The 72,089-nt window shown below is 34.2% G+C and overlaps 3 protein-coding genes across 4 annotated transcripts in view; 1 reads left to right on the plus strand and 2 right to left on the minus strand.

Moving 5' to 3' along the window:
• Positions 1–9,190: 9,190 nt before the first annotated feature.
• AstC (Allatostatin C) lies at positions 9,191–40,718 on the minus strand. The gene is made up of 4 exons (XM_017617859.1): positions 40,496–40,718; positions 12,693–12,842; positions 9,568–9,695; positions 9,191–9,479 (listed from the first exon to the last, which is right to left on the minus strand). Exons 2-4 carry the CDS (start codon positions 12,792–12,794, stop codon positions 9,356–9,358), a joined length of 354 nt encoding a protein of 117 aa, XP_017473348.1. The 5' UTR covers positions 12,795–12,842; positions 40,496–40,718; the 3' UTR covers positions 9,191–9,355.
• Positions 40,719–51,346: 10,628 nt separating this feature from the next.
• On the minus strand, positions 51,347–58,362 carry AstCC (Allatostatin double C). 2 transcript variants are annotated; one of them, XM_017617861.1, is made up of 3 exons: positions 57,583–58,362; positions 52,048–52,317; positions 51,347–51,961 (listed from the first exon to the last, which is right to left on the minus strand). In XM_017617861.1, the coding sequence occupies exons 1-3, from the start codon at positions 58,042–58,044 to the stop codon at positions 51,764–51,766; spliced, it is 930 nt and encodes a 309-aa protein (XP_017473350.1). In that variant the 5' UTR covers positions 58,045–58,362; the 3' UTR covers positions 51,347–51,763. The 2 variants fall into 2 exon arrangements, with proteins under 2 accessions (XP_017473350.1, XP_017473349.1); XM_017617860.1 differs by having other exon boundaries at positions 51,347–51,982.
• A 7,533-nt stretch (positions 58,363–65,895) lies between these two features.
• The window catches only part of LOC108364259 (uncharacterized), a 12,663-nt gene continuing 6,469 nt past the window's right edge, over positions 65,896–72,089 (plus strand). Inside the window, exon 1 of the mRNA XM_017617857.1 lies at positions 65,896–66,106. Coding sequence (XP_017473346.1) covers positions 66,051–66,106 — 56 coding nt within the window. The 5' untranslated portion in view covers positions 65,896–66,050. The remainder of the gene's footprint in view (positions 66,107–72,089) is intronic.

Here is a 72,089-nt window from a genome sequence, read left to right on the forward strand (position 1 = left end):
TCTCTTCCGAGTGAATTTCAACCAAAGTCTCTAACGTTAGAGAAATATTTTATAGTGTAGCTCTTGAATCGAAAATCAGGTTAGAAATCGATTAGAGAATGACTAGAAAAACACTAGACATTAGAAAGCAATTAGAATTAAACGTTAGAATACGATGAGATATCTAACCTCTTTCTCGATATTCAGAACTAAGTCTCCTTTTTTTAGATAGTGCGACAGTTGCCGACAGTTTATCTAATCGTCTTCTAACCTTCTACCTTAGAGAAACATATTATTATTCGAATTGTTTTCTAATTGTTCTCCAACCTATGTAAATGTTTGTTGGGTCGGAAGTGAATTGCGGAAGCTGTCTTAAAGTTGCTTTACCTTTTATTACGCAAACATTTTCAAACTAATTTTTTAGTTGAGATTACATACAATTAACTACGCATATGTGTTACCTTTGGCCACGAATTCAACTTGCTACACAGTGCGCTGCATGCACACACATACAGCAGCACTGCGCAGGGGGGGCAAAAATAAACTCTTAACTACTGAAGTAATATTAAGAGCAAAAATGGAGCTGGCTTGCGCCTGCACTGCACTGACACTGCTTGAAAACACTAAAAGCNGCAAAAATAAACTCTTAACTACTGAAGTAATATTAAGAGCAAAAATGAAGCTGGCTTGCGCCTGCACTGCACTGACACTGCTTGAAAACACTAAAAGCAAGTACATTTAGGCTTTCGGGTTTCTTAAGGAATCACTGCCAACAACACAACACATTATAGCCGAGTTGATTGTTTATTGGCAAAAGCGAGGTACATGGCCATAGCCATGGCGGCAGTTCAGCGGTCGAGACACTGACCGATGCCCACAAACAAACCCGACCGCACTTGCAGTGTTGTTACAATTTCAAATGCCAGTAGCAACTGCAACAAGCAACAAGGTAGTGGTGCATGGGCAAGAATTCCACATCTCCACACCAAGAATTCGATGAAGAATGCTTAGCAAAAATAAACACAAATTAAAAGAGAGTTGCACAGAAGTTGGCAAGACGAAGTAGCTAGCTACAACAACATGCAAGAGTACGCAGCGGAAAACAACATGCAACATACAAAATTAAAATCTTCCGGATGCTTTGAACTTGTTTCGGCGCAAGCAAATGAAAAAAAAACAGCGATTGGGTGGCTGAAATAAAAGCTACATACATACATCCATACATAAATACATAAATATTATATGTATGTATTAGAACAGTTGCAATAGCAGCGACGTCAGACAAAACTCGCTAGTGGCAACAGCAGCAAGGAAGGAAGGAAGAGACAGACGTCGCCTCCATTCGAACGCGTTTTTGTACGCCTTGTAAATTACATTCTCTAAATTTTTGTGCCTTGTTCTGGCCATGTTTCGTGGTTGTACCCAACTGCGCGCGCAGCTACGCGTGCGTTCACTCATCTACGTTCGTCGTCCATTTGTCCCATGGTGTCAGATTTGTACAAAGTAGTACATATGTATGTATGTATGTATGTATGTATAAGTATGTCAGAATCGCGACTAAAAAGAATTAGTGCACAAACTCATATCCATCCATACACGCATGTATGAAGGAAGACACATGTAGACATTTGATGGAATGTTTCTTCACTCGATCCAACATCCAACAACAGCCACTGACTGCTCCACTCAACTTCTCCACTTCCGCTTAAAGCGAAAAAATATTTTAAGGTTGATTTTTTTGCTGCGATTTTGCTTGTGACTATTCACAACACTGCAATGCACACAATGCATACATACATACATACATACATACATATGTATGCATATAAATACATAGCCTGCAGAAAAAATTATCAGTTGATAAAAAATAACCCACTTGAAAGTAGTTTTCTGCGGGATTTCTTTAAAATATATAACTTGTAGTTTGCTACAAAAACCTAACTTGAAACTAGTTGAAAAGTAATGCAGCCACAATCGAGAGATAGTTTTCTTTAAAGAAGTTTTTACTTAAATATCTTCAGGCAAATTTTAATTTGAATACACTTTCTTTCTGCCCCTCACAAATTCAAATAAAAGGAAGATCAATCATTTGAAGTTATGTCTGACGGAGTTCGAATATGAGACCACCTACAGCAGAATAACTATGTAAAAAATTAGGAAATGTAATAAAATAAAGTAAATAAACAAGTAACAAAATATTTTGTTTTTCTTATTAATATTTTATTTTCTAAAAGTAGCTAGTTACAAGTTAGTTGACATCTAATGCAGAGCTAATCACTCTTGTCTTGACTATTTCGCAGCCATTACGTTTCGTTACCCAGTAGAAATCGGTTGTATGCATTCATGAAGTATGCAAGCTGTATATGTAAGTGACAAAGTGTGAACAATTCATGAGCGGCCATGAATTTCCAGAAATAAAGTCAAATTCTGGCGAACTGTAAGCGAACGTATCTTGTTGTTGTTTTATAAGCATGATTGCCGTTTTGGTCCAAATGGACCAAATTTGTTTTTTAATTTTTTTTTCGTTTGGTCCATTGGTCCAATGCTTTTTCAAATGGTCCTTTTCACAATGCTTTGGTTAGGTTAGTATCACCCTTTCACTTCATGCAATAGTTTTTAATTTTTTTCTATTTAATTGACGAATTTTGGCAACACCTGCTAAAAGTTTGAATAAGCCACTGATCTTCAAATAGGGCATCGCTAATCATCTGTCAAAGCACGCTGCAAAAAATTCCGCGGTTTCTTGCTAATTTCAATTTAATTTCCCAACTCCACTCAATTTCCCAATGTTATAGAAATTGGTCCATTTTTTACCATTTGGTCGATTTTTTGGACCGGAAAAGAAACTGGAAACGGCAACCGTGGTTATAAGTACATTTCTCTATAAATTTGATTACTATTCAGCATCACAAAATGTTTGTAATATTTTCAGTGTTGTACAAAAAGTTTAGCGAACAGACGTGTTGTGCGATAATATTTTCGGTTCTAGCAGGGCTTTACCTGATATGGATTTGGATATTTTTGCAAGCACTATTATGTGTATTTTTGTATGCCTGTATACTAGTGCTTTTGCTTGTTTGAAACTTTAATGCAGCCATATGCATACAGCATTACATGAATGATAAATAATATCGAACCCTTACCGCCAAAATAGCGTAAGCGACATTTGTTTCAAAAATTTCTTTTTGATGCAGAAATATTCCTAGAACATCTGGATGCATTTCTGCATTAAAAATAAAATTTTGAAACAAATTTCGCTGTTTGGCCGAGCTTCTCCTATTTTGGCGGCTAGGGCTCGATATAATGCTTTTCTTATGAGTCTTAGATTGTATTACTGATTAATATATTGAGCCCTTACCGCCAAAAATCTTGAGCATCTAGATGCTCTAGGAGTATTTCTGCATTAGGCCTCGATTTAATTAGCATTCTAATGTATTCAAAAAGTCCCATAAAATTCACATTAACTCGCATACATTCTGCAAAATTCAATGCCGTGGAAAAAATATGCATTTTCGAATGTGAAAACGGCCTTTTTACTCAATATTTTTTTCGATTCCATGCATTACATTTTCCCACTGGGTTGAGTTCAATGCATTGCATACGCATACATAAATACATATTTATGTACATGAATATGTGTGTGTATATGTGCGTTATACTCACGGTGACCATTCGTACTGATTTTGGTGGGACAGTACCGATTTTGAAAAAAATGTCCCGTTGAATATTTTTTAAATGTAGGAACGAATATTTATATATTTATCTAATATAATATTTACCGATTAAATCCCGATTTTCAGTGTTTTTTTTTTATTAATTTAATAAGAGTCTCCAAAAACATATTGGCGCCTTTCATTCTTTTATAAATTTTTTAAGGTTTTTATAATTAATTGTTAAGTTTTTGAATTTAGTGAAGTTATTAAAAATAATACTAAGTAATTCCCTCAAAAAATCATGGATATGAAAGATATAAGCTGTAGATACAGTGGCGGTAATATAAATAGGGAAGAGGCATTTCAGCTTCTTCGGCTATTCCATTTACGCTTATTCAATGTATATAATTTGTTTATGAAAGTGTAGCTCGTTATCTAACAAGGACCATGTAGGTAAAATTCAAACTTTGTACAAAAGTTATCAAAATTCGACAAAGTTTCATCAAAATTTTGAGCTTTTTAATTCGATTTCTTAGAAACATTCTATGTACTTATGCAGTTTTGTAGCCCATGTATGAAGCCTTTGTATGGAAGAAAAAGTGTGCGAACACAAAATTGCCAAAAATCGACGGTAAGTCCAAGCTACTTCAAACTTACACTTTTTATACTAAAATTTAATGAACTACAAAACTGCATGCAAAAAATTCTAGAAAATCTGATAAAAATTTTGATCAACATTTGGTGAAATTCGTCGAATTTTTATAAATCTCCAAGGTTTGAAATTTTGATTTATATGTTTTTGTTTTTAGATAGTAAGTTATATTTTCATAATAAATAAAAAATAAAATTTCCCTCTTTACATTCTCGCCACCGTATATATGGTGTGTATCAATTTTTGCGATTAAAGTTATTTTCTCTTTGTTTTGTTTTAAATAAAACTGTATTAAAAGATGTTATGTGTTTTTATTCTAAAAAAAAAATTGTATGTTCGGATTCGATGCTTTAGAGATGTCCCAATTATTGGCCACAGACATCTGGTCACCGTAGTTATACGATATAGAGTAAGCATTTGTGTGCACTTGTTATTACACTTGTTGCACCGATCGTAAAACAAGTTATCTATCTATCTATTTAATATTTATGAGGTGCTCCTTTAGTCAATAATCGTACAAGCGGTCACTTCAGCTTCAATGCCCACACTTCATTCTTCAGCATCACTACGTCTTCCACCTTATTGGTTACATATTTATCTTGGTGATATCTGGGTACCCACCTCATCAGATGTTCAATATTAAATGCTTGTAACTATTAGCTCTGATCCAGTACTCCATGAACTTATAGGATTTTACACGAACTTGCAGGAAAAATGTTCCCGTACTCCGAAATCCTCCAAAATCCTGTAAATGAGAGCGACTTTTGGAGAGTTGTGTAGAGAATGAAGCTGCAAGATTTTACCCGGACTTTTTCTTCTGGTAAAATCATGAAAAGTGTCAAGCAATAACTGGTTGACGTTTTTACAGGAAAAATGGTTTTTTTGTTCCCGTACTTTTTGCTGTTACTCACTTTTTACTCTCACTTCAGAGAGTAATTTAGCTGTTTGACAGTTTTACAGGATTTTTCACGAAAAGTATTGGATCAGAGCTATTATGTACTTACATATATATACATATGTATGTTTATATGTAGATTACCAAAAAATACAATTTTTCAAGGCAACAAATGCCCACAACCTCTCGCGAAACCATAATGGAAGAACAAAAGACGCACAATTGTTGGTCGTAAATAAAAACATTGGGGATAAGACATACATAGGTAAGTACATAGATAACTATGTACGGGTAGCAGTATTTTCATTTCGCGGCTTTTCCTACCGAATATCGGTTGGTTTTGATCACATCTTGAAATCAGAAGACCTCATATTTACACGCATAGAAATGTGGACATTTCGATGGTTCTCTGCAATAACGATACATTCCAATATTAAAAAGACAAAATACCATGTTACTGTTAACTGACTCATGTCTCAAATCTTTGTCTAATCCTTTCTAAAGGAAGTATAGATCACTACAGTAAGTAGTAACGATTAGTCAAGGATTAGAGAGATGAGCCACTTAACACTAGCAAGTTTTTGAATTTTGAGTTGTGTCGTTATTTTAGAGGACCATCGATATTTACTTAGTTTTCGATTGTCGTAGCCCAGTACGAAAATGTGTAGAATATATTGTTTTTAATGAGACTTGTATAGAAAAGAATAATTTCGCCATAACGTGGTGTGTTCCTCGATTTATAAGATAAGATAAGATTTTCTTGAACGCAAAAACTTGGAACAAATCACTATTGACAGCGGCATTTAACAATTAATCGCTCAGAAATGCCGCTCGCGCACCCTCGTACCTTGTTTGCGTGTGCCTTGATGTGTCCAGCCAAAAAATGGGTCATATTGAGCTGGTATTTAAGTATGCCAAGAAAATTTCCATTAATCGATAAGCTAAATATTTGTCGGGGTTTCGTAAAGTCAAACCACGTTCCGCTAGAAATTATATGACAACATATAGGTCGATCTCCCACTCAGCCATCGATATAACATACCAGCATGCTGGGACAATATTTATTTCTTTACAAAAGAGGTCCGGAAAAGATCGAAATCAATAGAGCCGAAATTTCATAGTTTTTCTACCATTTTGTTGAACTTTTTTTTTTTTTTTTTAATTCACAACTGCAATATTGTGAACTTTAATTTTGAACAAACACGACTTTTTCTCATAAAATGCAAGAAATTTCCGCCAAAATACTTTGTACTTGAAAAATGGATCTAATTTCACCTAGGACGTGAACCGGATGAAAAATTTGGTCGGTTCGGTTCAGCGGTTCGAACCGTTTTTGCACTTATGGTTTGGTTCGTTTGAACCGGGGTTTCGGTTCGGTTCAACGGTTCGGAAATAATAAAAAAAAATAACGCGCAAGTGTATGCGTCAAGTGTCAAGTGCAACAACCCGCAAGGGTGAGTGTCAAGTGTCTGTCAAATGAGATCGGTTGCCCTAACATTTGATATTGCCACATGGTAAACAAACATGGTATGTATTACCATATTTAACAAAAATAAAAAGGGGGTAAATTTGTCTATTGAAAATTTGATGACGGACGAACTTTTAAACCTTTATAAAAAGTGGTTCGGTTTTCGGTTCGGATCAAACACTTGTGGACAATTTCGGTTCGGTTAATGATTCACTTAGTTTATAGAAAAAGCGGCTTTCCGGCTCAAAACCGGTTCGCGTCCCTGAATTTCACCATTCACGACACCAGCATGCTGGTACAATCAAAAAAATATCAAAATACCACAAGAACATGCACGGTCAATCGGCTGGCACCAACACTTGATGGCGCCAACATGCTGGTATCATTTATTTGCCCTTTTAGTTAAGTTATATTTTTAGAAATTTAATTTGAAGGCGTGCGTGCTCATCCTGAAGTATTTTTGTTTGGTATTTACTGGCCTTTTAGCCAGAGTCGGTGGTTCGAATCCCAGTGAACTCGATGAAGAAAACTAATTAGACGATGTGGTGATCTCCGAAATGGAAATTATAAGTTCTAACAAAATGTAAATTATTGTTGCTTGTCCACAGAAATAAATTTTCCTATGTAAATTCACAACATTGAATAAGAAAAACCACAGTAATTCGTATGTAGTACAATCGATGTCGTCGATTTGTTTCAAACTTTGGGGCCATAATCTACTTTGAATTTCATGAGACTCTTATTTTCTTTTTTCTGAAAAACGGTTCTGAATCCCGTGGCACGATATCAAAGATTAGGTCGCAAAAACGATATTTAAAATAATTAAAATTTACTTTTATTTAAATGGTCGCCATTTTGAACTAATTACTAGATTTTACCCAAACTAAGCAAAAGAATCTGAGGCTGAATAAATACTTAAATGGCATTTAATCAACGTATTCTTATAGTTTCGAGCGTTTTGATTGCTCCTAGAATATTATATTGACCTCAGAAGAGAACAACTTTTTTCCTATGCGTTATTCTTATGGAAAAAATTAACGCTTCATGCGGCACCTCTTAAAATTATCGTAGAAAGGGAAGATTCATGGAGGGTCATTGCCAGGGAATGGATTTTTTGGACCTAAAAACCTATAAAAAGGGCAAAATAAAATAACGAAATACGCCAGAAAAGGTAAAATAAAATAGCGAAATTGGCAGGAAAAAGCAATAGAAAAAGCACTAAAAAATGTCTACTTTGAATCTTTGGCTATATTTTCCTTTCGAGTTTTTAACTCACAAAACTTTAATCTGTATAGTTGTAGTAACATTGAACCACAAGATGGATTTTGAAGCTTTCTGGCAGCATTTTCATTCGATTTTCCCGAAGAAAAGCCTTGAATGTACTAAAGGTGCGCCGACGTGAGTTGATACAAGTGGCACCCATTTTAAATATGGAACATTTGAAACTTTTAAAACGATTAAAAGTAGAAAAGGCAAAAAAGGCAAATATCTTAAAAAAGGCAAAAAAAAACCGGCAACATCAAAGGTGTATATATAGAATCAGGGAAATCTAAATCGTGGACATTCTTAATCTGATATACTCTATCTCTTTAGCAGAAAAAAGGCAATTTCTATAAAATCCATTCCCTGGTCATTACTATACCAAATACTTAAATTTGTGTCGGGTTGCGGTTCCATTGCAAGATTTTTTTGCGTGTTCTAATATATAATAGTAAATTGGATGTGTAAACTGCTTTCATACAAAAGCACCTCACCACTTAATTTTACAAAAAAAAAACAAAAGAGACATACATACAGTCCTTATTTGTGCCCTAATAAGTCTGTGCATTTTTGTGGTTTATTTGCCATTTCAGAAAAGCTCAACGTTTCCAGTTAGATTTTGTTCCAAATTTAAATTTATTAACAATAAATATCACTATACATATACAAATGTCATACTTTGAATACGTTATTTAAAATTACATTATTCTAAGAGGTTTCATATACTCTTTTGGATAGTGATTAATACAAACATGCGAAATTTTTAGTTAAAATATTGTTTAAAAATTTGCATTTAAAATATATGCAGATTTACCAGATCAGATGCATTCCCTCTTAACGAAATTGAGAACTATACAATAAGCATACGTAGGTACCTATATAAGTTTAGGATTTAACACCACAACACTATCATTTTTTCATTATGTNTAGAACTATGCAATAAGCATACGTAGGTACCTAGTATATAAGTTTAGGATTTAACAACACAACACTATCATTTTTTCATTATGTCTCTTATAGGCTTTAAATGTGTGAGTGGATCGGTTGAATAAAAATTCTGTATTAGAAATTTTCTGATATTATGTAATCAGCCATAACTATGTACATATGTGCATAAGAATGTAGTATGATTGCTAAATTTTATTTCAGAGTTTTCTGATTAATTATTAAAAAAAAACACACATTTCGAGAAAAGTGTGTACACTGTACATACATGTAAGCAATATGGTAAACATAGAAGAATAAAATTTTATTACAAATTACATAGTTAATTGGGGCTAAGCGGTTGCTGTTTGAAATGTTATTTTTTTTATAAATCGAATAGCTGTGGGCTCAATGTGTTTTTTATGCCTTATTTAATAGATATTGTATGTATTTACAAATTTAAGTCAAACGTTTCCCCATACTTTACTTTACTTTGTCTTGGCATCTTAAGTTTCTTAAGCAGCTTACTTCTTAAAGCACGAGATCGGGTTGAAGTAGCACTGTCGATATCTTACTTGACGTTTTGACTCAGGCGTACGAAAGAGCTCATTCATGCCGCTGTTCCACCCGGGAGTGCGCATGTAAGATCTGTAAATTGATAACCAATCAAAAATATTGTAATACATATATATATTTTATGAATTCGCCCTACAAAGGTATGAAGGTATGAACTTACGTAGGCCTATATTGGGCGATCAACATTTGCAAACGATCGAGCGGGACGCCAGAGTAGGTTGCCGATGCTGGCATCTCATAATAGCTATTCCGCATCTCGTCCAGGTCTTGGTCTAAATTTTCAATATCCTATAATTGTGAAAATAAATAATTGATTAATTAAGTTCTCGTAAATTTTGAGTTTTTTATAGCCTTGAAAACATTATATATTAAATCTAAATGTACTTCTGTAAAAGTGTTCTTACACGATATGTATGTATGTATTTGCATCTGTAAATATGATTTTTACGATACATACACTAGCCAGAATATGTTTCCGTACAGTGTTTTTTTTTTTAATATTTGCAATGTTTTTCGTAGCAAATCTTTTTCGTTCATTTTTATAAAAGTATAGTTCATTCTGCATCAGATGGCATATAAACTAATGATTCAAAGTTTTTACCAAATTTAATAAAATTCAACAAATCTTCACCAAAATTTTCAATAAGTAAAAAAAATATTTTTTATTTTTAATATTTTTATTGAGCTTTGTACCACGATTGTTTATTAGGAAAAATTGAAAAAGCAACAAAGTCTAAGCGGTAGAAGTTATAGCACTATTTCGGAGATCACCACATCTCCTCATCAGACTTCTTTTTTCTAGACTTCAGCAGGGATCGAACCTGCGAATTCGATGTTCAAAGTCAGAAGCGTTAACCACTGAGCTATGTACATCCCGTAAACTCTTGTTGCTAATTCATTTTCCTTATTCAACCAACTACTATCAAGTGCAGCTGATTTGCCGCTATTTAAACTCGACAGCGTGGTTGTTGTTGTCAATTCTATACATCCATTTGCTTATTTGCTTTTTTGTATAGTTTCAGGCAGGCTCTTCCTAAACTATGTATTTGTCAATGTTATTGTGGCTTGTTAACATTTTATTTTTAATATTTTTATTGAGCTTTGTACCACGATTGTTTATTAGGAAAAATTGAAAAAGCAACAAAGTCTAAGCGGTAGAAGTTATAGCACTATTTCGGAGATCACCACATCTCCTCATCAGACTTTTTTTTTCTAGACTTCAGCAGGGATCGAACCTGCGAATTCGATGTTCAAAGTCAGAAGCGTTAACCACTGAGCTATGTACATCCCGTAAACTCTTGTTGCTAATTCATTTTCCTTATTCAACCAACTACTATCAAGTGCAGCTGATTTGCCGCTATTTAAACTCGACAGCGTGGTTGTTGTTGTCAATTCTATACATCCATTTGCTTATTTGCTTTTTTGTATAGTTTCAGGCAGGCTCTTCCTAAACTATGTATTTGTCAATGTTATTGGAAAATGAATTAGCAACAAGAGTTTACGGGATGTACATAGCTCAGTGGTTAACGCTTCCGACTTGGCACATCGATGACGCGGGTTCGATCCCAGCTGAAGTCTATTGAAAAAGAAGTCCGATGAGGAGATGTGGTGATCTCCGAAATAGCTGCTATAACTTTTACCGCTTAGACTTTGTTGCTTTTTCAATTTTTCTTAATAAACAATCGTGGTACAAAGCTCAATAAAAAATATTAAAAATAAAAAATGTTAACAAGCCACAATAACATTGACAAAAAAAATATTTTTTAAAAACAAGCTTTTACAATCAAAGGAATAAAATAAAGTAGTGTAACAAACGATTTTTTAGCAAGAAAATTTCGTCAGAACTGCACTAAAATGAATAAAATAAAATAAGTTAAGGTCTCGTTAAAGTTACTAAAAGCCATTTAGTGAAAGGAGTTATTCAAACTCTAATGAAAATTACTAACAATTTGTACTAATTTACTTCGTTTTTAAAAAAGCTTGTCNATGCATAATTGGTTAGGTATGTATGTATATGTATGTATGCAGATATTTAAATGCCGGTTTGCTATTCGCAAGACAAGCTTTTTTAAAAACGAAGTAAATTAGTGACAAAATTTTCTTGCTAAAAAATATTTTGTTACACTACTTTATTCTATTCCTTTGATTGTACATGTTAAACAAAAGCTTGTTTTTAAAAAATATTTTTTTTACATTATATTATTAACTATGTATATGGTAGGACAGCTTCTCAAACTATGTTGATGCAATTTTTTCAGGTTAAGTTGTTGGAAAAAAATGAATATCTAAATTCCGGGACTAGTCCCGGGATTGTATGAACGATGTCCCGAAAATCCCGGGATCGCAAAAATCNTATTAACTATGTATATGGTAGGACAGCTTCTCAAACTATGTTGATGCAATTTTTTCAGGTTAAGTTGTTGGAAAAAAATGAATATCTAAATTCCGGGACTAGTCCCGGGATTGTATGAACGATGTCCCGAAAATCCCGGGATCGCAAAAATCGAAAAAATTAACATCCCTAGTTTGTGTTTCCCTCGGGATTATATATCGTCCCCCAGAAGCATGAGTGTGCAAATTTACCAATTTTGAGATATTTGGTTGACTTTATTAATCTTTGAATGTTCTATACTATGCGTACACGGAAACCACATAATTTAAAATGTCCATTACATGAATGTACAGTTAAGTCTCATAAAAAACTTTCAAACTCGATTTCCCAACATTTTCATTTTTACACATTCATATTTCTGGCATAAGGAAGACGATATTAGAATATTTTGTTATTTTGATAAATTTGATTATTATTGAATTTTCACGTGGCTATTATAAATTCTAATAACTGCGAAAGCGCATTTTTAGGTACACATGCAAATGTAGTAAGGTCAATTCCGCGCTAGTCAAAGCAATATACATAGATAGGTTTTCCCCACATTGCGAAGTCAACAGATGTTTGCTAATCTTCAGAAAAGTTCCGACCCATCTGAGCTTAAAGGAACGCATTTTGACTAAAATAATAAAAACTATTTTACGTACTCACTTGATCTGTACAACAATTTAGCAAAAACAGTTCTCCAAAAAAAAAAAACATACCTACATACCGTTGGAAATTCGAACAAACATAAAAAAAAAACAATTATGGGGCCCGGCCCATATTTAACACCGGGCCCGGATTTTCTATTTACGGCCCTGGTTATCTTTAAAGTTACTTAAAGTTATTCAATACGCATATTTAATGAATAGAGTTATCCACCCACTCGGGAAAAAGTTGTGTTTTTTTCTTACCTGTCTGTTGTCGATAGCATTTTGAGGGCGTGACTCGATCGCTCCAATAGACACCGTCATTAAAAATGCGTAAAACACGAAGACGGGAATTGATTTCATCATACTAACAGTTCTAGTATATGTAGGAGGTATGTATGTATGTCGGATTTTCTATTGGTAAATGAAAACAAAAATATATAGTTTTTGCATTTTATTACAAATATTAGCATTAAATTATAATGAATGAAATTAAACTTCTACATGTACTCTTATAGCTCAGCTTATAGCTCAGTTATGCATACTTTGCACTGCACTGCATAGAATGATATGCAATACGTATGTTATATGGTAGACAGACGGAGAAAATTAATTTGAATTAATAAGCATAAATGCAAATTAAAATTTTACCCTTACAGACGGCAGTAATGCGAATAAACCAGCCGCAAGGTTGTGGGTTCGAGTCCCACGGCCAGTATACTTTTTTTATTTCCTTTTCATAATTTTTTTTTAAGTTCTATATTTTTTTTACGTTACTTTCAGTTAGTTATTGTTGAATTTTTAACAAAATTCATCTTTAATAATTAAAATTAACTAAAAGTAAAATAAGAAATGTGATATAAAATAAAGCAAATGAAAATAAAATAAAGTAAAATTAAATATATAAATAAAATAAAATAAAAAAATATAAAATAAATAATAAAAACAAAAAACTTTTCGCAATCGCTCCAACCGAATATCGAACCTGGCAGCTACAGGCTTGTAGCTCGCAACTCTCACCACTCGGCTACCGCGTACGCAAAACACGACTGCTTCGTTTGCTTACTTGTACAAAAGACAACAACTGGCCGTTTTTACCAGTGTTGTCATCGAAAATTCCCCGGATCCGAGTTAATTCCCAAAAATTTCGTGCATTTGTTCGGCTGCTTATGCTCATTTTAAAGAGGAAAATGCATGAGTTAAAGCAAATTAATGCTGGTAATGCAAATAATCGAGCCCGTTTGTCTACCGTATAAGTATGTAAATGCGCTGAGAGAAATTAGGAGATTCTCAATAATATATCGTCGTTTAAAGTGCAAAACCGCGTATCAGAAAAATGCAAAACCACGTATGTGAAGTCGTAGAAATTATTTTCTAGAGTGTAAAAACACTCATATTTCAAAATGGTTCTCTTTTTTATAAAGCACTCGCATATCTGGCTAGTATATTTCAGGGCGAATGGATAAGGATTGAGCCAAGAGCTTGTGTGAGCAAATCCAATTTTTGCAGCCAATTTCAGTTAGGCGGTTTTGCAGAATCACGATACGCGGTTTTGTACTTTAAACGACGATATGGCGCATTAAAGTAGTATATCCAAACTGTTCATACAGGCACAAATTTATTGTCCCGCATAATACAAATTAACTTTCAGAGGATTAACCTGTTATCAAACCTTAATTTGTCAGGCAGTGATTGTGGCTTTGTTACAGTAGGTAAGCAAAATGGAAATGATGTACATGCATTTTTTATATTATTCAGCCGCTCCTGTATATTTAAATACTTAACTAAAAGAAATGTCGCCTAAATGAGCGAACTTCTGATTACTACTGGCATTCATATTCCTTTGAAATATTAATTAGATACATATGTATGAAGATTAACTGATGCCAATGTTAATGCACATACATATATTTGCATTACTATATTATTTACTCGAATATACTAATATGTATGCATGTATGTGCATATGTACATTTATAAAGATGGGCACTTCTGACCAAACCCAAAATTAACATAATACCTACATACTAGGAATGTTAGTCCCGGGATTTTCGGGATTTGTAATTTGCTTGCACTGATGGCAATAATAGAAACTCCTTTTATTGACCAGCATTGGCTATATTTCTTCTTTTATTTAATAATTAATATTTTTTTTATAAATGTGTAGCTCATTATACACATAACACCGCGCGATAGTAAATTTTAAAAACAAATATCAATATAGTCGCGAAATCATGGGCCAAATATAGTAAAATTGCGTTTTTAGTTTTTCACTCTGCCGTCAGTAATTCAAAAATGCTTTAAAAAATTCAGAGAAATGTGCTTAGAGAAGAAGTATGGGTATAAAATTAATGAGGAAATCCTGTAGAATTTAAACAGATTCAAGTTTCTGGTGAAGAAGTGCTGGTATATATGGAAAATGTCATTTTAAAATTTTATCCTTGAAATTTCGCAATATTTGTTTTTGAAAAAAAAAGTATGTTAAGGGCTTATATAAACTCGATAACATCCTCGAATTTCGTTCTTTTAACTTTGTCAGCTTAAAAATTACCTATACGTCCTTGTCAATCCAAAAGATTTAATTTTTTTTTTAATTCTAAAGAAATTTCCTATTGCATTTGTTACCCATATTTTTATTCTACATTGCATTGATTTTTTTTAATAATTTTTGGAAGTAATCATATCTTTGAAATTACAAAGTCCTTCAAAATAGATCCTGCGGTCAGAGAGAAAAAATAAAAATGCCACTTTAAATAAAGCCCCGTTTCTTTATTATTTATTTCATGGTAGGAGAGCTTCTCAAACAATATAGAAGCAATTTTTTCGATTCAAGTTGTTGAAAAGTAAGGAATATCTAAATCACGGGACTAATCCCGGCATCCCGGGATTGTGACAACGCCATCCGGAAAATCCCGGGATCGGAAAAAGCCGAAAAATTAACATCCCTACTACATACAAACATAGTTAATTAGAAAATAACATTTGTGCATTAAAACATTCATTGCTTTTATACTACATAGAAACTACATACAGAAACATAAAACGATAAAATAGTTCCGTAGCAAAATGGCTCTGCGGTGAAATCGCTATAACGATGATCAAAGAAACTAAATTTGAATTACTGGAGTCAATGTCAAAAGAAAGGAATACCTGTTTGAATTCGTGAAATTCTTTTTCAAATACATATTACTATCTAAATTTTGGACTACTATCCTACTATTTGTTTAAAAAGTTTGAAAACTATGAAGAAATTAACGGTAATCTTAAGTTTTTATATGAGAATTAAAGTCGGTTTTGTTTTTTGCTTAAAAATTGCTTGTTTATATCCTACGTTCTTTGGCTTCATTTGAAAGTTGAATAACCTGTTGGATGGCGTGTTGAAGATTTAAAGAAGGACTTTCAACCACACAATTCATCATCTTTCTAAAACACGAAGTATGTATTAACACAGTTTTGTGTCACCCTGCCTTTATAACGGAAAACAATTTCCTTTATTACACATTGTTGTTAGCTAACTAATTGCCCAACCGCAAATCATGTGTGCCAAATTTACAACTTACATATATCTACATACATACATACATATGTAAATATGTACTAAAAGCTAAGCAATAATTAGGTAGGCCGTAGGTATCAGTAATCACACCACTCTCCTCATCAGTCTGGGGCATTGATCAAACTAAAAAATAAAATCGTGCGGCATAGTGTAATCTGAGTAAATATGTAAATAGCATACGCTTATAGGTGACAGGCAATAAGATCAACGGAAATAAGGTCAATTGACCTTATTTCCATTGACCTTATTACCTGTCACCATGCTTATAATGGTATGAGCGGTGGATTACACAGGCGAACAAAAATGGGAAACAATAGACTTTTTTGTGCTGATTACGAATCTGTAAGTATTTATAAAGTTTCCATCAGCTATAGATTTTGAGAAAATCGTGGTCAAAGTATCAAAAAATTGCGTTTTTGCAATATTTGAGAAGCTCTAGCAACAAAACGAAGGGTGATAGAACCTTCCACTTGGGCTTAAATTAAAGCTAGAACTCTCGACAACTATCCCTTGACTTGATGGTCACTTATAGTCATTTATTGAATAACGAAAACTCATTTTGGCGAAGTTTGAGTACCTACCGCAATTAAACAAAAGGTGGTAGAATCTTCCACTTAGGCTTAAATTAATCCCTGGACCCTAACCTTAAGATCATTTAGTCATTTATTGAATAACGAAAACTCATTTTGGCGAAGTTTGAGTACCTACCGCAATTAAACAAAAGGTGGTAGAATCTTCCACTTAGGCTTAAATTAATCCCTGGACCCTAACCTTAAGATCATTTAGTCATTTATTGAATAACGAAAACTCATTTTGGCGAAGTTTGAGTACCTACCGCAATTAAACAAAAGGTGGTAGAATCTTCCACTTAGGCTTAAATTAATCCCTGGACCCTAACCTTAAGATCATTTAGTCATTTATTGAACAGCAAAAACGGATTTTGGCACAATTTTCTTTCTTCCAATAGCACAATACTCCAGTATTTTGTTATGGTTCAATAAATGACTATAAGTGCCCATAAAGTCAAGGTGAATGTATGGTATTTTCAGGGATACTAGCCGAGAGTTCTAGCTTTAATTTAACCAAAGTGGAAGGTTCTATCACCTTTCGTTTTTTTGCTGGAGCCTCTCAAATATTGCAAAAACGCGGTTTTTTGATACTTTGACCACGTTTTTATTAATATTTAAAGCTGAAAAAGTCTATCAAAACAGCTTTTACATTTTAGGAAACAAAATCAGTGTCCCGGTGGATTATTGATAGAAATTTCATGAGGCACGATTTTATTTTTAATCCTTAGACCAGAGGTGGGCAGCCTCGGCAGAGCATTTTTGTAGTGTGCGTGGGATTGATGTCACTGTGTGCGTGCGAACAACCCAGTCGGACCATGCAGAATGTGGTTCCCTAAGAATGCCTTTAGGGTACTGGTTTTTTCACGCGAAATTCGCAGCACATTTAAATTGTGTAGGAAAAATTAGAAAAAATCTACATGTAGCAATAACTACATTCTTTTTTCACTACTATGCTAGGCTAAAAATCTGTAGGTCGGGAAAAATTCACTGCTAAGGTCAGCATTTTGTAATGCTTTGACCTCGGAAAATAAATACGAACGAGAATATAAACTCTACAAAGCTCTTCAAACCAACAACACAACCACCTCATGCGAAATTGCCTTCTTCAAGAACCGTTTCTGCTGTGTTTCGCGCCTGTATAAAAGCGAATTGCCGTTGAAACACAATACCGACGAACGGCGAATTTTCGCACAGTAGTGCGACGACGGCGGCAACTTTCGCCCAAAAATTTCGCTCAGTAAAACACAACTACGGCGACAACGGATTCAGCTGCTTATGACAAGGTACAATTAAAATGTTTACAAATAATAAGATTATTAATTTTTAACAAAACCTAATACAGTATTTTTCAATTTCGATTTGAAAACTTGAGAATATTTAGCATATGGCCACAATGGATTGTATTTTGCCGCTGCCGCCACGCCACGGACGATAGAAATAAGTCTATCATTGCGAACAGTCGTCGGACGAACGTCGTCGTTTGCTTTGGTTGTGTGCGTTCTCATATACAACAGTGTGTTTTAATTTTTACAGCGAACATTCGCAGCGAAAATTTTGATTATAGTTTTCTTTATATATAAAGATTAGTTATTAAAAAATATAAGAAGCCAAGTAGGGGTTAAATTCACTTTTACCTACTTAAATTTAATGGACTACAAAACTGCATACCCAAAAATTCTGCACAAAAGGTTTAAAATTTGTGGGTGTAATTGTTAGAGTTTGTTGAATTTTTATAATTTGAAATTTTAAATGGAGAGTTATGTAATTCTGGGTAGGACTTTTGGACTTTTGTAAAAAAAAAAAACTATAGACATTAGGTTAACAAAATAAAAAACCAAAACTGGTCAATATGTAACTTAACTTAATCCAGCTGACCACAAGGGTTTAGAGATAATGGACGAGTCCGCGCATCCCCCCTCCTCCCCTGCGTCCTCCTCAACAAACAAATAAAGCTTATCAGCCCTGTAAACCTACCTCTGACAACTGTCCCACATATAGCTGTCACGGCTGGGGAAATGCTTCTCTGTTGAATTATTCTTATCTAACTACGTGGAAACGACAATGCAATTGTGGTAAAAATTTGCAAGTAATTTCTAACATTATGTAACAAACACGAAACACAACCGCAACTTCCGTAATTAAATGTAACAACTTTTAGCTTTTTTGTCACGGGTGGGACATGACAAATACTGCTTAATAATAACTCATAGTATAGATAAAGCAGTCACACAATTTAATATATAACACAATTTTTTTAAAATCAGATAAGTTCTACTATGTATTTTTCTTACCAAACACTTGAATTATGAATCGCAAATTATTTGACAGTCTATTCAACACAACCTACTTTAAACTCAATCAAAAAGTTTACTTAGAACTTGATTTCAAAACGTAAAAAAGGTAACAAAAATGCATTAAAAGCTTTAATTTGTTATTTTTTGGTTCATTCAAGATTTCTACAAATGCCTTATCCACACGTTTGTTAGTTTTATAAAGAAAATAATTTTGCACCGAGGTTCACTTTCCTATGGAACCTCCCATATGTATATTGATTATGAGACAAACTAGATATGTAACGTAGGTTTCACTTCGCCAGAGTGGCCCAGGCGCATTTACTTCTTTTTTAAATGGGTTTTATAATTATTATGATTATTTTATCATGTTCTTTCCTAACATAAGTATGTTAAGTATTCAGTGAAACAACACAAATCGCTGGAACTCGCCTGTCACTGAAACCAGAATTGAAAATTTGTTGTTGATTGTACTGCGATAAGTACATTCCAGTGTCGAATTACACAGTTGGTGTATTAAATTATAAATTAGGTGCATAGAATACATTTTTGCAGCCATCTTCATAAGCTAACTCGAAGGATTGTGTTACTTTCAATGGACTACAAAAAATACTTTATTTCCGCATACTCAACTGGCTTTGAGAAACATTTCCGCAAGTCGTGCGACGCGGACAAAGGTAGTGCAAACGCCAAGTGAATACAAAATTGCAGTTATGGAAAGGATAAAAAGTTTAATTGCACTGCATCGACAGGGTTTCGATTTCGTATTCAGCAGCAACAATAAATTAAAACACACCATTGATCCTATGTTGGAAGAATGAATGCCACGTGGCAAAGAACTAAGTAAGAAGTAGAGGTTATATTAGGAAGGAACGTATGGGAGAGCCTCATCTACTTTCACTTGGGGCATATGCACATAATGTATGTAGTTGTCCGACGTAAGCGAGTTGGTACAGAAGTACGTTAGATATGTAGGCTCATAAAAGTAAAGCAATGCATGTACATTAGGGTGGTCCAAAAATGCATGTGAAAAAGTAAAGTCGGAATTTTTATGCTCTCACTCCCTAGGATTGTTCTATACCACAAAAACTATACTCTTAATTTTTTATTTTGAAATCAAAAAATATTTAGAGGTTGTTCAAAGCGCACAAAGTTTTCCATGTATTTTATATGGGGAAAAAACAACTTTTCGTAGAAATGGTATAGAATAGTTAAAAATCAATATTTTTAGATCGGAAAACTCTGGTTCTCTTCAGGATACTTTCAATAATAATATTCAATTGTTTATTTAACCATTTTTTCATCGCAACTATAATTTATAGGTCCGCCAAAAACCCACAAAAACCGCGAAAAATGCAATGGGGCGAGCAATAAAAAATCGTCAGTATTAAAATATGGTTAAATAAACAATTGAATATTATTATTGAAAGTATCCTGAAGAGAACCAGAGTTTTCCGATCTAAAAATATTGATTTTCAAGAATTCTATGCCTTTTCTACGAAAAATTTTATTTTTCCCATATAAAATAACATGGAAAACTTTGAGTGCTTTGAGCGCTTTTTGATTTCCTAACCTAGCTTAAAAGCTTACTTGGAAAGGATTTTGCGGTCTTTAAATTTGTCGGTCTTGCCTAGCCAAAAAAGATAATTTCACATACTATATGTGCACACTCCTTTAATATCGGGCTGACTTAAGTTATCTCCATAAAATCTAGTACATAGGTATCTACATACATAAGCATTTCACTTTCTACCTGGCTGAAGGTACTTCTTTACCCTGCTCACTTGTCGGGGCGACGGAGTTGATGAACCACGACTATCACCAGGAAGAAATAGTAATTTCGGGGCTGAAAACCAACAAAGCTGCCTACCTATCTTTGTATTTATAATAATAAAATTTTAGTTTAAAAAACTAAAACCTCGCTATTAAAACTTCCATTCGTACTGTCACATCAATTTATATGACCTTTGACCTTGGATAATTCGTTTACAGATCTGGGATCGATAAGAACGTTTCACATTTCATTTATAATGACGTTCGTAACATTCTTACCAATTTTCAGCTTTATGCGAGTTACCGCAGCCTTGAAAATCTAATTTGAGCGGGCAAATAGAAAACAATTTTGAAAATATGGTTTAAATAGAGTAGCAATTAAAAAATATTAGTTACGCGGGTTATAGTGCACTTCAATTGGGTTGACAAGTGATCATTTATGAATTTGAAAAATTGTGCTACTCCTAAAAAAATATAAAATGTGTATTTCCTGGGACTCACCACTTCTTTTGACCAAATTAAACTATTTTTTGACCGACTTCCAAAAAAGGAGGAGGTTATCAGTTCGTCGGAATATTTTTATTTTATTTTTTTATGTATTTTACCGCATAACTTTGGACCACGTCAACCGATTTCGATAATTAATTAATTTTTTGCATCGGAAAGGTAGCGTCTCAGAGGCGGTCCCATACTAGTCTGGTTTAGATCCGATCATTGGATCATGAATATATATATTTCATACGTAAAACCCTCCTATGCTATATGCGCAATACAAAAAAAACTAGCCAGCCCTAATGTACATATGTATGTGTTTATCAGAGCTATGTAACTGTGAAATCATTTAATTTTTTAAATCATGAAATATTTACAAATAAGATTTCATTATTGTTAGCCGACTTCCAAAAAAGAAGAAGGTTATCAATTCGTCGGATAACCACCACGTTATTGATTTCGACAATTCTTTTTCTATCGGAAAGATAGTGTCTCACAAGTGGTCCCATACTAATTTGGTTTAGATCCGATCATTTGATCATGAAAAAATTAAAGGTACTCCTTAATTTTTATATGAGAATTGAAGTCGGTTGTATTTTTTGCTTAAGAACTGCTTGTTATCTCTTAAAATAATTACACAGTAACTTACAGTAATTTTTAATTCTGAGAATTTCTCTCATATGAGGGAATAAAAAAGGACAAAAACGCCAACTATGGAAAAAGCTTGAAGTTGTATGTAACTTTAGTAAAGTAGCTTTTATTTTGGTGGAAAATATTTACAAGTATAAATTTATCCCACAGAAACTTCCAAACTTTATTTATGTATAAATTAAATTTTATTTTACTATCTCGATTTATCTTATTTTATCAACTTTTTTGCCAGCCAAGGCATAATTCGTAACAATTGTTACAAAATATTACAAACTATTTATTGTCATTGTCAGGCATTTTTCTAATTGCGAGGAGCACAATATCATTTACTAATTTTGCTATAAATTTTCTATTTTCAAATCGATTCGCAAAAGATTGGATCTATATACTTGGAAATTAAATAAGCTTCAATATAGCATAAAAATAAGAACAAAAAGTTTGCAGCTTTTAGGTGTAATTCACAGTAGAATAACGATGCGACTTAAATTTGTGTCCGATTTCACCCATAAATTGCAGATAACTTTTAAACTGATAATTTGATTGCAAAACATTGTATATCAAGTTCATAGGAATTTTGAAGGCTTTTAAAATCTGGTGGAGTCTTTGGGCCTCACCATTCGATAGTATCGATACTATCGGTAAGAGAAAAAATATGAGATCCTTACAACGGCACTATTTATGTTGAATATGGTAATATTAATAGAAAAAAACAGAAATGTTAGTTTCAATCAACATTTTAGTGTGCTTTATTAAAAATAACAAAATTAGTTATTTTAAGCAACAAAAAAAAAACGAAGAAAATCCGAATTATTCGAGTCATAAAAATTTCGAGGTTTTAGATTTTTTAGAAAAATTTTGAGTATGGTAATATTAATAGAAAAAACAGAAATGTTAGTTTCAATCAACATTTTAGTGTGCTTTATTAAAAATAACAAAATTAGTTATTTTAAGCAACAAAAAAAAAAAAACGAAGAAAATCCGAATTATTCGAGTCATAAAAATTTCGAGGTTTTAGATTTTTTAGAAAAATTTTGAGTATGCGCTTTTGTAGTCTATTAAGTTTTAGTCAAAATGGCAAGTTTGAAGTAGCTAGGGCTTACTGTGCATTTTTGGCAATTTTTCGTTTCCGATAGTAGCGCGTAGTCGCTACCATTCATTTGTTCGGTGAAGATTAGAGTACGCTGCCTTTATTTGGAGACCTTATTACCAAGTCCACATAAACAGGATTGAGTCAGTCCAGCGCGTGTTTGTTTATCCGACACGCCTTATGATCGCTTAACTTCTCCGACCCTATCCCATACTATTTTTCACATTGTCAGTTAATTAACTTAATGCCGTTGCATAACCGAAGAATTTTCCTGTCCATTTCCTTCATTTTCGATGTAAAGTCCCTTATTGCTCAGCAGTATTTACTATTTCAATGTTCCTAGCAGAATTTTGCGCCAAACTGATTTGTTTCGAGTCGCTATTAGCAAAACTCCTAACAGCCGAAATGCTTCCTTAAATAGAACTTTGCAAGAAATCAATACGATTTCTAGATCTCTCTGGATCTTGATCTCTCTAAGTCAAAGGGTATTTTCCGAAATCGACTTGAATCTTACTTAAGTAATCTCAATAAACTTTTATAGTATGTAATTTTTTCTAATATGTGTAGTTTGTTTGATGAAAAGCACAGTTCGCCGGCGGGTCACGAAAACGACTCCCCTGCAGCCCGCAAAAACGATACACCAGCGAACTGCGAAACGATGCTCAAAATGTATACCAAATTTAAAGTAAAAGTACAGTTTTATACCAAATTTAAAAAAAAGTTCATACCCAGAAATTTTATTTTATTTAATAAGGCCAATAGAGTGAACTGTACCTTTATACAAAAAAAATAATAAATAAATAAAAAACTTTTATATGAAAAGTATTTTGAATACTTTGAAAAATATGTAGGCGGTTTAAGTTTCTGAGCACAAGTGTACATTATGGATTCCATATTCTGTCATAATAAAAAAATTGTCATAGTAAAAGCGGTTTACTATCCAAATGAATGACTTTTATTTATGCTTAGATATATAAAAATGTGCGCGTGGAACTTGTCCAGCCCAGGCCGAAGGTTTCTCAAAAAACTTGTGGGCTTGAAGTAGGGATGTCCAATATTCATCGATATTCGATTTTATCGATGATAAGGCGTAAAATATCGATGTCTTATAATCGATTGCGGACTATGTAGAACATCGGCACATCGATACCTTGCACACATAATCGAAGTGCCGATGATTCCAGATATTCACTGTTCATACATACATACATACATATGTAGTTACGACTTTTGCATTTCAGGTGACGATGTACCTGAACGTGGTTGTACGTATGTAAAACTATAATTAATCAAAAAGGCGAAGGTAGTAAAATATTTGATTTGATTTTAAGTTTTTTGATAAATTTTTTTAAACAAATCTGAAACTCTTATACATACGGCTTACTTCTGATGAGCACGGGAACAATTCCGTATTTTAGAATGTTATCGATATTGTGTAAAATCGATTATTATCGGTCGATGAAAATCGAGAATCGATGTTGACCCTCCGATGTCATCACCACCGATGAAAAAATCGATGATTTCTCATCATCGCCCATCCCTAGTTTGAAGAAACGAATTCGTTTCAAGTTAACCCAAACGACTTTACTTTCCTGTTTCCTTTTATTTAGTATTTCGCAAAACGTTCAATACAACATTTTGCGTGTTTAAAGCAAAGCAAAATTTTATAAGAATAGGAAGGATTCGATCTTTATTAAAAGATTTCGTGTTATTTTGGCTGATCGCATTTTCGGCGTTTCTTTTCGACTTCCTGGATTTGGATTTTCCTTTTATTGAATATAAGTGGGAAAAAATAAAATAAGTACCTTTGTTTGTACGAGTCGTGATTAATTTAATTTTAACCGACTTCCAAAAAAGGAGGAGGTTATCAGTTCGTCGGAATATTTTTTTTTTTTTTTTTTTTTTTTTTATGTATGTTACCGCATAACATTGGACCACGTCAACCGATTTCGATAATTCTCATCGAATTCTCATTTCATCGGAAAGGTAGTGTCTCAGAGGTGGTCCCATACTAATCTGGTTGAGATCCGATCAGTGGATCATGAGATATATATATATATATACTTTTTTTTATATGGGAGTTGAAGTCGGTTTTTTTTTTGCTAAGAATTACTTGTTTTAAATCAATTCAAGGTCACTATACTGCGTATCGTATAATGTGAAAATCTATTCCCAACAGCATTTTTCTCCTTGCAATTATTGTACTGTTACTCATAGAATGTAAGCTCATACATACGTACACACATATGTACATATTTATATACATACATGCATGATTACTAATAATAGCAGAATTGACTAACGCGGCAGTCAGTCAACACAAATGCAAACAGTATTAAATTTTTAATTTTGCCACAAGCAACATTTTTGTTTTTTGTAGGGTAGAGTGCGTTTGCTAAATTTAATTTAAGTAGTGTGGAAGAAGCCGAGTTTAGGAACAAACAATGTGTGGCAAAAATTAAAAACTTTTGTCATTTTAATGATTTAATTTCTGCGTGCAACAACAACACGTCTAAGTTTAGTGAAGTGATAAAATGGAAATGGAAGGGAGTCGACGGAATGATTTATAGCTGGCATTTAAAAACGCCCAAAGCTTTTGCCACAAAAATAAATACGTTGCGCTTATGGCTATTATCTAGTCTTTAAGGAGATGTTGTTGTCACCTACGACAACTTTTGAAATGCGGTTTTAGATTATTCTTTTTTGGGCGCAGCGAAAGAGTCGAATTACACCATCATCATTACAATGTAATTTGCAGAAGTGTGAAGCAATTTTGCGGACAATAAAGCGAAAATCTTTGGTTTCAAAAATCTTTATGATAAAAGGAAATTTCTGCGTCGGATATTTTACATTAAAATACTATATATAAACATTAGGGTGGTCCCTAAATGTAGGAAGCAAATTTTTACATCAGATTTCCTAAGCCTCAACCCCTACGTCGTGGCTACCGTAGTCGTGGATAATAATAATAATAATAATCCCAACGGTTTTTACCCAGTACCAGGAACCAGTATTTTCAATTTTTGCGCCGAGTCACGATAGGCAGCAGTTTGTTAAGTGTCGAGATCTAAAACTGTTCAGCTACAGAACTAAATTCATCAGCCGATTTTATGTCTTTATTTTAATGATTCATTTATTGAGAGAGGACAGTATCGATTTCTTAATGCTGAAAAGCGGATCTGATATATCAAACGTGCTGGAATGAGAGTTAAAATTCTGGCATAAGCAACGGAGTGGGTCGTGCAATTCAAAATTAGTTTTACAAGCTATCCCAATGTACATTTAGGCCCCGATTGAAGTTGGGTAAGGCGTGTCGCATGGGGGTCAAAATTCAGATTACCCTATGACGAAGTCTTAACCGACTCCAATCGGGACTAAAATTTATATGTGATATCCTCGACTTCAGTAGTATCGATTTTGGGTATTAAATGAAAAAAATAATAAAATTTAAATTTTTTGAGTCCATAGGGGCATCTGGTCTTTGACTCCTTTGCGCCACGCCTTAACCGACTCCAATTGGGACCAAAATTTATATGTGATATCTGTTACCGTAGTATTACAGATTAAGGGGGTGAGACTGAAAAAATCGTCCATTTGATTTTTAAGGACCACCCTAATAAACATACATAACTAAAACGCATACATATCCCCAAATTATTTGAAGCAATTATTGTTAACCAGCTGACATATTCTATATCTTCTTCAATTACACAATCTCAACACGGGTTTTCTAAAGGAAAATCTACTATTACTAATTTATTGGAGTTTACAACTCATGTCTCAAACGGTTTTAGAGAAAATGCTCATACCGACGTAATTTACACCGATTTCAGTAAAGCTTTTGACAAAGTATGTCACTCGTTACTCATCCGTAAACTCGACCTAATCGGCTTTCAGCCCAGTCTCCTTCAATGGATCTCATCTTACCTCTCTGATAGAACACAAAGAGTTATTGTTAATAATTGTTCTTCCAACATCATTAAAGTTTCTTCAGGAGTTCCTCAGGGAAGCCACCTTGGTCCGATTCTGTTCCTGATATTCATTAATGATATTTCTTCTATAATAAAANGAGTTTAGGAACAAACAATGTGTGGCAAAAATTAAAAACTTTTGTCATTTTAATGATTTAATTTCTGCGTGCAACAACAACACGTCTAAGTTTAGTGAAGTGATAAAATGGAAATGGAAGGGAGTCGACGGAATGATTTATAGCTGGCATTTAAAAACGCCCAAAGCTTTTGCCACAAAAATAAATACGTTGCGCGTTTGGCTATTATCTAGTCTTTAAGGAGATGTTGTTGTCACCTACGACAACTTTTGAAATGCGGTTTTAGATTATTCTTTTTTGGGCGCAGCGAAAGAGTCGAATTACACCATCATCATTACAATGTAATTTGCAGAAGTGTGAAGAAATTTTGCGGACAATAAAGCGAAAATCTTTGGTTTCAAAAATCTTTATGATAAAAGGAAAATTCTGCGTCGGATATTTTACATTAAAATACTATATATAAATATTAGGGTTGTCCCTAAATGTAGGAAGCAAATTTTTACATCAGACTTCCTAAGCCTCAACCCTTCGTCGATGCTACCGTAGTCGAAGATATCACATGTACATTTTGGCCCCGATTGAAGTTGGTTAAGGCGTGTCGCATGGGGGTCAAAATTCAGATTACCCTATGAAGACGTCTTAACCGACTCCAATCGGGACTAAAATTTATATGTGATATCCTCGACTTCAATAGTATCGATTTTGGGTATTAAATGAAAAAAATAATAAAATTTAAATTTTTTGAGTCCATAGGGGCATCTGGCCTTTGGCTCCGACTCCAATCGGACCAAAATTTATATGTGATATCTGTTACTGTGGTATTACAGATTTAGGGGGTGAAACTGAAAAAAATCGTCCATTTGATTTTTTTTAAGGACCACCCTAATAAACATACATAACTAAAACGCATACATAAATCTGTACATGCGTATACAATAATGCAACTGCTAAACATACATACCCAATAAACATTGGGCTTGGTTAACAATTCGAATATGATTCGATAACTAATCTTTTATCGAGTATCACCTTGGATAACGAATCTGGAATAGGTTAGTATTCGTTTCGAGAACCAGTAAAACGGAACCTTCGTTATCCAATGTCTTATATCTCCCTTCGATAATGAGCTGGATTTCAATTTCTCTCTTGTTACTATGGTTACCATTTTTTTCCGAACCTATCTCGAGTGTGTGTGTTGGCAAACTAAGGTTGGTTATGAGTTCGTTCTCAGTTCGATATGCACATTGGATATGCACAAAAAACTTAATTATCCGGCAGGTTCTCTAATTCACTACCGAGTGAATTTGAGCCAAGTTCACTTTGACTTCAAATTTGCAGGGGTTGAAATTCACTCGAAAGTAAATTGCAGAACCTGCCCGTATATGATCATTAAAATTACTCCAAAATATTAAAAATATACTTGATGTATGCCCAAAAATGTATACAATGTATATTTTCCAACGAAATTTTTTTCGGTTATCGCATAAAAAGTTGTTGTATATACTTATTGTATTGAAAATGAAGGCTCACAAGACGTTGTTGGATAATATTTAAAAGATGACAGTTCTCAAGTTGAAAATATTGCTTCACACAAAATATTTTTGTCGCTGATATTGAGAAGCTACAATAGATGCAGAGTAAACAGCTTTCGCTAAAAACGAACGCAAAGATTCTTTCTCTTTCGGTAAATTTTTATTGAATTTTTCAACCACCAAAACCGATTTAGCGCTAAACTTGACCATTGTGAAACAACAATCGAAATATTTTTACGAGTACATTACAATTTTTTACTAGAAAATAGCGGAACTATTCGCAGTTCGCCAGCTTCCTCTTTTTGACAATTAAACAAAGCTCGCCAGCAACTCTGGTTCTCTGCGCAAAGGTATTTTTTGCCATATGAAAATATGCGAAAATTAACTAACTTATTACCAAAATAATAATTTTTATGCATTTTTATGATTTTTAGGCAAATTATGTATTTTGTGTCATAATATGCATTTGCATACTCGATATGCTTTTGCACATTTTCGTATTCCCCATTAATAATATATCGATGTTATTCAAAATTTACATTTTTGGAGATTTCGTCATACAACTAATAAGCTTGATAAGGAGATAACTTGTTCGTAGCTGATGACTAAACGTCCCAAAAATGGCGAATATATGTGTATTTCTATCTATCTTTTGGTATACGAACTGTATGAATTGATCAAACTTTGACGGCGTTTTCCCACAAAATTTTAATTTTGAAATAATTCTGTATATTACACTGCGCGACAGAGCTCAAATCGGTATTGAGTAAAACCAAATGAAAGTGATAAGTGGAAAATATCCTTAATTGAATCTTTGCACACAATGTATTGTTTAATTAGGTTAAGGTCCTGAAAAATATTTTCTTATTCATATAAGGGTTTTTTGATACGAGGAATACATTTTTGAAGTTTGTTTTTTAATATCTCTGCGGTAGATGGCGCTGTAGGCCAATTTTATTGAATTTGAGTTTTTCAAATAAATACTCAAATTAGAGGTCTTTATTGATAAAATGCAGTCGCGGTTCCTATTACAAATACCAATTTTAAGCACTGCAATCAATATTTTGAACAGAAATTAATTATTTTATTGCATTTTTTTGTCTACTTTTTTCAAACTTTCCTTTTTTTCTTTTTATTTCGATTTTCAAAATCAATAATTGTTTTATTTTTCTCCCTTTAGAGTGTAGCTTTGCTATTTGACAGTAGTGTTATTGAGCTTTGTACCACGCGACTTGTTTGTTAGGAATTCTGGAAAAAAACAACAAAGTTTAAACTTTAGAAATTATAGAAGCTATTTCGAAGATCACCACATCTCATCAGACTTCTTTTTTCTAGGCTTTCAGCAGGGATCATACCCGCGTCACTTATCACTTTTTTCGGTGTTTTACTTAAAAAATAGTGGATTGTGAAAGAAAGTATCAACATTTTGGTGTTGTTGCGGCAAGTTTCAAGTTCCACATAGTTTAGTTGGAATAAGCGAACATATTTACTAAAAAAATGTATGGGCTTTATTTCAACAAACGAGTTGAACGTAATGTATCATTGGCACCAAATAAAATGTATAGAATTTGTTACAATTCGCTATTTAATTGGTTTAAAGGAGCACATAGTTCAATGCAGTTCGCAGTGCTAACTATCTGGACTGATCCTGGTAAATATAGTGTTATATGTGACGATGATTTTGAAAATCAAAATAAAAAGCAAAAAAGCAGGAAAGTTTGAAGAAAAAGTAGACAAAAGAATAAAAGATACAATAAATAAATTATTTTCTGTTTAAAATATTAATTGCAGTATTTAAAATCACATCAGGACTGAATTTTTTTAATGAAAAAATGAATTTGTTTGAAAAAAACTTCAAATTCAATAAAATTGGCCTACAGCGCCACCTAGCGCAGAGATAATCAAAAACGTAAATGAATTCCTCGTATCAAAAAACCCTTACACGAGTATTTTCTAAAAATATTTTTCATGAACTTAACCTAGTTCTACAATAAATTGGGTGCAAGGATTCAATTAAGGATATTTTCCTTATTTGAGCTAGACTCGAAAAAAGCCATTGACTTAGTATTAAATATTGACATCCAAAACTATCACTTGCATTTGGTTTTACTCAATATAGAGCCAATAAGTTTGATTTTGTCGCATAGTGTTTTTAATCGTGCCATATATATATATATAGCTTATATTTTTCTTATTCATGAATTTTGGAAGGAACGAAGTATTATTTTTTATAATTTCAGTAAATTCAAGTTTGTATCGTTTCATTAAAAAACACAACAAACTTAACAAATAATTTTAAAAACCTAAAAGAAAATTAAAGCAAGAATGATAGAAACATAGCCAATGATTATAGAAAATAACGATGTTTATGGATGGCTCTCTTATATTCTATGTTCTTTGAGATACTGAAACTTATAGTTGCCAACTTGGTGCTTTAAGCACTAGATTTAGTGCTTTTTGAAAATTAAAACGCCAAAAAAAATTGTTTAGTGCCTAGTGCCTTTTTTAGTGCTTTTTTTCTGAACTAAAATTACTTCGAGATAGTTAAAACCTGAAATAATTTGAAATATTTAAGGCTGCGGCAGCACTGAATTTACAAGAACCTACAAATTTAAATGGACTAAAATACAACCATGATTGATAAAAAGCTGAAGTTGCAAACCCACCTTGTTAAATTCTATTCGCGTTAAAAATGCTAGTACGCAAGTAAGTTAAGTATTTCTTTTTTCTTTTCCAATTATTTGTACAATTTTTTTTTTTTTTTACCACCTGAGTAAGACACGTCGTTTCTTGGTGCTGAATCCAAATCTGGCCTCACAATTGCTCTAGCACTAGAATTTTGGGATATCCTAACCTCAAAGTGCCAAAAACACGGTTTTTAGCGATATTTGAGGTTATATAATGAAAACATCAAATTATTTGCTCATTTATAATTAGGGCATCATTTTCGTTTGATGCGATTCGATTTTTCTTTCTCGAGATATACCAGTTTTAATATGCGGTACTTCGGTATTATGTTATGAAAAAAGCATCCCTTGATTTTAGTGTGGTAAAACGCTCTTTTTCCAAGTTGTTTGAAAATCAAAAGATGGCAACACTGCTAAAACTGCTGCCACGACCGAAAAATGGTTTTTGGGCTAGAGTACACGGAGACTTCTTTTTAATTAAAAAAAAAAAAACACTGAAAATCGGGATTTAAGCGATACAAATATGAAAAATCCAGACTTTTATAAAAAATATACAGCTGGACGACTTTCTCAAAATCGGTACTGTCCCGCCAAAATCGGTCACCGTATATAATATATATAATAATAATAATAATAGATTGGCGCTTACAAATATGTTAGTGTTTGGCCGAGCTTCTCCTCCAATTTGTGCCGTGAGTTGATGTTGTCACACAAAGGGGAGGGACCTACAGTTTAACGCCGACTCCGAACGGTGATTGTATTTTTATGAGAAGCTGTTTTTCACGGCAGAAAAACACTCGGAGGTTTGCCATTGCCTGCCGAGAGGCGACCGCTGTTTAGAAAAAACCATTTTTCTATATTTTTTTTGCGATGTTGCTTTAAACAGGTCCTGCGGAGTGCTAGCTTATATATACCCCCTACATAATTTCTTTTTTTATATACGTAGTAGTAAGCCCGGGCAGACGTTGTCCTGCTACACACCGATACATAGGCAGGTTACATGCACTGTAGATATTATGGGCCTTCACACCGAAGCTTGGTACTCGGTGTTCGGTAATTTTTTTCCCATGTATTTTGTTTGTGTAAAATAGTGTTACATTAGAAAAAATTACCGGACACCGAATTACCGAATACCGAGCTCGGTTTGAAGACACATATTGTTTCTTACGTTTCATTTGATATCGAAATAAGTAAGGATTTTTATATATTATGATAAGCACGTTGCGAGGAGCATAGAAAAAATTTCCATGAAAAAAAAAAAAATTTTTTCTCGGAGATTAGCGTAAACGAACACAGTGACACTGGGTTTTTATATATTAAGATATACATACATACATATGTTTTATTCAAAATAATTTGTTGTAAATATTTGTTCAATATTTTTCTGTTTATTTCGCAGTATTTCATCATTCATTTTTACCTATTTGAAAATTTTAAAATTTTACAAATGAAGCATAAATTCTTTTCCTTAACAGAGCATCCTTTTATTTGTAACAGGGATTTACTTACTTTATAGTTTTACCAGGCCTTGCGCACAAAACATCTTCATATACAGCCCGCGAAAAAAGATAGCACACAAACATTTTTACCAGTTCTGACTACTTTTCTTTTGCTTTTTTTAAGGTTTATTAATTTGTCGTTAAAATTCAGCTCGTTATCTAAGAAAAATAAGTTTAAATTTCAAACTTTGTACAAAAATTTAAAAAATTGCACAAACTTTTCAACTCAATTCCAAGTATTTTTTTTAGAATATCTGAATTAATGTAAAATAAATTAAAATTTATTAAGTAAAGTGACAGTTTGAAGTTGCTAAAAAATCGTATTGATACCATCAGCAAAAAAATTATCAAAAATCAACGCGATTTTTTAGCAACTTCTAGCTTGCACTTTATTCTACTAGAATTTAAGATGTTTGGAATTGGGACGTAAAGTTTGTGAAATTTTTATAATTTTTGTACAAAGGGCGTGTGTGAATCGGTAACAAAGTTCTATGGGGAAAGCTGGTGAATAATATTTTTACTATTGTAAGACAGTTTTGCCAATCTGCTGTGTGAAATTAAATCTTTTTTGACAGCAGTAAATTTTTGATAACCGCAGATTTTTTCGGGATAAAATATTACAAATTGCAGTGAAATTAACATTTTAAGAAAACATCTACCAACATTGATTGCAATTCATCAATTTAAGCTTTTATTTAACGAAAAATTACACACATCAACAATCTTTGTGTTTGTAAAAATGTTCTATGCATTTGTGAAAAATTTCACTAGCCCCATGAGCTAGTGAAATTTTATTCATCTCCTACTTGTCAAAAATTTCCTCCACCTATTCAAAATGTTGAGGTGGTATCGTTTTGTCGCGGGCGTATACATACATACATGTGTACGTGTACCTGATGAAAAGCTGTCCGATATCTCGCTAGAAATACTGTACAATGCTCAAGTCACTGACTTTTTAAGGTCAGATAGCAATCTTACGTCCGGACACCTGTCCGTCCTGGTCGCACTTAACCACTCTTAAACCGGTCCTGGTTGGGTTCAATCCACATTTAAAAAATTCATAACTATAAAGGAATCGCTTTTTACCTCCCTCTTATTAGCTCGGGATGTAACTATGTAATACTGATGCGCCTAAAAGATGCAGCGATTTATATTTTCAAGTTACATACCTGATGGCAGTACGAATGGCAATTATAATAGGGAGGTTTTGGTTTTTTAAACTATAATTTTATTTAATCATTAGCCCCCGCATAGTTTTCTCATGAAAGGAGCAATAAATTTCTCAGATTTGACCGATCAAGTGCTATTTATAAAAATCTTTGTTTTGTAATGTAATTTTCCTAATGTGGTTCTCACGGCTCTGTGTAAACATATATTGTACATGCTATGTATGTATGTATGTAGGTATGTATGTGTACGTATTTACATGGCTATGTGTGAAGGGACGAATGACGGCAGTTTAAATTTGTGCCTAACAGTAGTAGGTGGCTAAATTGCTGTTGCTGTTGCAAAAACTACCCCAGAGGGTCGAGTTGCCTGCCGATGTGTACTAGGCGACGATAAATTCCAGTGCAATCATATGATTGTATGTATGTATGTATGTACATGTATACAAACATGGCACACATTTCCCCTTATCAAATTTCTAATTAACTTGCAGAGGTTATTTATCAGAGCAATAAAAATGTCCTGATTATGAGGATTTTATTTGATGTAATAGTACATTTTATTTTCGCTAGAATATTAACATACGTTATCGAAGAGCGGAAAAGTATTTTGTTAAGTTGTTTATGTTGTGTTAAAGGGTTTTAGATTAAAGACACTTCTAGTGAGGGAAAACGATGTGTTTTTAACGCCAAATATCAATCAAGTCGAGGGTGCCAACATTCCTATCACTTATGTTAATGAATACCAACATACATACATACAAAGACATCCCCACCTACAGTGACATTCCATTTTCATGTACATCCTCATATATATATATCGAGCCCTAACCGCCAAAATAACGTAAGCTAAATTTTTTTTCAGAATTTTCTTTTTGATGCAGAAATGCATCTAGATGCTCTAGGAATATTTCTGCATCAAAAAGAAAATTTTGAAAAAAAATGTCGCTTACGTTATTTTGGCGGTTAGGGCTCGATATATATATGCAAATACATATGTATGTTGTCGTTGTGTTCTTGTATTGGTAACAGCAGAAACGATTTTACAACCGCCAACTAGTTAAGTTTTATTGCACAACGTGCCATTCATATTTCTGTGCTGATATTTATCGTCAAAAGTGGCAATAAAACAATGGAATATGGTGGATGATATCAGATATCTAGTCGGCCAATTGTTAGGAGCAGGTGATTTAATAACAGTCATTGAATCGTTTTTAAATTCCAATCTCGATTGCAAAGCACAAAAAAGGACAGACATCCAGGTTCTTAGTTGTTCAAATAATAACACCAGTACTAATAAATTAATCAGGGATTATTTATTTAAGTAATTACTTCAAAAGTTGGAAACAACCACAACAATTGGAATCCGGTGTTCTCATTCCCCTTTTGATACAATGAACTTCAATTCGGATCAATTTTATTTACACGATTGATTCATTCTTCCCCGATCAACGCTAACGAACTCAATCATTAAATGAAAAGTTGTAAGTTATGTCAAATTAGTGGATAAACATTCAGAAAAAGTTTCGTCTTCTTAAGCTAAGTTAAATGGACTATATACATATGTACATATGTATGTAGATACATATGGCTTCATGGCTTAATCATATGTAAACAAATATACATAAGTATGCACACACACACATATGTACATATGTATATACAGTCAGTCAATCAAAAAATGCAGGCACAGTGATTTTTTAACAACATTCGCAACCTTCTTTTCGTTTATTTTACATCAGAAAATTTCGTAGATTAGCTGTACATTTGGTATTTCCGGTTCCACTATTTCACCATGTACATACATATATGTATGTACATGCGTATGTATGTAGCTTGAAGCATTCAGCATGACTGCAGCCAGAATTTGAAGAACCCAGAATTATTAGTGGAGAGATATTGAGAATGGGCACTAGACTGGATCGGTTTCCATATAAAGGAAAGGCTTCGAAAGCTTACTTGGAAGGGATTTTAGCATAATAAAATTTTCGTCCATGACTACGGTTGCCAGACGTACTGATTTTATCAGTAAAGTACTAATTTTTCAACTGTCGTACTGATTTTATTAATTTCTTCAATCAGTACGCTAATGTCCTGATTTTCCAAAATTTGTAATGATTTGTACTGAATTTTCAATTCTGAGAATACAAATCTGTAATAAGGGCTTTCCACCCAGCTTGATGCTCCGTAACTCGGTGTCCGGTACTTTTCCCCCATGTATTTTTTTAACTGAATAATAAAAAAGGAGGAGGTTATCAATTCGACGGATTATTTTTATTTCATTTTATTTATGTTACCGCATAACGTTAATCGATTCCTATAATAATTTGGTTTCGATGCGATCATTATCATGAAGAAATTAACGGTACTCTTAAATTTGTGTATGAGAATTGAAGTCAGTTTTGTTTTTTGCCTAGAAATTACTTACCAACAAAATAGTTTAGAATTTTTTAAAGGTTTTTACATAACGCTGGAGCTTGCAAAATGTAAAGTAACAGAAACAAAGAACATAGAATATAAGGGAGCCATAAACATTGGTTATGTTTTATTTTGTCAAACTGGTAAATACCCTCCCTATATTGCAGTCCATCACTCTTGGCTGAGTTTTTTATTTAAGGTTTTTACAATAATTTCTTAAGTTTTTTTCCTGAATTTAGTGAAATTAAAAAAAAAAACTAATACTGATTCCCTCAAAAATTCATGGATATGAAAAAGAAAAGCTGTGGATACAGTGGCAAAAATATTAATAGGGAAGCGACATTTTAGAAGTTTATACAGAGGGAAAAAATGTTTTTAATTATATTTTTTATTTGTGTATATAAAACGAAAGTTTTGGGTTTAAGTATAGTATAAGTTTTCTGGTAGCCTTTACAACGATACCAATTTTTTTCAAAATCGGTTAGTAGTTTTTTTGTGTAAAATATTTTTATTCTTTATTAATAAAAGGTATTTTTTGCTTTCAAGTGTTTATTCTCAAATTTTTATACATTTTTTATATATACAAATATGCACACTAGAAGAAAGATAACGGAGAAATTACTTTTTTACCTATGACTTAATCTCTTACAAAAAATTGGTGTGGTCCAATACCCAGCGGAGTGCTGTACAATGTAATGATTCTAGTATCTTCGTTTATGTATATTGTAACTATCAATATTTTATAAAGAGAAGTGTAAAATTTTTTTATCTAAAACTAATAAAGTTAGAAGGATGTGGTAGTTTACATATTAGTCCTTGACATATATTTTTTTCGAAAATAAATATTGGAAATTTCCAAGGCTATTCAAGGATAAAGTTTAAAAACGACGTTTTCAACATTTATTCGTCCTGGTGCAACAAAAAATTTAATTTTTTTTAAATTCCACAGAATTTTTCCTTTTAACTGATACCCATATTATTACTCTACAAAGCACCAAATCTTTTAAATAATTTTTTTATTCAACCATATTCTGGAAATTTTAAAGTCCTTTACAAAAAAAAAACCCTGACGTCAGAGAGCAAAATTAGAAACGCAGTTATACTATATTTGGCTCCTAGTTTTGTAAATATATTGATTTTTTCGCGTGTTTTAAAAATTTATTATCAATACTTCATACATACATACATACATGGCGTATGAGCAACATTCGTGCCTGGGCATATTTCCTAAAAATTATAGTTTAAAAAACTAAAACCTCCCTATTATAATTGCCATTCGTACTGTCATCAGGTATGTAACTTGATAATAGAAATCGCTGCATCTTTTAGGCGCATCAATATTACATAGCTACATCCCGAGCTAATAAGAGGAAGGTAAAAAGGAAATTATTACGCATTTTTATTTGAGAATTTACAACTTTATTTATCAATAAATGTTCTTCGGTGATAGCTTGATGTGTTTGTAAAAGAACAGGCTTTAACAAAAATCCATGGAATTTATAAAAAAAAAAAAATCAGTTTTAAATTTTTTCCCTGTTAAAGTTTGCATTATTTTCATTCACAATGTAAATTTAAAGTGAAAGTATCTTGCGAACCTGATACCTGATGTAGAAAAACGGTATACAGGGCCCTAATGTACGACCCAAACTTAAGTTTATGTGTTTCGGCGTTTTTTTTTGTCATTTCAAAACTTGAAATTTTCCTTTCATTATAATTGATAAATAAAAACAATGGCTTACGATATGTATGGTCAAGCAGGATATATATATAAAGCGAAAAGCAACTGCTGCAACAAAATAAAGAAGCTTAAGTCGGGAGGTTGGCTTCAAAAATTTATTATTTGAATCGCAAGGAATTTTATTAAGAGACTTGATTGGAGTATTGACATTGGCTTGCTGACATCAGATATATTTCGTCGTTTAAAGTGCAAAACCGCGTATCAGCAAAATGCAAAACCACGTATGTGAGGTTGCATAAATTATTTTTTAGAGAGAAAAAACACTCATAATTCAAAATGGTTCTCTTTTTTATAAAGCACTCGCATATCTGGATAGCATATTTCAGGACGAATGGATAAGGATAGAGCCAAGAGCTTGTGTGAGCAAATCCAATTTTTGGCAGCCAACGTGAGTTACGCGGTTTTGCAGAATGACGATACGCGGTTTTGTACTTTAAACGACGATTTATTTCGCGTTTATTTGCCAAGAGCTTTTCAATAGCTTGTTCGTAATTCGCAATTGCACGATAATACAGTATTCTAAAGTCAACCTAACGACTTAAGCCGTTTTGTTGCCACAGATATACTCGTATAAATAAATTAAATTTCCTGTGAAACAATTTGCATGGTCACGTTAGCTTACCAGTACGGCAGTACAATATAAGTTTGAATGTACGCAAGATATATTCAAATAAAAAAAAACATAACCCTATAAACGTATTTTCGATTTTGAAGACTTTATTAATACTATTGCTCCGATCTCTTTTGTTTACTTGCTTTAAGCATAAAAACAAACAAAAATAAATGTACTTAAAACTGTCAAACATTATCTTATTGATTAAAAGAAATGGTGGGAAATAAGCCATTTTGGTAGGTTTTTGGTACAACTTCTGGTAGGAAAGAAAATTGTTCAGTGGCAATCTCTGGTATTACTAGTAGGTACTACAGATTGCCCGAGCATGCTCTAGTATAACAGTAGCATCTTTTAGCACGTGCTCAAGTTTTAATCATGCGGCCCAAGGTGTGTGCGAGGTACTAATGCAATTGTTTCTTATTCTTACGGTACACTTAGACCCAGTGGGCTAGCTGTGATACCAATTGAGGGCTCGAATTGGAACCCGCATGTTCTCCTAGAAGTAAATAGAACCAGTTGGGTAGGTCAAGATAGCGCGAGAATTAGTGAAGACAAAGCGGTAGTGGTGAAATGAGCATCTTCACGCCCACGAAATGGCAGGAAAGCGACAGAGGTAGGGTTTCACATTCTCGATTTCGTGTCGATGCCGCGGCCACTTCGGCAGAAGTCATTGACCGGCAATCCTTTTCTACTAGCATGCCCTCCCATTAAGCAATGGCCCGTAATAATACCGGCATTGGGTGGGTGGCTTACTAACCGAATGAATGCGTAGGATCTTTTCTTGTCGAGGCTGGGCCAGAAATAATGAAGTCAATCAGGCATGTTCTGCATTCTACTTTGGAGTAAAAGTTGTTTAAAAATACTTAAATTTCGCATTTTGGTGTTCTACATTTTACCCTATACTTTTGAATTCCGTNATAGGTCAAGATAGCGCGAGAATTAGTGAAGACAAAGCGGTAGTGGTGAAATGAGCATATTCTCGCCCACGAAATGGCAGGACAGTGACAGAGGTAGGGTTTCACATTCTCGATTTCGTGTCGATGTCGCGGCCACTTCGGCAGAAGTCGTTGACCGGCAATCCTTTTCTACTAGCATGCCATCTCATTAAGCAATGGCCCGTAATAATACCAGCATTGGGTGGGTGGCTTACTAACCGAATGAATGCGTAGGACCTTTTCTTGTCGAGGCTGGGCCACAACTAATGAAGTCAATCAGGCATGTTCTGCATTCTACTTTGGAGTAAAAGTTGTTTAAAAATACTTCAATTTCGCATTTTGGTGTTCTACATTTTACCCTATACTTTTGAATTCCGTTTTTTCGAACATCAAATTTTAAAAATGAAACAGCAAATCGCTACTTTTCTAGAACATCAAAAATGAAAAGTTTTATTTTTGATTTTCACTTCATTTTCATTCTACTACTTTTCTGGAACATGCCTGAATATGTGATTTAGTTAACGTTGTATGGAATAAAATAAGGAAGGATCTCGGATTAACATTTGCATTAATAGAATAAAAAAATTAATGAATAAAGTAAAAACTTGATGTTTCTTCGGAACCCCGCGTTTTTATTAGAGTTCTGGTGCTTTTTAAATGAACAATTTGGCAGCACTGTCCAGAGTGACACCTATGGAGCACAATTTCCAGTTAATTTGTTTATTACCTGCGCAATACACTTTCTCCATCAGAGACAAATCAGACCATGAATACAACTATTCAAAATACCCTAAACTCAGCACCGCCAAACAAGTCTAGTCAATCTTATTAATTATTGGAAACAAACTTTCATTTAGTGCTACTAAAATGCCAGCGCAATCGGATAAACTGTTTATGAGTGCATTCTAAATGTGCATATCTAATGGTAATTAATTGTATTGATACGTTCACAAATATTTCAAATATAATCTTCCAAAGTACTCAATCAAGTCTGTAGTTTTCCACATCTTACCGATAATTGTTGATGACTCCTTGCGATGCAAATTTTCGCCAGATAAATGCAGATGTATGTATGTATAATTTAAGCTACAGCAACAAGTGTGCCCAATATCATAACCCGTTAAATCACACAAACTAACCGAAGTTATTTATCACGTCTAATACGAATTATCCTTCAATACAGAAGCTAACACTTATCTAAAACACCAAGAACTGTTTCTATTCGTGTTGTTCACGCTGTTGCTTGTGCCGACAATTTGATGCGGAGCCCTATTTGGCTTAGCCTTTTATACAAAACACAGTCAAAAGTGGAGTATCTAACATTCCCACCCCACCCACAACAAAACAAAACAAAACAAGAGTGGCAGCATCAACATTTTACACAGAAGCGACGTCATGGAACCATCCATACAAGCAATTTGGTGTATCCTCGTCTCTGCCGCGATTTGTCATTTTCGTCCCTTAATGTTTGTTTTTATCGTAGTAGTAGTAGTTTTCTATATCTACATATATGTTAGAGCATCCCAGTAGAAATTTTATGCATGCGACATCGCTGTTGGTGGCCACGACCTTGCTGCCAGTATAAATGAACCTTGATTTACATTTAACATGTGTGGTTTNCATATATGTTAGAGCATCCCAGTAGAAATTTTATGCATACGACATCGCTGTTGGTGGTGCGAGCTTGCTGCCAGTATAAATGAACCTTGATTTACATTTAACATGTGTGGTTTCTCAGAGCGTATGCGTACTCTAACCATACACTTGTACTACTGCTGTATGCATATGGCTGTATTAATGTTTCAAACATACAAAAACGCATTAATGGAATAGTAGGTTTGTTCCTCAAGCCACTCGAAGTCACTTCGAGTTACACATACGCGGTTCACAAGTAAGTTTTAGAGTTTATTTGATATACGCTGGCAGTTTGAACTTGGCTCGAAGTTTTCTACAAGTAGCTTGTGGAACAAACCTAGTATTAAAGCATTCTTCCCCATATGTANTTTGTTCCTCAAGCCACTCGAAGTCACTTCGAGTTACACATACGCGGTTCACAAGTAAGTTTTAGAGTTTATTTGATATACGCTGGCAGTTTGAACTTGGCTCGAAGTTTTCTACAAGTAGCTTGTGGAACAAACCTAGTATTAAAGCATTCTTCCTCATATGTAAATGCTACTTTTCTGATACATTTTAATATATGGTACATACGGGGATATAAAAAAGTTTAATTTACATATGCAATTGCATATCTTGTAAAAGCCCGTTAGTGCTGAAAATATTATTGCACAACACGTCCGTTCACTACAATTTTTGTACAAGACTGAAAATATTGCAAAAATTCCATTTCACATTTATCAATAAATGTACTTAAAACAACAACAACGTACGTTCACTTGCAGTTCGCTTGAATTTGAATTTATTTGTGGAAATTCATGACTACGCATGAATTGTTCANTGTATCCTCGTCTCTGCCGCGATTTGTCATTTTCGTCCCTTAATGTTTGTTTTTATCGTAGTAGTAGTAGTTTTCTATACATATATGTTAGAGCATCCCAGTAGAAATTTTATGCATACGACATCGCTGTTGGTGGTGCGAGCTTGCTGCCAGTATAAATGAACCTTGATTTACATTTAACATGTGTGGTTTCTCAGAGCGTATGCGTACTCTAACCATACACTTGTACTACTGCTGTATGCATATGGCTGTATTAATGTTTCAAACATACAAAAACGCATTAATGGAATAGTAGGTTTGTTCCTCAAGCCACTCGAAGTCACTTCGAGTTACACATACGCGGTTCACAAGTAAGTTTTAGAGTTTATTTGATATACGCTGGCAGTTTGAACTTGGCTCGAAGTTTTCTACAAGTAGCTTGTGGAACAAACCTAGTATTAAAGCATTCTTCCCCATATGTATGTAAATGCTACTTTTCTGATACATTTTAATATATGGTACATACGGGGACTTACAAAAAAGTAGCATTTACATAAAATATCCCACAACACGTCAGCTCACAAAAATTTTTTTACAAGACTGAAAATATTACAAAATTCCACTTCAAAATTATCAAGAAATGTACTTAACAATAAAGTACGTTCGCTTTCAGTTCGCCAGAATTTGTTTTTTTTTCTGGAAATTTATAGCCACTCATGAATTGTTCACTCCGTTTCACTCATACAGCATGCATACATACTTCATGAAAGCATACAACCACTTTCTACGGGGTACATATGTACATACACAATCTTTATCGGTGTGCAGCATCAGCGCTGATGAGCAACAGCAATGCAACGACATCATCAGCGTCACAGATGTTGATTGCNGTTCGCTTGAATTTGAATTTATTTGTGGAAATTCATGACTACGCATGAATTGTTCACACTAATTCACTCATACAGCATGCATTTTTCATGAATGCATACAACCGATTTCTACTGGGATGTGTAAACACATACATACATATATGTATATATATTGGAACGCGCCAAGTGCCGTAAAAATCTGACTGGTCGGTCTATAGGTTAGCGTGTTGATGCAACTTTCGTTAGAAACATGTTGCTTTAGCTCAGCTGTGCTATTTTCCCATTCACGCATACATACATATACTTACATGGATTTGTATGCGTGCAGTGTACTGCACACACACCTGTTGAATGTATAATATGTGTTTCCTTCCGGTAAATGATAACGGTTTTCTGCAACTGTAATACCCAGTGTCGGAAGGTAATAACAAATAGCCTACTTAAGAATATGAGCTCAATTGCATGGATAACCGACTCAATACGCGGTGATTTTAGACGATCGGTCACGAATTTAGCATACTAAAATTTAAGTTGTTTCCTTTCTAATTATTTTATTTTCTAATATTTTTCTGGAAGTGTGACTCGCTTCTGAAATTCTCCTCTGCTGTGGCGTTAGAGTGTTCCACAGCTAGTAGATTAAAGTAGGAATTATCTTGGCTACTTATGAAAAGTATGGACGGCTAATTAAGAATACTAGTGAACCCGCATGACGTTAAAACGCCCAAAATTGAATTTCAAAAACTTAAAAGATATTCCAAATGTTAGTCAGAGTTATAACAGATCCGAGTGTCATTTTTCATCAAAACCGTACAACCGTTTCTGAGTGAAAAGCAGTCTCGCATAGTGCATGTTTTTATTTTCATCGAATTTCAACTCACCCCATACCGATGAAAAAATATCTTAATAAAAAAATTAAAAAATAAAATTTTATCACACATCTAAAAACTAAAATCTTCTTAAATCTCTTTCGTCTGACATTGTGGTACACATGTAGTTATTTCAATGAACTGACGAACTAATTTGTATTTGATTGTTCGAACAAATGACAACCCTCCTAAATAAAGGTCAGGAATAAACCCATTTCGATTGATACCCATCTTTCAATAATTCATCCTACTTATTGAATAATTTGAATGTAACTTTTTAAACAGGTGGCAATCCATATTTTGATATTTCATATAACTTGTGTCAGCTGGCAATCCTCTTCAAAANCTACTCCTACTTATTGAATAATTTGAATGTAACTTTTTAAACAGGTGGCAATCAATATTTTGATATTTCATATAACTTGTGTCAGCTGGCAATCCTCTTCAAAATATTTTCGATTCGTACGAAATCCAGAATATGCCTCAATGTAATATTTTCTCATATCTTGAATGCTTATACATATTAATGCGACATGATTTTCTGTGGTAGAATGTGGTAGCGAAGGTCATTTTTTAGGTACTTATTCCACACCGATTTTCATATATCTTATATCAAAGGAAACAAAAGTTAATTCAGACGAGCAGAATCATATCCGAATATACCTATCGTAATACCTACTTATGTATGTATGTACATATTTATATCAGTAAAATAACTTACCTTTTCAAGTTTTTCAAATGAATATGCATTGTACCTACTAATATTCTATTGTGCCTTACATTACGTGATTTATATGCAGCACTGCCAGATGTACGGATTTTTCCGTACGGTACGGATTTTCAGGGATGAAAATGGTTGTACGGATTCAACGTACGGATTTTTAGCTTTTCGTCAAGATGTACGGATTTTTGGAGATTTTTTTAATATAATAAAAATTTTCCCGTTTTACACATATCTCATAGGTTTCTTGAAGATCCTGAAGACCGCCCCCCCCCCTTTTTTATAAAAAACGCATTATTTTCATACTTGAGGGACTTATCTTTTAACAGCTTGACTATTTCTCGCCCGATTTTAAAAATCAAACATGAGAAGAGGATTTATAGGCCTTTAAAATTATTTATAACAATCTATTGGTAGACTTCGATTGTTGCAAGTTTTTGTCGCGTAAAATTAAAAAAAAAAACTAAAATTTTCCTTATTTTTTCAACTTTAACCATCGTTTCAAACATTAAACTCGGTACGGTCGACAACCTGAATGAAAAGTTTTGTTACATGTACAGAAATTGAGAGCACACTGCTTGTTAAAAAGTTCTAGTTAGAAAAATTATAAAGTTGGCTGTGAAGCAATAAACAAATAGGACTAGAGGAAATATGTGTTGGTTTTTTTGATGTTGTTAAAAGTACGATTCCTGTGTTCACCTAAAGGCTGGTTTTCACTATGTCAAATTGAGTGGCATTTGTCGTCAAATAAGTGAAAACACATTGCCCGGATAGGTCTTTAGTCGTGTACATGAGCTGCTAAATCGGCTATCTGTCGGTTTTTGGCCCATAATATTATCGGTAAAGGTATATATAAAGGAGATAAAGTTGTGTCAAAATATGTCGCCAAATTTTGGCGTCAAAATATGACATAGTGAAAACCAGTCCTAAGTACAAACGATTTTTTTTTTTGCTCGCCAATCAAATTTGAGCGTACGGATTTTTAACCCACCACTGTTTATATGATATTGATTAAATTGGCAAGTTCGACACAATTAATTTTGCAATCCTAAACATTGTATAAAAACATAATTGAGAAGCAAGCCAACTAGTTAACGTCTGTTTGTACAGGGTGATAGATAACCATGCTAATACAGCTTTCGCAGAGCCATTCTTGAAAAGGCCTTCTGAACTCTTTCTACTTTGTATGAATGTACTTCATAATAAGGATTCCATATTATCGAACAGTACTCAAGGCGGATGATGTGGTGTAGTGGTTATCAGTGCGCGCTACCACTCCGCAGGGCCTGGGTTCAAGCCCTGGTCAAAGCAACATCCCAAAAAAATATAGAAAGAAGGTTTTTTTCTTAAAAGCGGTCGCCCCTCGGCAGGCAATGGCAAAACCTCCGAGTGTATATCTGCCATAAAAAAAAACTTCTGATAAAAATAAAATAGCAGTTCGGAGTCGGCGTAAAACTGTAGGTCCCTCCCCTTTATGTGACAACATCAAGGCTCACGCCACACATCGGAGGAGAAGGTCCACCAAACACTACACTGAGAAAATGAAACAGGTAAAACGCATGTTTTTAAAAGAAACAACAAAATGTTGGTATAGTTTTACTTCATACAAAATAAAAAAATGCAGTATTTGTATTTACGACTTTAAAACGAAACATTCGCAAAACAAAATCGGACGATATAATATATTTCGTTTTGGACTGAGGAGAATAAACGAAATGAGAAAAAAATAACGCCAAAAATGCGTATTTTCAAAACTAAAATGAAGCCTTTTAGAATATTGTCCCAACGAATTGTAGTGCGATACAATTTTCAACAAGTAAAATAAAACGAGACACTTTTAAAATAAAAAGGATCAGTCCATGACCTTCGTATTGACCTGGAGGCTGTGTCGGAGCCACAGCCGCTAAACTTAAACGTTGAATACGTGATATTAGGCGCGTTCGCTTAAAATCTCCAGTATAAACCCACCAACAGAAAAATTCCGGCGAAATGTCACCAAATCCAAAACAGTACGCGAACAGAAAATTTGCAGAAACTNAAAAACCAACAGCAAAATTCCGGCTAAATGTCACCAAATCCAAAACAGTACGCGAACAGAAAATTTGCAGAAACTTGCAAGTTAGACGAACAGCTGATATAATTTTTGTTTACATTCAAAAGTGTAAAATTTAAAACGTACGAAAACTCATTACAAAGTGGTATCGTGACACAGTTTATTGATTAAACAGATAACTACTTACTTCTTACAAGTTTAATTAGTCGCATTTTGTCATTTTTAACTTCCAAACCATCAAATTCAATTTTGTGATTTGCGTAAATTCAAACCAGCTGTTTTTGATCAGCTGTTTTCCTGTTGGCAAATTGCTGTTGGCAAAAATTTTTCCAGCAGAAACCAGCAGCTTCCCCTCAAAATGAAATGTCACTTTGCTCTCTCAATTTCCCCTACTTTGCAAGTTTTTGCGTACGCGAACGCAAAATCGTGAAAGTTTTGGTTAAACTTGAACAATTAACAGCTACGCGAACGCAACTATTATTAAGATCACATTCAAGTTATAAATAGACATACATATGCCATGACGTGTGTCGCTACTTAGATTCATTTTTATTTCCTTTCATACTGCAGAAATTTTTATTACTTTTTATATAAGCCTAGGTCCCCGTATTAGTATTCTTCTTCGTGTTCGTGGTCATTTGTGCATAAGTTAGCTAAGACTTCTGAAACAGCTGGCAACCCTAATAAATATAGTTAGGAAGTAAAAAAATCTCGTGCGTCTGATATTGTGATACCTACAAATTTCATGTGCCTGATGAATTAAGTCAAACTTGCTTTTTTAAATACGCTCTTAAAAGTAGTTCAGAAATAAAGCCTTTTTAAACCCATTTCATTTGATACCCATATTTTTGATAATTGCTTTAACTTATTAAATAATTTGAGTTTACCGTTTTTAAACAGGTGGCAACCCTCTTTAATATTTTAAATATTTAATGTAAAGATATCTTACCACCTTCTTTTCACGTCATATTTTAATATATCATTTAGTTTATGCTTACTTTATTTAAATGCTAATTTGAAAACATATGGCAACCCTATTCAAAATATTTTTAAACCAAAACCTTGTTAAACCGTTTTCGACTTGCACACATATTGCGATACAAATTTAACCCTCAATTAGACGCATGGGGTCAAAGCCATTTCAAGTTGAAAAAAAAAAATGTCTTAGAGGACTTGGAGCGTGCTCGCGCTCTTTCTAGCTTCCTAACTCTCCGCGGGGTACGTAAATAAGTCACTGCCAGAACATTGGCGTGTACGCATGTGTCGCTACTCGCTTGAGTGCTGACCCCATGCGACCACTAACGTAACATTTTTTGGGGGAGGTAAGTTTTTATTTTTTTTTTTAAGTTTGAAGTCGAAAATATGTTTTTTTTTTAAGCTAACGATAATTGTTTAATATTTTTGATAATACACACTTCGTTTTTTTTTATTTTTAAAACTCTTTTTTCAACACTTTTATAGGGGTCACTGGGGACCCCATGCGACTTATTGTGTGATTTTCTTTATGCGCCTAATTAAGGGTTAAATTGTGTATAATTCCCTTAATTCAAGTTGAATTTAATTTGTAAAGCATATGGCAACCCTCTTAAACAAAGTTCAGAATAAAATATTTTTAACCCATGTCGATTTATACCCATACTTTAATTATACATTTGACTTATTAAAAAATTTTAATCTATCTTTTTACACAGGTGAAAACCCTCTTTAATGTTATAAATGCTCAAACTAAATGTTTTTTAACACTCCTTGGTTTGACCCCATATTTCAGTATTTCGTATAATTTAATTTAATTCGACTTTTCAAACAGATGGCAATCCTGTTCAAATTATTTTTAAACGAAACCTCGTTAAACCTTTTTCGTCTGACACTTGTATTGTGATACATATTTAAATTATCTTAATCAAAATTGAATTTAATTATAAAATCTGGTGGCAACCCTCCTACATGCAGTTTAGAAATAAAGTTTCTTCAAAGCAATTTTGATTTATATTCAAATTTAAGTAATTCATTTAACCTGTTGCTTATATTGAATCTAACTTTGTAGCAAGGTGGCAACCCTCTGCAAGTATATTTTTTTTGAAACCACAACCTCTTTCGCAGGACATCCATATCAGGATAAACATTTCAATTTTCTGCCTTTATTTAAGTCGAACGTGCTTTTTGAAACAGGTTGAAACCCTCCTACATATAATTAAGAAATAAAACCTTTTCAAAACCGTTTCTCGAAAATTGTGATAACTCGTAACAGGTTAGATTACGAGTTATCGCGATTTCACTTTATTATTACTATTAAATGTATATTATTGCGTATCATATATGTATATATTATATAAAGTTATTATAAATCCAATAAATTATGACTACATTAAGTTCTTGGGCACTTAAATTTAAGGAAGTAAATTTAATCAATTTGTGTAGTGAACGGCTCATTTGTTGATAACTCGTATCACAACGAGTTCCTTCTCAGCAAGAGAGCAACACCCACACCAATATACATATGGAAGTTCTCTATGACACAATAATTGAACGACCCCATTCACAGTTTTGAACGCCAACATCGCGATTCACCTTGTACAATCCACACAAGTAAGCAGCACAAAGCAATTTATTTTCACATTAACATCCACTGCTGGCGTGTTATCACTGACGGCTAACCTTTATGGCAGGGCAAAAGACGGTAAATGCATCTTTTACAGCGAACATGTATTTAGGAATACATTAAAAAGTTTTATTGATCAATTTGTTGAACATCAAGATGTTAAAAGTTGATGCAATTGCACGACATTTTTTAATAATTTCAAACGCCATGTTTTCGTTGCAAATATTACTGTGTACGCGTGTTAGGGATGTTAATTTTATCGCTTTTTACGATCCCGGGATTTTTGGGATGTCGTCACCACAATACCGTGATCCCGGGATTAGTCCCGGAATTTAGATATTCATTACTTTTCAACAACTTAAATCGAAAAAATGGCATCTATCTCTCCTACCATAGAATAAATAATAAATAACCTACTTTTTATTTAAAGTGGCGTTTTCTGATTTTTCTCTCTGATGACAGAATTTATTTTAGAGGACTTTGTAATTTTAAAGAAATTATTAATTCCAAAAATTATTTAAAAANATGGGTTCAAAACCTACTTTTTATTTAAAGTGGCGTTTTCTGATTTTTCTCTCTGATGACAGAATTTATTTTAAAGGACTTTGTAATTTTAAAGAAATTATTAATTCCAAAAATTATTTAAAAAATTTAATGCCAAATTATGGGTACCAAATGCAAGAGAAAATAAAAATAAAATTTTTAGGAGTCACAAGGACGAATAGGTAATTTTTTAATGTTATCAAGTTTATATAAGTCCTTTACATATAATTTTTTCAAAAACAAATATTGCGAAATTTCAAGGATAAAATTTTAAAATGACATTTTCCATATTTACCAGCAGTTCTTCACCAGGAACTTGAATCTGTTTAAATTCTACAGGATTTCCTCATTAATTTTATACCCATACTTCTTCTCCAAGCACGTTTCTCAGAATTTTTAAATCATTTTTGAATTACTGACGTCAGAGTGAAAAACCAAAAACGCAATTTTACTAATTTGGCCCATGGTTTCGCGAATACATTGATTTTTGTGTGTAAAATTTACTATCTCACGGTGTTATATGTATAATCAGTTAGACATTTATAAAAAATATTAATTATTGAATAAAACAAGAAATATAGCAAATACTGGTCAAGAAACGGAGTTTATATTATTGCCATCAGTGCAAATTACAAATCCCGAAAATCCCGGGATTATTAGCCAAGAATCCCGGGGTTTTCGAAACCTAAACAAGACCGGTATCCCGGGATTAACATTCCTAATGCCTGTGTACATATTTATTGTATATTACGTGTATTTCATAACAAAATTATAGAGTCAGTGATTATGCTTAACACTTTAATGGTGATAAAGCAGATAATAATAGTACTTCTGATGTTTAATTTAAATGTTGCATATATACCAATCGTCGAACCTCGATTGCGCTCAAGCATTTAAAGTTTTGAAACACGTAGGTCAGTATAAGGCACGGTGCACATTAGAGCGATACCATACGCGATACGATATGAAAGCGACATGGTAGGAAGCGATGAAAACTGTGCACACTTGCACGGCAGCAAAATATATCGCTTGCGCATCGGCCGAGCATCACGGTTTGCTATTACACCGCATATGGTTTCGCGTGTCGTATCGCTCTAATGTGCGCTGCACCCATGTCGATGTCGCTTTCATATCGTATCGCTTATCGTATCGCTCTAATGTGAACCGAGCCTAACAGACACCGAAAGTTCGACACTTTTCCCGAGCTTCAATAGCGGTTTTTACTAAAAACGCCTTTTTTTTGGTCATATAGTTTGTTTATATGACTAATTCATTAATAAGTATTACAAATATTGAAAAAATTTCAAGCTTACATCGAAAAAAAAGTTTATTAAATAAATATCTGGCAAAGTGGTGTCTGAGAGCCTACACATGAGTAAAATAGGGAAAGTTTAGTCGCGTCGGTAGCAGAGGTTTAATCATAATAATATATTGTTATTAATTCTAATTAAATCATATTTTGTACCCATTCTTGCCGTCGTGGTTAATATGTATGCATGTATACTTACATATACGCCGATAAAAGAAAGAAAGGATGTAATAAATTCATCATATATCATAAATTAAACACAATATAATGTTTATAAATAACTTTATTATAACATGAATGGAAACAGGAATTACAACAAACGCAGAGAAGTATTCATTCATGTACATAGATACGACGCATGTCCGTCCATACAAGGTACGTATACGTGGAGTATAAAGAGTTTACATATGTATATTCATATGTACATACATACGTAACTATATATGTATGTAGAATGTGTAATGTACATTGTACAAACCGAAGCTTTCGATGTGTTTCTTTAATTTACTGTCATGATCTACATGATCCACATTCATGCGAAAATGGCTGTAGAGCATAGAGCTAACAATGTGCAGAAATGTGAGGCCATGAACCAGGGTAGTCTATCTACAAAAACTTTTGGCATTATGAATGATTGAAGCTACTAGACTTAGGCTATCTGTTGCTACATATTTTACGAATTACGAAAAACTAGTTAAACTAGGGCAACACCTTTCTTAGTGACGCATTTTAAGCAACACCTTTTTTAATGTAGTTGGACTACTCTGGCTATTAAGTCCCCAAATGTGAATTCATTTATTTAGGTAGGTATTTACATGCACATGCATACATATGTACAACTAGTATTTGATTATCTGCAAACATTGAGCAGTGCAGCAGTGGAGCCCTAGAAGCAGCTGACTGCATTGAAGTAGCAACGCCAGTACATGCGTCCACCATTACCAATTCCGTTACGTCCAACACCGCCGCCACCTAAACCACCGGCATTGTCATCTGTCGTCGCAGCCGCCGCCGCCGTCAACATCGCCACACCTTCGGCATTGCCTAGGTCGCCGCCCAAATCCAAGCCCATGCTTCCCCTTCTCTGAAAGCTCTTTGCCATTAACTGAAAATTTCTCACACACATGCCCAAATCACAATGCTATATTATGCTTTAATTATCCAACTTACAGTTTCCCCAGTAGCACGATTTATGGAATTTAAGTCTTTGAAATCGTAGTCCATTAAAACTGAGGGATCGTCATCGCTATACATATGATTTGCAGTCATTTGCTCGGAATCATCATCGCTACCTGGAGAACTCCCCGCTTTCGTCTTGTCATATTTGTCATTGCGGCCCGCATAAAAATCACTTAGCTTGCCGCGCTCCTGTTCTAATGCATGATGGAGTGCAACCATAAGTCGGTCAAGTAAGAGGGCAGCTCGTTTTGGTACCACCATCTAAAAAGAGAATTAATTAATAAATGCAGTAGTATGTAGATTTAAATATACAAAAATAATGATGCACTCTATCAAAATCGCCAAGATTTTTGCCCTGAAATCTTAGTAATAAAATTACACAAAGCATAATGGATAAATTCTTATCAGTAACGTTATCTTGTAACAGCGGTTGAAAAGTTTACCTTCGAGAATCTGATTGACGCTGGGCAACTAAAGCGGCGCGATATGGCCTTCATTGAATGCCAAGATCACTTGCCCGGCCTTTTAAATATTTCAAATTTTTGACCCGTTTTGTGTAATGATGTATGTATAGGACATTCTAACGGACATTGAACGTTAGATACCACACCATCCCAGCACTCCGCCCCTCTACCAGAAATGCGCGATTAAACTATATGTAGGAAACTTTTTTTTTTAATTGTTAAACCTTCTACTCGTACACGTCCCGTAGCGAATGTCATGCGTTAGCCATTTAAGTGTCTTACGGCCTTGCTAAGTCTTCAATGACTTTGGGCTCCGTTTATATGGAAGTCGTTCATGACTTTTTCATACAAATGATAATTTAGTTGTTAATGGCCTATGCAATGATCATGCAGTGATCATTGATGACATTCAAGCGACAATGTCCTGCAATGAACTTTTTATAAGTGGCCGCTGCAAGACATTNCAGTGCCGAAAAGTTTAAGCTTTTGCTTGGAATTGCTTATTTTGCTTATTCAGGGTTTTCAAGCTTAATTTTAACGATCATGCTTATTTGGTTTATTTAAATGTATAAATCCCAGTGAGGACCTTTTAAGAAAACTGTCAAGAAATAAATTGCTATTATTTCGTGTGTGTACAGCCTGCTGTCTCACTTTTTTCTTACGAAATAATGGTAAGGGCATATATGTATATTGAAAACAAGGGAGTTTTGTGCTCTTCACAAAAAAATCTTAGAGAACAATGGTAGGAAGCGTGGCAGATTTCTTAAGAACTCCGCACTGCTTAAGAAAATTTGACTCAATAAATTTTTCTTCACCATTTTTTGGGTGTTTTTCTAATTCGTTTCACTAACAGGTGCAGAATAGACGTTACCGAAGATTTTGTAACCGGAAAATTGTATTACCAAAAGATGTTACCAGTTCTTGACACCGCGACTCTAGGAACGTTGGTAATGCAGTTAAAATATTCAGCTATTCAGCTTGAAGAATTGTGCAATTCCTGCCATTGCATATTTCACGGGGCAATACTTTGTTACCAGCTTATGAGATGGTAACAAAATTTACCGGTTACAAGAGTACACAGAATGCGAAAAGGGTTTAAAAATTGACAGGAACTTTATTTACCGGTTACAAACTTTTTATTACCAGCGCAGAATAGACCTGTAAAACAATGTTTACAAATAATAACATAAAAAGAGATTTAGTTTTTATTAGCCCGTCACTTCAATTTGCATTTATGCTTGGATCCAAAAATTTAAAACCAATGGTTTGTTTCTGCGGGAAGGCATTGGTGTTATTGAAGAGATTAAAAAATAATTTACCTCAAATGGAGAATATCGAATATTTAAAAAAATTAAAATGACCATTATTTGAGAATATCAAGCCACACCTGCTAGTCCATTGTAATTTTTCAATCCTTGAAATAAACTGAATAAAAAAACAAAACATTAAACTGTACTTAAATTTTGTTGTTTTGCGCTTAAAATGGATTTTTTTTTTGCTTATTTTCTTCGGGCCTGGTTATAAGTCTGTGATAGGAGTACACCTGCATGACATTGTCACCAGTGTCATTGTCAGCTGTATGTCGTTTAGGATTCACAGAAATTGCGACGATGTCACTAAATCCTCATTAGTGTCGATTTCACCAGAGACCTTTTTCGCTACTGGGTGGCGTATGCGTACATTTTTTTCCTGATTTTTTTGTAAAGCAGCAGATGAAAATAAAAAAAAAATGTTTTATTTTTTCTCTGTTCAAGTTTGGATTTTTTTTTATTAACGATGCAAATTAAAATGTAAATATCTTTGGAAAACGCTTATTGCACGAGAAGTAATGAAGCGATTTACAAAAAATGCATCATTTAAAAACGAAAATCCACATTAAGCAGTTAAAAATGTTCACTTTGTTTTCTGTGTTATAAACAACAGTAAATATTGGCTTATTTTGCGGTAAATTTTTGGAAAAAATTTACTTATTTTGGTATTACCAAAATGCCCGAAAACCGCTCGAATGATTTTGCTTTGATTTTCAAATTGAAAAGTATTAGTGTGTATTTCTACCATCGAAAACGTTGTGAATATTAAAAAACAAGTAATTTTTAAGCAAAAAACATAACCGCCTTCAATTCCCATATAAAAATTTAGGAGTACCGTTAATTTCTTCATAATCCAACGCTCGGATCTAAACCGAATTAGTATGGGATCACCTCGGAGACACTACCTTTCCGATAGAAAAAGAATTATCGAAATCTGTTGACGTGGTTATGCGGTAGCAACATAAAAAAAGAAAGAAAAAATCCGACGAATTAATAATCTTCTCCTTGAAGTTGGTTAAAAATCACCACTCTCTCAGTTTTCAATGCCAGTGTATGGATGTCTGCCAGGGTGATTTTGAGTTTGTTTTACCAGTCAAGGCAACAGTTGCTCATTCTCGCGTTCATCTTACGCCAGGGTAATCAAAAAAAAAAAAATAAATGCGTTTCAGGGAGCATGCTGTCGAAGAAGTTTTAGTTAGTCGGTGTGTGAAACAATTTTGATTTTTTAAGTGAAGACGGGTATTGACACACAAGTTAGTCAAAGTAGTTTACCTTATAGAAAAAAGTTTATAGATATTTATAACTATATGAAAAATTATCAAGAATAATTACTAATCTGGTTAAATATATATAATTGTTTGGTTTTGGTTTCATCTCTTCAGTCCGTTATCTCCAGCTCTTTCTAGAGGTTTGGAAACAGGATGTAGTCGGAGGCGGCTAAATAGGAGGGCATGCTGCATAGGGAGCAGTTGGTGGCAGAAATTTTAGATGTTTGCCGGGGTGGCTACGCACGTATGCCCCTATGCTTTGTCCGAGCTTGCCTACTTTCAGTGGCGGTCAACACAAATTAATCCATCTATTCTAACAAAGTCACAAAACTAAGCTCATCTCTACAGCTTAGATTCGTATGTTGAAAAACACGCCTAAAAAAATATGTACCATAACAACTATAAGCAAAGTGTATATCAATTTATATACATTCAGCGTCAAAACTAAAAAATGAATACCTTGACATTTTGACGATTTTTTTTGCTTACATCTTCCATACAAAATTTTACTTATAAAAAAATATATTTCATTCTCTCGGAGAAAATGCAAGAAATGCCAAAAAATTTTCATCATAAGATTTATTAAAATAGTTTTACCTCCATTTTACCTACTTTGACTCATATTGTCAATCATTGCTTTACCACCTCTTGTTTCCCTGATTCATGGAAGGTTGCAACTGTGATTCCGGTAGCAAAAAATAATATCTTGCCTGTCTTGTCTAAAGTACTTGAGTGTTTGATGTCTGAAAAAATATGTGCACATCTTCAGAAATGTGGGTTATTGTCCCCGTTCTAGTCCGGACTTAGAGCTAGACACAGTTGTTCCACGGCTATGATTCAAATATTTTACAACATACTGATATTCTTTGATAAAAACCACCTGACACTATAATGCCTTTTGGATTGCTCCAGAGCTTTCGACTCAGTTAGCCAGGAACTACTGTGCTTCGAACTCAGAAACTATTTTTTGTTTAGTGACGTTGCCGTGCAGTTAATGAAGAGCTATCTGTCCGACCAAATCCAGAGAGTAAAAGTTGGTGACTAGTGACTAATCTCAGTTTTGTTTTAAACACTAACCTAACACGCACTGATCATGTTAACTCTGTCATAGGCAAAGTCTATTATACTCTAAGAAAATTTAAGAATGTCTGCTACTTTTACACCATTAATCGTTAGGCGTAAACTGGCCATTCAATTAATATTGCCGATTGTCTGCTATTCTGAACTAGTCTAGCAGAAAATTTGATAACCGAGTTTTGTTGGCAGGAGAAGCGTTGCATTAATCTACATCTTTTAATAAGAAACAAAGTTTTCTACTAACAGTTCTTACGAAACAGAGTTTTCAAAACAAAAAAACAACACCCTTAAAAAGTTCTGTCTTTTGAAATAAAGCTGTTGTAATTATGGCAAAGGTTAGAGGTGCGGACCTCTACCCGGTAGAACCTACATATGTAGGTTCGATCGCATTATCCAATCAACATCTAAAATTATAAAAAGTTCTTTCTGACAGCGGCCTCAATAGTTAAGGGTGACTTTTTAGCTCTATAAGTATTTAGCTCGATTATAAATATTCCCTACATATTTCGGTCAAGTTTGCAGAATCCTCAAGATCTCTTAGCGAACGATATCTTATTATCATGTAAACGGTACTATGACCAATAATAAATATTTGCAAATAAGTGTATGTTTTTTTTTTTTAAAGCATTCCGAAATTAAGTTTAGTTTGTTTAAATTAAATTAAATTAAACCGATCGAGATGGATCGGTGAGTTATTTCCAGTACATTCGGAATAGTTTATAACATTTTTGGACTAGTTAGGCGAAGCTATCGTGGCGATATTTTGAAATAAATCTAAGTAAAAGCCCTATTAGCTCATATTCAAACACTTATTGCTAAATTTGCTAAAGTTCTTATAATCACTGCAGGCAAGATTCAAAAATTCGGCAAATTGCCTTGAAGCTTTATTGACAATTTGACAACTAAACACTCCCATTCAAACAGTGGTGTAGCTGAAGAAAAATACATAATATTTTAGCAAAAAGCACAACGGACTTAATTCTCATATAAAAAAAACTCCGTTAATTTCTTCATGAACTGATGATCGGATATAAAGCAAGTATGAGACCACCCTTGATGCACCACCTTTCCTATAGAAAAAGAATTATCGAAATCGTGGTCCAAAGTAACATACATAAAAAAAAAAAAAAGAAAACAATATTCCGACGAATTAATAACCTCCTCAAGAAATAGTTCCGATACTAGCAAGTCAACATTCTTATTAAGTCTCATCAAAAAATGCATTGTCATTTAAAGTATAAAGGGAATGCCGCATTATACTAAAGCCAGCCTTTCGACATAAGCTANATTGTCATTTAAAGGATAAAGGGACTGCCGCATTATACTAAAGCCAGCCTTTCGACATATGCTACTTTTCCATACGAACACAGATATGTATGTATAACAATTGAATTTCATTTAACTCACGGGATACTCATCATAACTGGTTTCAATTCGATCGTCCAAACTGAAAATCTCTTCAGGTTGTCCACTGCCAATACGACGCTTTCTGACTGCAGATTGCTTTTTTCCAACTTCATCACTTTCACTGTCGTTAAAGCGGTCTGCAAAATTAGAACTAGAACTATGGCTGTCCTCTGTTGGATCTGCTCGGTTTCGTAGGTAGTGTGCGTAATCACGGCTTCCATCATTATTTTGTGAGGTTCTACGTTCGTTTGTTGGTATGTGGTGACACGTATAAAGGTCTGCGTATTGCAACAATATGAGCGCAATTAAAACCACAGTCCATTGTTGTACCGGTTTTGGCAAATTGACATAGATATCAACATGATGACGTCTGCTCCGATATGAAGCGTGGTGAATATTCTCGAGTTGGTCATTATGGCTCTTATATTCCATCGAATATTGCTTGACAGCACTCTGATGCATTTTTTATTGTTAATCTTCTCTTTGAACTAGTACTAGTACTTATTAAACTCAGCTCATAATATTCGGCAGGTCGATTATACAAACATTTCGGGTCAATGTAAATAAAGTTTACATCGTCAAATAGCAGCACATTATCGAATGCTAATACGGCGCATTTTCGAATAAAACACTTTATATGCCGCAAAAAGTCTCAATAAACCGAATATATATGTCAGTGATCATAACTAGTTGTTTTATTTAATTGATAAAGATAAAATAACAAATATTTAGCAGATTTTGATAAAAAATTCGAATATTATTAAATTCCGTCTGTTTCAATGGTACTATTTCCTTGCACTGGCGTTGCTGCGATTTTCTTCATGCCTTTTTATAATCGCAGAGATTTAATACGGATGTGTATGCACCTAGCAATACATATATATTCGTAGCTATTAAGACATGTTTCTTCGATGGCGGCTACTTAATTCATTGCCATAGCGTACAAAGAAATGCTTTTCATTCATCATTCGCCTTTCCGATACTTTTTACTGCAATTCATTATTTGCGGCGTCCAAATGTTCCTGTGGTTGTTATAATTAATATCAGCACACATTTGAACACATGTCGTATGTGNAAATCATTCGCCTTTCCGATACTTTTTACTGCAATTCATTATTTGCGGCGTCCAAATGTTCCTGTGGTTGTTATAATTAATATCAGCACACATTTGAACACATGTCGTATGTGCATCGAAAAGTTACATGCCTTTGCACGGTTTGGTTCCTAGTAAGATTGTAAGGACATGGTTTTAACAACGTCACAACAACCAGTTTACAACATATCCTGAGCGCCTTAAGCGGTTTGTAGAAAATGGCAATATATACATATGTAGCTACTTATGTATGTACATACATACATCTATAGTCTTGTTAACGAGCGAGAGCACTTTGGGTAGGTGGNAGCAATATACATATGTAGCTACTTATGTATGTACATACATCTATAGTCTTGTTAACGAGCGAGAGCACTTTGGGTAGGTGGTATTAACATCCCTACACGTGTAGGTCCAGTACGTGTGCATTTGCACATACCGCTCATTTGCAGCAAGAGTGTATGTAATACGCCAAAAATCTGAAACTCGAGAAAAACGGCTTTAAAGTTTGCATTTTACATACGCTCCCATAGTAAAAATAAAGACACATATTCTTCTAATGAACTACATACATACATATTGTTAATCGACACAGCCATAAAATTTTTACACAACATACAAAAAGAGGTGGCGGGCATTTCTACGTAATTAATTTAATTCTTTATTATTTTTTTTTTGGATTTTTACACTCTCTGAACATTAGGTATATGTGTGCATGTATGTACTATATGTGTGTGTGTTATGCAAATGCATATTTACATATCGTACGCCTAGATCTAAAGTGCGCTAATTCAAAATTCGGATCGGAAAATATAACCGCTTGTGGATCGTACAGATTCAACGCAAAAACAAGTATTAGAGTAGTTTTTTAGTTAGTGTATGTAATCACGAAAAAAATATATTTGCAAAAAAATGGCCTAATTTTTTTTTTTCAATCATTGCCTTTTAGATCTAGGTGTGCGATATGTACACACGTCACAGCTGCAGTTCGGTAATCATAATGGTTATTTCAATTTGCTTTTATAACCGAGGAATTAGTATTCAATAATAATTAGAAATAATCAAAAACAATCACGATTATTTGCCATTAACAACAATAATCAAAAAGAATCAAAAAAATAATTTAATTATTTTTTTACTACTTCCGATTATTCTTGATTACTGTAATTTTATTTAATTATTTTCTCTATTTCACTGCAAAGAAACGTACTGATGCCAGAGGTTCCCATTTTTTTCTTTCTCTTAGACTACTTTCAAAATGAAATTGGTTTCGGTGGACTCCCTTCAAAACTCGTCGGAATGGTAAAAAATAAAAATGGTCAGGGTATTAATCTAAACGCGTAATGCGACTCGGCTCTAAAGTATGGAATTGACTATGTGCTGGTATATTGGATTCTTTCGCGTAGAGGGTCGTTTGGAAGGGCGGGGGGAAGGGGGGGGTCAGTAAGTCGCGTGTGGAGTTCATAGGGGCTGTCCTCAGGGCGGATGGCGTCTCCCTTGCTCCGGTGCTTGACAATTGATTGCCTGCTCTTGAAACTTAACGGCTCTAACATCTAAGTCCTGGTCTATGCATATGGCAAGCCCTTATCTGCCAGTTGTCTGCAGGAAAGCGCAAATAACTGGTGTTGTGCTTTTCATCAGCAGGAGAAGGTTGGGTGGCCTTGCTCGCCCTGCCTTTAAGGTAGTTACTATTCAAGCAATCAATCGAAAATTCGTGTGGAATGCTCTGTAGGTCCTTTGTACTAAATCATATACTTATTTATGGAGTTAGCAGCTTTTCATTGGAAAAAATTGTGGAGTTATCCGATTTTATTTTCAATAATTTGTAGTGACTCTAAATGCTAAAACAAATATTTGCTTTCACAATCACGTAGATCACATCACATTTCTGCTCTGCCATGAACTTATAAAACATCTTAGAAATACTAGGTGCCAGCAGCGAGAGCGTAAAGACAAAATTGAGAAAAAGAGCAAATTATCACAAATAATTTTTGAACGCAAAACCAGTAAAAACTTTACACTTACACCATTGTGCCACCACTAAAATCTACACCGGAAATCAATTATTCATAAATTTTTTCAATTCACTAATTTCATTTTGTGGAAATCTTCAACAAATTTTAAATTTTGGTTGATTTTTTTTTTCTCAGTGTATAAATGGGCAACAAGGCTTGTTGCTTTAATAAACAATTCAATTTGTGAGTCATTATCAATGGGTAGGTGCAGAAGGCGCAGCAGTTGAGCCCAACCGTTGCTAACAAAATCAGTGATCGTTATGCGTCTTCTGAACGGCCTGATACATTAGCTGTCAAATTCAACTCGCAAAGGTACACACACACGAACATGTTGTCTCAAAGGATCAGAAAAATATTACGATCATCTAACACGCAGCTGTTCAGTTGATCAGAAGTACACAACAACGCGCTCAGAAGGTGCAATCGCAACAGTTACTCAGCTGTTGCGCGATCTGAACGTGCCCAATGTTACTCAATTTCTTATTATTTATCACCCAGTAGTAGACGAGTTGATGATTGCTACTTTCCGCAAGCAAATACAATAAGCCACTTACTTCGTCAGCACCGGTGGAGAGATTACAGCGGCACACAAAAAAAAAGTTGTTTGTACATCCGACACCACCTACCCACTACCGGCATGTATTTTTTGACCCGCTGAATCCGAATTTTAAGTCAATTTCGGGCCGTACAAAAAAAATTTATGGAACTAAACCAAGCATAATTCTTATGTATTTTGATCCGTTAAATATAACCTGGAGTGTATTTAGAGCAAAAACCGTTATAAATATTAAAAGATTAAAAAAAAAAACTTGAAAATTGTTAAAATTAGCTGATTGTGTCTGGCGCTACGGGGCGTATACGTTACACACACAACGACGGGTATATTAATTAGCTCGATTGGTTCAACCGCTATCGATTTTGCTACTTTTAACATCTTTCAAGGTTCTTTTACAATTTTTTAAGATTTAGAACGGTTTATGGTCTAAATACACTTCAGATTCAGTCCACGTCGACACGCACTTTCTGATTTTTTTTTTTTTTTAATTAGTATTGTTAAAGTCTAATATTGAGTAAACTTATTGAATGTAAGTTCGTTTTAGTGACTAACACCACATAGATCTGATTTTTTGTTTGTCCTTGTTACTTGTATACAAATCTGTATTTCGGTAATATTGAAGTTTTCTTTTTTATTCAACATTTTGATTCATATGTATGTATAAAGACTGCATTAGTAAGTGATTTTTATTTATATTTAATACAAAGTAATCCTTTTTTTTCGCGGGCAGGGGGTCGAAAATGTCTATTGCATCATCAAAGCTGTCAACAACAACAATGGTATGTCCGGAGACTAAAACACTCCCCCCGAATTGGAACCGTCGCCCACCCTGGGACCACTAATCGCATTGCTTCAGGGTGGCGTTCCATATTTCTCATTAACTAAAGTTCCCTCGGTGCACCTGCGTCCAGGTCCCGCTTCTTGACTCTAAGTAAGTATTCTGCATATTTAGCTATGTTCTTCCAGTTAGTTTCGCTATGTAGCATGGCTTGGATGACGTTATCTGGATTAATTGGTCCTACAAGGTCTTGCAGATTATTGCGCTCGGTTTCCCATCTTTTGCATCTGAAAAAGTGTGCTCGGCATCGTCTTCTTCTGCGTCGCTGTATATGCATGACGGCTCTTCGGCTTTTCCCATTCTATACAGGTATTTGCGAAAGTAACCATGCCCAGACAGCATTTGTGTGACGTAATAGTTTATTTCGCCATGTTCTCTTTGGGTCCACAGTTTTAGGTCTTTTATTAGCCTAGCCGTCCATCTGCCGCGGCTTTCGTTTTGAAACCTATCTAAGACTATGTCTCGTCTCTTACTCTTTCCCTTTCGTTGGCACTTGGATTCGTTTGCGCCTTAAACTCCCACATTTTCTTGCGTTCGGCTGCTAGCAGGTCAATGGGAACCGTTCCGCTTATAACTAGTATTGCCTCGCCGGACACTGTACGGTACGCAGAGGCTACTGTGCGATGAGCTCTAGAAAGTGTCATGCAACGGTTTTTTTTCTGTAGGGTGTCAGCCCAGATCTCCGCTCCGTATAGCAAAATATTCAAGGTTGTGGACATTAGAAGTTTTCTTTTACTTTGGGTCGGTCCACCAATATTGGCCATTAATCTGCTTAGGTAAGCCGTTNTAGGGTGTCAGCCCAGATCTCCGCTCCGTATAGCAAAATATTCAAGGTTGTGGACATTAGAAGTTTTCTTTTACTTTGGGTCGGTCCAAATAATCCTTAGCAACCATTATAGTAATCCTTATAACAAAAAAGGCAGGATTGCAATTAAAGTAATCGTTATTTCAACTCTAAGATACGCCTCATTGGATGTTGTCATTGTCCATGTTCTTTACCAGTACAAGCATGATGAGTGACTTATAGAGTGTGGTTTTCGTACGTCGAGAGAGGACTATACTCCTTACTTGTCTATTTAGTTCAAAGTAGCGTAAGGGCGATTCTGCATTGGATTACCATGCTGACATTTTTATCGGTGTTAATGCTGGTTCCCAAGTAAACGAAATTCTCTACGTTCTCGAAATTCCAACTGTCAACAATGACATGGGTGCCAAGACGCGAATGTAGTGACTGTTTGGTTGATGGCAGGAGATACTTCGTCTTGTCCTCGTTTACCACCAGAACCATTAGCTTTCATTCCTTATCCATCTTGGAAAAGGCAGAAAAACTTCGCGGTTTTTTTTTTTACCGGTGATGTCATCGGCATACGCAAGAAATTGCACTCTCTTGTAGTAAATAGTTCCTGAGCGGGTCAGTTCTGCAGCTCTTATTATCTGCTTCAACATCAGATTAAAGAAATCACATGAAACGGAGTCGACCCGTTTGTTGGCAAACGGCTCGGAGAAGTGTTTCCCAATTCTGGCGGAGCTGGTGGTATTACTCGACGTCATTTGACACAGCCGTATCACTTTCGCTGAGATGCCAAATTTAGACATCGCATCCCTTTTAGTGCTGTCGAAAGCTGCTTTGACGCCGACAAATAGATGGCGAGTGTTGATCCTTTTCTCGCAGGTCTTTTCCTAGATCGTATTGTGAATACCTGGCCAATGGTGGATTTTCCAGGCACATTGATAAGGCTCCCGATAAAACCTTATAACCTATGCTTAGAAGGCTGATCCCGCGGTAGTTGGCGCGAATGCCGGGGTCGCCTTTCTTGTGGATTGGACAGAGCACACTTAAATTCCACTCATCGGGCATGCGTTCATCTGACCATATTCTGCATAGGAGTTGATGCATCAACGCCTCGCCACAGTTGTTGTTTTTCATCCGCGTTATTGCTATTCGTACCTCATCATAGTCAGGCGGTGTGGAGCATCGACTCCGTCATCATCGACTGGGGGCTCGCATTCGTCTTTTCCACAACTTTCAGTGCTGCTACCATTCAGTAGGGTGGAAAAGTGATCCCTCCATAATTTGAGAAGTTCTGGATATAGGTAACTAGGTCGCCATTGTTGTTCTTACGGGATTTCGCCCTGCCCTTAAAACCTTCCGTAAATCGCCTAACTCTCTGGTCGGACATTTATCCTGTCGGCCAGCACTTCAAACTCTTCTCACTCACGTAAGAAAATTATCGTTTTGGTTTCTTGTTTTTCGAACTGGAGACAGCCACGTAGATCGGTGGCTTTTTATGGTTGAACCTAGTACTGCATACTACAATATTTCGGGCGCCGGCGAAGTCTATCAGCCCTTTGTTTTTTATTTTTTCACTGGAACCTGTTTTTACGTGGCGGGTCCCAAAGCCAGCGTTTATGTAGCGAGCCGCTTGCTCTAAGACAGACGCCCGCTTGCAGCCGCACTTACTGCTGAACAGACGCTCAATACTTTAGTGAGCTCTAAAACCGAAAATGTCCATGACCAGGCTTCACTCGGATTTATTACCGCATCTCGCCCATGGGCTGCTCACGTTGCCCAAATAAATATATTAACATTCTCTGGTAATGCAGATTAACCATCCGCGGCGTCGTGGGTTCGAGTCCCACTGCCAGTAGAGTTTTGATCCTAATTTTTTTTTAATTCATTCAATTATTATTTTTATTTATTTTTTAATGTAATTATAGTTGTTGCGGAATGTTTATTGAAATTTGACCCTAAAAATAATAATTAACTATTAATTAAATAATGTGAAGTAAAATAAAAAAAAAAAAGAAAACAAAATATGTAAACCAAATAAAATAAAGAATAAAACCGAGGATCGAGTACGCAACTCCCACCACTCGGCTACGGTAGGCGCCAAATTCGCTAGCTTTGTTTGCTTTCTATTTGATCCGAAATAGTTTTGAAATTAACTGTGGACTTAATCGTTAATTCGGAATCATCTGGGGAATTAACTGCAGTGGATCCGGATCAACGATGCCGTCCGTCTATCTTTTTAAGTGACTTATGGCTCTTATCCTTGTCTAATCCATGTCTAGTACGGACATGGATTACTGTAGTAATCCTTACTACTTAACTTATTAAGGATTAGAGACATGAGACACTTAGGGTTTTTTGTTTTGTTTTTGAGTTGGGTCGTTAGTGGAGAGGACCATCAGTATGTACCTAAATACATATTTATGTATCTAAGTATATATACATATCGTCGTTTAAAGTACAAAACCGCGTATCGTCATTCTGCAAAACCGCGTAACTGGCATTGGCTGCCAAAAGTTGGATTTACTCGCACAAGCTCTTCGCTCAATCCTTATGCATTCGTCCTGAAATATACTAGCCAGAAGTGCTATTGCTTTATAAAAAAGAGAACCATTTTGAAATATGAGTGTTTTTACTCTCTAGAAAATAATTCATGCAACCTCACATACGCGGTTTTGTACTTTAAACGACGGTATGTCTGTACATATATTGCTACAACAATATGAAAATGCAATGTATTCCAGAGGTTAAAGCTACATACATACGTACATATCATTAAACGTTTTCATTTCCTAGTCATAGTTGCCAATCGTACCAAAAAATATTAAACTTGCAAATAAGACGTCATTCATTTTTAAACAACGTAAAATACTCGTCGTATAGCAAACGAGTAAAATATATACTACAAAAAAAGTACATTAGTAAACGTACTCGTAGCTAAGGGTATTAGTTTAAATGTAATATGCAGCATCCCTGTTCGTTATTTTGCTCATGCGCTCTCATAGGTTGGCATGTGTCAGTTTAAGATAGTTGTCAAAGCGGGCATCCAATCAAAAAAGATTGAAAAACAACATTGATCCAAAATATTAAAACAACTGAAATTAATGTAAGATATTTTTTATGTACGAGTAACATACAAATAAAGTGGATTTTGAATTTGGGCGTTAAAAATAGGAATGCAGTCATCCTATTATGACAAGGATAATCGTAAATATGGCGATGTGGGCTACGAGTAAGTGCTTTAATTTAATTTAGAATAAGGCACTACATTCTCGCAAACGATTTGCGATTTTGTGTGTGATTTTCATAAACTTTAAGTGTTTAGTATCTGTACAAATATTTGTACCTGAATCGAAATCGTTAATACTGAAATGCAAACACATTTCTAAAAGTTATCTTGTTCATAAGATTCCTGAGTCCTGCCAAAGGACACTTTTTTTTGGTACCCGCATAAGACATATATGTACACACATATCCACATACAAATGTTTGTGCATCCTTTAGAGGTGTCGACACAGTTGCCCTCTTTTTGCTGAAGGTTTGCTACAACCAAAAGTATCTACGTACAGAGCTCCTTCACCTCGGGTATAAGCTACATCTTCAGTAATCTGGGTGGCTATATATCCAAAACATAAATTGCAGCACGGTGGTCGTCAATTCGAGCCTTGTTCCTGCACTATTACCAATACATGTGTTTGTATGTATGTATGTATGTAAATCTTTCGGTAATACACTACTTGTACGAAAAAAAAAATAAAAATAGATGCCTTACTGAAAATTTAATCCTGACAAGCACTTTATGCATTCGGTAAGAAGTCTTGCAAACATTTAGTACATGAGCAATGCGTGCGTGTATGTGTATTGGGGGTGTTCTTATATTTAATTCATTTCAAAGTTTCACTACGCGTCGCTAGTATATTTCTTACTTTTAAGCTGAAATTCGTTCATATAGCGTTTTATAGAGACGAAAATAGTTTAAAACGGGAGAACCTTGTTTTTATTCAGAAACTTTCGAAATTGGAAAATGCATTTAGTTGCGATGATTCCGAATATCTGTAGGCCGAAAAATAACTATGTTTTTTCACTTTTCTAGCAGATAATTATCAGGAAGAAGGAGAATGGAAAAAATTTGGGGATTCATCTTTTTGATTTTGCATTTTTTTAAAACGCTTATATCAACTTGCAATGTTGTATGTCCAGACACCTTTGCTATAATTATAGATTATAATCAAAGTTCCTATAAAAAAGTCTAGACAACAACCTCGTCGGTAGGTATCATATCAAAGACCATACAACAGACACGAGAGCTAGATGTCGCCTTGCCGGAAGTAGTTAAATATTGCGCCTAAAAATGTACACTACATACGTTGCAGCGGAAATGGACGAAACGACATTTCTTTAAATGAAATTAATTGGTGCTCGTATGTATGTATGTATGTTCATACATACATATATGGTCAATTCTACAGGAAAGTAAATCAGCCCGATTTTTTCTTTCTTTCCAATATTGAACATATTAGTGATTATTGGTATTCACTATATCTGTCAGCTGCTTCTGACACTAGTTCTTATCATGTCCAAGCATTTTGTGTTTAATATTTTGCTCCTGTTGTCGAAGGATTTTTCACGGACCTAAAAACAGTTTTCGATACTTCAACAAGGAAAAGTACAAAAATATGAGCTTTCCTTGATTTATTTTGGCCGATTCTGAACGATAGAAAATAAATTAGTTTAACAGGATACGTTCCAAGTTAGCAAAAAAGTTGTTTAGAACTGCTATTAGGTCGTAATGAAATGTACCGCAAATGTTAAGTGTAACGTAGCCGGTGAAAAACTAAAAAAGTTTTTTTTTGGATAATTAAGTACCCTTTCCAAAAGGATATATAACATGTTTTCTTAGTATTGTCGATATCATACTGATTCCATATGGAAAAAATAAATCCTAGTTGACTTCGTTGCATAAATACCTAATAAATAAGTATAACGTGGCCAGTGCTTTTCTTTTTATTAAAAATTTTTTTCTTGACTTGATAACTATTGTCATTTCATTTTAGCAATAAATAATAACACATATTTAAGAAAGTCTTTTCAGGAACAATTGCGAATTGAGCATTATACTGTTAAATTTTAATAACTATTCTATTGAAATAAAGCGAAACTAATATTTGTAAAATATCCTTTGAAACCTTTATCTATTAAGATTCTGACTATATATGTATTTGCCTATAACTCAATTAGATTTTTGCAACATATAAATCTGATAAATTATCTGCCCATTATACGTGATTGTGCTCATTGCACTACAATTTTATAGAATCTGATACAAGTCTACACCAGACTATGAAGAGTTTATAATAATAATAATAATAATAATAGATTGGCGCTTACACATATGTTAGTGCTTGGCCGATCTTCTCCTCCCAATTGTGGCGTGCGCCTTGATGTTGTCACACAAAGGTGAGAAGCTGTTTTTCATGGCAGAAATACACTCGGAGGTTTGCCTTTGCCTGCCGAGGGTCGAACGCTGTTAAGAAGAAACCTTTTTTCCATATTTTTGCGATGTTGCTTCGACCAGGGATTGAACCCAGGCCCCGCGGAGTGTAAGCGCGCACAGCATACCAGTACACCACAGCGGCCGCCGTAAGAGTTTATAAGTGTATTTATTTTGATTGTTTTGTGTTTATCGGCCTTTAAATTGTAAACTGATGTAATTTTTAGTTTATAAGCTCGAGGCCCAGAGAATACATAAAATACAGGATTTAGTTCTTTAATTTTCAATATCGATATTTCGACCTCAATCTGAGGTACTTTAGATGAGCTTTTTCATATTTTAGGTTATTAAACATAAGTGGTTTTTGTAGTTAAGTTAAATAAATATTATTTGCGGCGATAATACGAAGATTTTCCGGTCAAACATTTTAGTGTAGGATAATTTTTAACCTAGTTAGAATTTTTAAGGATAATCGAGTTTTATTTTTTAGTCCTGCAATAGAAGATCCCAATTTTAGCTCAAACAGTTGTTTGTGATGACAGAATAAGAATGCGAAGAAAAAATGGATGAACAAAGCCTTTGGGTTAAAACTATCCCAAGCCAACCGTACGTATAACGTGGCCAGTGTTTTGTGTAACGTTGCCAGTGCCCAAATTTTATCGTTGGGGATCAGTTGGTATTCAGTCTGAGACCAGTCAGGGACCAGTTGGGATCAGTCGGAAACTAGTTACTTGCGTACTATTTTGCGCCCAGTTAGTTGATTTGAGCTCCAGTGGCCGTTTTGAGGCGTTTGAAAGCCTTTAAGGTGCTTCAACGTGTTTTTGGACGCTAGGTATGCCGTATTAATATGTGTAATCTAACCAATCTATTAATATCGTTGAATTATTTTAATATCTAATGCAAAATTTTATACAGACAAATTTATATACCACGCTCTTATAAATGTACTAAAAAGTAGAAAACAATTTTTCTCAGTCCCATAGAATTTGTTTTGATAACTTTTCATTTTGAAATTTTAGCAAGTCATTATAAACAATTTATGGGATTGAAAATGAAAAGCGTGGGCGCATGCAATAGACTTTAATTGATATGAAAAGTAATACTTTCGCTGTAGATATTTTAGGTCTATCCCCGCAAACATATTCTGAGCGTTCAGAATATATGAGTCCGAAAGGAGTCCTAGGTAGGTAAGAAATATGAGTTTTAAGAACCAAGCTTATTTTTTTTTAAGTGTATGTTTATTACAAATCTTAGTCTTAAGGATTACTATTTATTTATTTTATTTAGATCTTATTGTACTAATGTTTTTTCGCAATAAATGAAATGAAATGAAAATAATTTTTTACTCTTATATGAATCTTTTAGGATTCATATATGATCCAAGCTATGAGCCAGCACCTTGTGCCAATATAAAAAAGTAAAGATTTGAAATTTAGTTCTAAACTTGATTATACAGAAATTGAAAATAATTAGAAAACAAAAAATAAACTAAAGACGCTAGCGCAATGTAGGCTTGCTTTGCACGCCTTGCTTACTTTAATTTGCTTTGATATATGTACTTCAAAAACCCGTTTGGCCAAATGGCGGCTTGGAACGCTGTCAAAGCAATCAGCTGTGTAATTAAAAAGTCAAGGTCTGTTCCCTTATACTAAGAATAATTTTCCCACAAAATTCCAGAAAGTTAAAGAAAAAGAAATACAGCGCAGTCTTTTCAGATTTATTTTTAAATTAAAGCGAATACATTTTTGCATTTCAAAGGAATGATAATAATTATACATACATACAAAACAACAAACTAAAAAAAAAACGATTTTTCGAAAGACGACTGACCAGTAGTTTGACATCATAAATATCGCTAGCTTTGTGTGAAAAGTTGCTAAGTCTACATTTTATGAAACCTCACATTTTGATATAGGAAGCAAGAGCAACTAAGGATTAAGGTACTTGTTTTATTTATTCTCGTTTATATTCAAGACAAATTTAAAGACAAATTTTCTAAGTCCTAAGAGGCCTCGAATATCCGATATCGTATACGGTCAAAAATTTGGGTTTAATTTTTAAGCCGCGCTGGGACTACGGCCTTTTTTAATCTTTTATAGTATACTTTTTAAACCAGTCAATATTTAGTTTTAAGCAATTTTTAATATATTCTGGTTTAAACTTTAGTCCAGGCAGCCGCGAAAATGGTGGATTAAAATTAAAACCAAAAAGTTCGTGGTTTTTTAAATCAAATTAAAATGTTTTAATTTTAGTTTCTAGTTTGAATTTAATAAAAAAAGTACTCAACAAAATAATCAGAGATTAACTTTCTTAATGGAAATATAGTCGGCATAATTTTTTAAGGTAATTTCCAAAATATCACAAAAATTTTTTGGCGCGGAATCCACCAGGCTAAAAAATGGGAAAAAGAATGGTTTTCTTAGAGCATTTTCGGCCTTCTTCACAATAAAGCAGTTTCCTATACTCTTCATTATCCATGTGTTTTCGGCATACATATATGTATATAATACTTCTATATTGATAGTATCGTATTTTCACAATGTGTTTTTATTCCGCAATCAAAGGGAGACAGCCTATCAAATAAATGTTTGCTTGTGTTAGTATAAATGTATATTTGTGAACTATTACAAAGAACCCACTGTCAAGTCACTCCAGGAGCGGTTTAAATTCCAAATATTAAAAAAATAGAAAAATAAAATAACCAAAAATTTTTCCCTGAACGTGATTGGGGCGAGCTTTGTGGTAACCGGCGGATTTGAATAAGCAGCAAGCGATGTATAAGTTTCACTTGAGGCGATCACCGTAACCATACTCTTAAGAGATAGGATGAGAGGATCCATGCCTTCCTTTCCAGCACCTTAGCCAGCATGTAGCGTTTGCTCGTTTTCCCTGATACGGCTCATTTTTAAGTAAATAGTATAACATACTGACGCGTGCAATACGATTTCTTTTTCCTTACATTTTTGTTCAAAAGTTCCACACAATTTTTTTTGCTTTAATTAAAATTTAATTTTTTAAATTATCGACGGTTACTGCACCGCTCCTGATTTTTTATTCCTTTCAAACATCATTCTGGGTACATTGGTTGATTGGTTTTCTCGTTCTATCATTATATATCTGCACTCTAATGTTGGCGGATGTACTTTCAACGTATTGCCAATATAGAAGTATTACATATATGGTTTTCGGTGTTAAACTATTTGCAACATTAGTCTTTTTACTAATTAAATTTTCAGGTAAAATTAATTTTTTATTCAGTTAGAGATAGGGCTGATTTAAAAGCAACATTGTAAGCTATTCAACATGCTATTGATCCATAGTTAAAATTTATATTCTGGGTGAATTCCAAAACGTCAAAATACAAAGCATCAGTCTCTTTTATTTCTAGACCTCAGTAGATTTTAATGCCAAATGTGCGCAACCACGGTTAGATGCTAGTTTTCTACTAGGTTGCGCAAGTTAGACTTTTTCTTCTAGTGTGGTTTAGAAATAAAAGAGACTGTTGCTTTGTATTTTGACGTTTTGGAACGCACCCTCATCCTAACTCAAATAGGCTCAGGAAATAAAAATTACGCAGAAAAAAAAAGCGCGAGAATTATATTATTTCAAAAAGGAACGATGCCAAAAGAAGCAAAATAAGAAGCTAAAAGAAGAAGAAGATTGTCTGATTAAATAGTAAAAATCTATTAGAATTATTTCAAGTATTTTTCTAGTACTATTTTTA

This window comes from Rhagoletis zephyria, unplaced genomic scaffold (genome assembly GCF_001687245.7).
Source record: "Rhagoletis zephyria isolate East Lansing unplaced genomic scaffold, Rhagoletis_zephyria_1.1 Rzeph_scaffold_01512, whole genome shotgun sequence".
NCBI classification, from domain to species: Eukaryota; Metazoa; Arthropoda; class Insecta; order Diptera; family Tephritidae; genus Rhagoletis; species Rhagoletis zephyria.

What these genes read in the sequence shown, in the direction of transcription:
- AstC (XM_017617859.1), bottom strand. Translation starts at nt 12,794, where the DNA reads ATGATGAAATCAATTCCCGTCTTCGTGTTTTACGCATTTTTAATGACG. An exon ending in ATGCTATCGACAACAGACAG is followed by an intron (nt 9,696 to 12,692) that starts GTAAGAAAAAAA and finishes TCACAATTATAG; the next exon opens with GATATTGAAAATTTAGACCA. An exon ending in ATCGCCCAATATAGGCCTAC is followed by an intron (nt 9,480 to 9,567) that starts GTAAGTTCATAC and finishes ATCAATTTACAG; the next exon opens with ATCTTACATGCGCACTCCCG.
- AstCC (XM_017617860.1), bottom strand. Translation starts at nt 58,044, where the DNA reads ATGCATCAGAGTGCTGTCAAGCAATATTCGATGGAATATAAGAGCCAT. An exon ending in CCAGTTATGATGAGTATCCC is followed by an intron (nt 52,318 to 57,582) that starts GTGAGTTAAATG and finishes TTCTCTTTTTAG; the next exon opens with ATGGTGGTACCAAAACGAGC. An exon ending in ATCGTGCTACTGGGGAAACT is followed by an intron (nt 51,983 to 52,047) that starts GTAAGTTGGATA and finishes AGAAATTTTCAG; the next exon opens with TTAATGGCAAAGAGCTTTCA.